This window comes from Euprymna scolopes, chromosome 38 (genome assembly GCF_053919585.1).
Source record: "Euprymna scolopes isolate OS-2025 chromosome 38, ASM5391958v1, whole genome shotgun sequence".
NCBI classification, from domain to species: Eukaryota; Metazoa; Mollusca; class Cephalopoda; order Sepiida; family Sepiolidae; genus Euprymna; species Euprymna scolopes.
In genome coordinates this window covers 90329903-90401991 of record NC_136519.1, presented here as the reverse complement: position 1 = coordinate 90401991, position 72089 = coordinate 90329903, and the positions used below count along the sequence as shown (strand labels likewise).

At 37.3% G+C, this 72089-nt stretch overlaps 1 long non-coding RNA gene across 1 annotated transcript; it reads right to left on the bottom strand.

Moving 5' to 3' along the window:
* Window positions 1–29586: 29586 nt before the first annotated feature.
* On the bottom strand, window positions 29587–69237 carry LOC145263238 (uncharacterized). The gene is made up of 3 exons (XR_013864503.1): window positions 69120–69237; window positions 60659–60696; window positions 29587–33522 (listed from the first exon to the last, which is right to left on the bottom strand). It is a non-coding gene; the product is annotated as an uncharacterized LOC145263238 (long non-coding RNA).
* Window positions 69238–72089: the final 2852 nt, after the last annotated feature.

Here is a 72089-nt window from a genome sequence, read left to right as displayed (position 1 = left end):
TTTAAACGGCTCCCCAAATCAAACATCAGTGCAATCTTGTTACAAAGTGCTCACTTTCTAACGTCAAGAAGAGATTAAAGGAATTTAATTTGCGAGGATATGTTGCAAGACGATCGCCAATGATTTCTGTAAAGAACAGAATGCGCCGTCTGGACTTTGACAGATGCAATGAAGATCATAACTCTTCATATTGGTCAAAAGTGCTTTTTAGCAACGAAAGCAAGTTCAATAGGCTAGGCAGTTATGGTAGGCAGCACGTCCGTCGGAGGAAAGACAAAGAATTTAATCCTAGGTGCTCAGTTTTAATGTTGCAAGGGGTGTAGGTTCTGTTTTGGTGTAGGACATTATGAGTACCAATGGTCCAGAGCCTATAGTTCGCTTGCAAGGTCGAATTAATTCGATCAAGTACATTAATATGTTGACAACATTTTCTACGCTACTTTGGTCGGAATTTGTATGATAATCCCGTCTTCATGCAGGATAATGTTCCCATTCACACAGCTGGCAATGTCAAGAGGTTCCTGGAAGAGCATGATATTCCGTGTTTGGATTAGTCTGCACAGTCTCCAGACCTCAATCCTATCGAGAACGTATGACATTATATCAAGCAACAACTATGCAATGATAAAATTTCAAATTTGGAAACATTTTGGACAAAAAGTAAAGAAAAGTCAGATGCCCTTTTCCTGGAGTATTGCTGCAGTCTAATTCAAGAATTCTCAAAAGATTGTAGGCCGTCAAATTGCAGAAGGGCTATGCTACTGAATATTAACTAGTTCATTGTGTTCCTGTTGTATTTGTGTTACATTAATGTCCTGAAGTTACATTTAAATAGCAATTTTCCATTGTGCAGACTTTCTTTTTGCCTCCTCAATTTGAAGTTATTTTTTTAAATTGATGTGAACGCTAGAATATTTCAATTAAAAGTTAAATATGAACAGGTAAAATTATAGAAGAATAAAAGGCCAATCAAATGAGGTATAGTTTGTTTAAACAGTTACATTAAATTTAGCTTAACTTTGTAATTTTTGAACGGCAATAGCCACATACAAGAACTGTAGTTTAATCTTTTACGAGGGAGGGGGGTCATGCTTCTCTCGGCGAACGCCAGTTAACGGCTCTTGCTAGCATATATATATATATATGTATGTATGTATGTGTGTGTGTATAGGCGGCAAAAAGAGGGTCCGCACTTGTAATTTTTTAAGAGTAAATGCCCATTGGTTTTGTTATGTTCACATATTCTGCACCACAGACGTAATAACAAAAAAGAAAAAAAACATAGCAGAGACTTGCTAGCACATGCTCCCCTAATTTAAGCCAGTTTAATACAAGGGGCAGAATCCTGACACCGAGTTGGGCACATCTCATGCGTTAGACCCTCATTTCAAATGGTGACGACCAATCAAATTACAAGAAACCTGCTGCTAGGAAGAAGGGTCATTGTGAGGGGAAAAATTAAAAAAAAATTAAGTGCAATAGTTTTTTGGGGGACCAGGAAGACAAGTGGACACTAATGGAAATTCCTGCTGGCATAGCAGAGAATTTTGCTTCTCGCTAAGAAGTGGGTATCCCACTCCTTCCAGAAAAATATAATAATAATAATAATAATAATAATAATAATAATAATAATAATAATAATAATAATAATAAATTTGCGAGAAGGGCAATATAAATTACAAGTGAAAAAAGAATTGTAGAAACCGAAGCCCAAATTGGGGAGGTTATTATTTACTTTATAAATTCAAACCAACTATCCTTAACGGAAACTTACAAAAGGTACGCTCCAGTTATAACATCTACAATTAGAAGGAAAACGCTCCTCTCATTAAAATTTAATTCTTCCTGTTTTCATAAGAATATATGTAAACAAATCATCATCAGTAATGGATTATTCCAAACTTACAGGACAGTTATTGAATATTGTTAACGACCAAAAGGCCACAATGTTCAGGTTCAAACAAGAGCCGACACAGATGTCAGAAGCAATAATGTAAGAACTGACAGAGGATCTATACAATATGCTATTAGCCCTTAAATAAACAACTCAGCAGACTATGGCTTGCTCCTAAACAACAATTTTATGCGACGTGCTGAGCTAAATAAATTCATAGCAGATTTGAACAAGGCATATACCATTCATGCGCGACCAGAGCGAGAGTCTTATACCAAATTGGGGGAAGAATTCCTGAAATTGGCAAAATAGCAGTTGAATGAAGGAATTTTTCAACAAATAGATTCTTCACATAACACATCCTCATTCCAGAAACTGAAGGCTTAAAGCTGCACTCGCCCGTTGGAATGACAATACAGATGCTTAAATGAATTTTTAATTTTTAGTTTTACATCATTATTACACCGTGAAAACTGTATAACGAAAAAAACAGACACAAACGAATTTCAAGTAAAATACATGAAAACCACGAGTGAATTTGATTTAAATTCTTATTAATAATAATCGTGAAAATATGTATTTGCAATAATTCACCTCCGGTCATGCACAATTAAAAATTCGGGGCTTCTTCTTTACAGCCTTCTCATCTTAATTAATGCTGATCCCTCAGAAAAAGATCGGTCACAGGACCATTCAATTCAAACACACGATTCGTTCAAACTCATCTATAACTCCAGTTCCAACGAAGGAGCAGAAATAAAATAAAATGTGAACAATAATCTGAGGAAATAAAAGGAGGGTTTTCCCGTTCGTTTTGAAACGCGACATTCACTTTGCAGTCATGGCAACACATTCACCTCTTAAAACGATGGATGCCGGAAGTTACGATCTGTTATCTGCGCATGGTACCCATATATCAATTTTTCAACATTTGAGCTTTGAATGGGACCTGCAGTGTAATGAACGTGATAGGCAAACTGATTTTGCAGTCTTTTTCTTAATGGACGCCATGCTGATGAGTGAAAAGGTGAAAACGTAGGCACCAAACATTTTCTCACACATAGTACAAACTATGGATAGACACTATACAGCCGGACGCATTGCAAATGATGCACAAAAGTACCTAGAAGAAGCATTCAATTGAACTCGTTTCCAGTATTAAAACCAGTAGCATAATCTTATCAAGGCTACATTGTCCAAAAGTCCCAATTATGACCATGTAAGGCCTAACTCAAGCTCAAACATGATACTGAGCCCTAAAATGATGGATTCATTATATTTCATGGTAATTATTTGATAAATACTGTAGATTTCATGGTAATTATTTGATAAATACTGTAGATTTTACTAAAATTGGTTAATTTCCTGATTTTTGGTAAATTTTTAAGTAAAGGTTAAAATGTTTATACATTTTGAGCATTGGCTATTCATTTTGCACATACCTAAAATACCATCATTTTATCTCCAACACCAAGCTTTTATTTAACAAACAAGCTTTTATTTAACATTACTGAAATTAACCAAACAAGAACCGTCATTAAAAAAAGCTACAATCTTCTTGGTCCACTGGATATCAACTCAATACTTATTCACATAAAAAAAAAACACATATAATGTGGCACAAGGCCAAAAGGGGGTGGGGTGAGTCTGGACTGAATTCACGTACATTTAAACTAGATACAATCATATGTATACAAATACGTTTGACAAAAGATGATTTGCTAGTAGTATAAAATTTTTATAATTCATATAATTAAGTTTTATATATGGGTTCGCATATGCTGTAACAATTTTTTTTTCAACATAAAAGAACCCATATTCCACGAGAATGTGATTATTCTTCCTTATGTATACGCATAAGCTGCGATAATGTTTCATTCTGTGTAAAAAAACACAGTTAACAAGAATGTGATTTTTCTCTTTCTTAATTAAAAGCTGAGTATGGGGCAGCCATAGAAACCGCCAATAATCACCCACTTTTATTGACTGCAGCTGATAGCTCTTTCAGGATCCTCGTAGTCCTCTTAGGTGCAATTGTTTGGATTCCTCTTGCATTTCGTTTACTAGGAATACATAAAAATACATATTTTAAAAACAATTGCTACTATTTTTATGGCTCCTAACCGTACTTTGCTCCAGCTTGGATTTTCAGTGATTGTATTTAAGCATTGGGATGATTTTCTCATGCAAATTACCCCTATAACAATCAAGATAGCGTATGTCTTGCAGAAAAATTTATACAAATATATTGGACAAAATGGATTTGCGACTAATAGAATATTTTTTAATAATTCATATACTTTTGTTTTCTATATGGGTTCACATGTAAAAGAGGAACCAAAAACTTCACAAGAGTATGGTTTTCCCCCCATATGTGTTCACATATGCAACAGCAATGTCTTCTTCTGTGTAAGAGAAGAACCACATATATCACAAGATTATGGTTTTTCTCGTGTGCATTGTTGCAAGATTTTGTGCAAATGCTTTATCACAAACTTCACAAGAAAAAGGGTTCTCTCCATGTGTTCGCATATGTACCATTGCATAAGTCTGATGTGCAAATGCTTTACAATACGTCACAAGGTTTCTCTCTTTTATTTATTTTTTTATTTTTCTTCCTTTGAAGTTTGTAATGTTGGGTATGGGGCAGCCAAACCAGCTGCCAACATTGCCCCGCTTTTTATTGAAACCAACCGAGAGCTCGTTTTAGTATCCTCGCTGTTACCTTAAGTGCAACTGTCTGGATCTCTTTTGCACTTGGTTCACCAGGAATATTAGTTAGGTAGGACTTCAGGTTTTTCTTCATAAGCCCTGTGGCACCTATGATAACTGGTATGATTGATATCTCCCTAAGATTCCAGTTTCTTTTCATATCATACATGAGACCTTGGTATTTTGTCTGTTTCTCTCTTTCAGCTCTGTTCAGACCGCCATCATTAGGAACACTCACTTTAATTAAGGTTGCAACTCTTTCTGACTTATTCCATATAACTATGTCAGGTTTCACAGCAGCATTTTCAAGGTAAGTGGCTGTAGAGATTACATCGTCGTAATGTATGGTATATAAGTACTTTCCAACTGTTCTTTCAGGTTGATGTTCCCAGGACTTGCTGCTATACTGGATGTTAATATTTTTTACAGAGAGTCCAGTGGAGGTACTTGCATACTCCATCGTGTCTCACTGTATAGTAGCCGTCACCTAGAAGAACTTTGCAACTTGCTATCAGATGACCAACACTTTCCAATTCTTTATGGCAGAACCTGCATTTATTGTCATTACTGATCCCTGCCATCTTCTTGAATGCATTGGTCATCAATCCCTTGTCTAGACCCTTTTCTGATCATGGTGGAGGGCTCTCATTTTGAGCCAGTCCAAGGAACTTTCTTTATCTATGTATTCCTGAGAGAGTTCCCCCCCCCAAAAAAAAAATACTTTGCATGCTGATGTTGGTCCCATTCTTTGAGGTTCATCTGTTGAAAGCTCTCGGTATATTTCTGCCCGCTCTTTCTTGCTATTTCTGTGGCACACTTGTTTGGTGTTTCGTCCTCATCTGAAAGATAGCCCTGACCAAAATACTTGGCCAGCTGGGTGACTGATGTTGTTCTGCTGGCTCTTGTCTCTTGATGGTCATATACTATTGAGAGGGTGTCATTCTGGGAGCTTCTCAGATACTGACCAGTGCTCACAATAATTGCCCTATGTTAATAATTGATCTCCGAGAGTCCCAGACCTCCTTCTCCCCTGGGCAAATACAGCCTTGGTAGACACTGATTTCTATATATTATTTTATGAAGCATTAGTAGCATCCGTGTCTTTATGTTTAGTCGGTTGATGTATTTTTGTGGTCAGTCAATGATACCAAAGCTGTATGTTATTACTGGCATAGCAAACTGGTTGATGGCAGTAATTTTATTTTTATTGGTGAGCTGGGTTTTGCATATTTTCCTCACCCGGCGTACATATTTTTTACTAATCTTCTCCCTCATCTTGGCATCCTGTATGTTCTCGTTTTCCTCAATGCCAAGGTACTTATAGAGCCCATGCTCTTCTAGATCCCTGATGTGGATATTTTTATTACGCTGCATATTTTCTATGTGGGTCTTCTTCCCAGCTCTGAGTGTAGACTTGGCACATTTATCCAGCCCAAACTTCTTAAGCACCTATTAATGAACTGATCGATAGGTACAGAAAATTGTAGTGTGCATGATTAGTGCAGAAGTCATTCACTTAAGAAAAGAAAGAGAAAAGGTCTTAAACTTTAAACCTGACCGACAACAGAGAAAAACGTGTCTTATGCAAATTGAGACATGGTCAGGTTTGAAAACATAAAAAGTCAGAATTTCTTCACTTTGGGAACTATTTGTTTTTGTTGGCTCGATGTCGGTACATTTACTTTGCAATCTTGTGTCAGTTGAAGACAGCTTGTTTGTGATAATGTCGAAAAGGGAACAGGACACGTTTTTGTTATGTGTTCCTCGACACAGTGAACTTAGCGATCTGAAAATCATTCTTATTTTTCTGTAACTCAAACATTCAACAATTGGAAGCTATTTCGGATTTATATTGCCTTTCAGCAATGGAGGCGAAGATTTTTGATGTTCGGTTCATTATGGAATTTAGCAGCTGATATGCCCATCATTGAGTGGATCCAGAACGTGGAACTTGTGTGTGAGCTTTGCTCTATGAAAAATGTCATGTGGGCCATGCAAGATATTTGGCATTTGGTTTGGTCAAGATCTTCAGCTGGAGAATAATTGGTTGGAAGTATTGAAAGCAGTCAAGACAATAGTCCTTCTGAGGTCTTTTAGAAATCTTACTTTGAATGGAAGGGTGGAGGTGTGTAATTCACACATTTATTAGCTCATTGTTTACCAGCTTTCAGTGTTCCCACTCTCGGAGGCCATGTTGCTTGAGTTAGTGCAGGTACTTTTTGAATTTCTGTGGCAGGGAAACCACCTATAGTTACTCAAGAGGTCTCTTACATACACTTGATTGAAAGCATCAACAGTCAACGACAGATGCTTTGTCTAACCTATCTGGACCCAATGTGTACACTTTGTGAGGTAAACCCGAGTGTTGTCCTGTAAGGCACTATATTGTGTTATGGTGAGTGGGATCTGCTCAAGTAAATAAGATTTGGGGTGGGGGCTCAGTCTTACAGAGGAATAGCTTCGTTTAATTTTACCTTGGCGCCTGGAATGAGTTGTTTCAATGATTTTGAGGCATCACTCACCTGGTTGATAATAAGAAATGCATTCTGGGTCGGCAAAAATCTTCATGCAGCAGACTTAACAGAGACACTGAGTTGTGTTCAATGCTGAGACTGAGAGGAATATATCAGTCATGCCTTCTTTTATTGCACTATTGTGCACCATTTGTGTAAGTTAGTTGAAGGCTATGCGGTTTGTATATTGAATGGACAGTTTTTTGTCCTGGGGTCTTTTTCAGTAATCTGCAATTGGGCACAAACCATGACAGAGGTAGAACACTAAGGTTTATCTTTGCATGCTAACGGTTATGAGATGTATAATAGGCTGGAGAAGGTGAAACTCTCCTTTGCAAATTTCAACAAAATCTGGGTGAAAGTTTTGAGGTATGTGGTTTGATTGGAACTAATTTTGAGGGGTACTTGGATGTAACTTGGATAAAGGATATTGGGTAGCCAAAACAAATTGCGACCAACCCATTATTTCAACTCAGTTAGGAGTAGTGTAGGTTATTTCCTGATTTTTTCCATTTGCATAGATGATATAAGGCTCCCTTTTAGGGCTCTATTTTTGTTGATAATCTCAGTCCTCGTCTTACTTAGATGGCAGATTTGCTGTTTGGAGGGCCACTAGGTGTTTTGAAATAAGGTTTCAGTGTTGTTTTTTTTGTGAGGCTTGCTTCTATTTTTTTTACTTACAAAACTACCTATCTGCCAAAGTCTCTAATAGGAGGTACTTATACTAACAGTTTTTTTTTTTCATTGTAAATATTTCATGTTATTTGCACATTAAATTTTTATTAATCAAGCTCCTTACATCATGTATATATTTTCATTTCAGATATTAAATAGGTTATAGAAAGATTTTATTTTGGTGATTCTATCAAGTTAAATTAAAAGATACATGAGTTAGGTCCAACACACACGACCCCGCTTTGACCTTGTTCCACGTTTCATGTGTTTGTTTTTTATGTGAACTGAGTTGATATCCAGTTGACAAAACAAAATTGTTCATAAGCTTTTTCAATGGCGATTTTTAGTTGGTTAATTTCAATAATTTTAAATAAAAGCTTGAGTGTGATTGGTGTCAGACATAGAAGTGCTGCAACCTTAAAAAAATATTCTATTTTATTACACCTCCCTTTACTTAAAAATTCGCTAAAATCAGCAAATTAACTAATTTAAATGACATTTTAAGTATTTATCAAGTAATGATCATACAATATATTAAACCCGTTATTTGTATTTGAATCTTAGAGGAAATGTATTATTTTGTTAAAAAAACACTTGTACTAATGTTATAGTTTTTATATATAAAATTTTTTTTTATATATAAAAATTTTTTTTATATATAAAATTTTCTTTTATATATATATATAAATAAAGTATCATCAATTGTAACAATAAATTTTTTTTTATATATATATATAAATAAAGTATCATCAATTGTAACAATAAATTTTTTTTTATATATATATATAAATAAAGTATCATCAATTGTAACAATAAATTTTTTTTTATATATATATATAAATAAAGTATCATCAATTGTAACAATAAATTTTTTTTTATATATATATATAAATAAAGTATCATCAATTGTAACAATACATTTTTTTTTATATATATATATAAATAAAGTATCATCAATTGTAACAATAATTTTTTTTTTATATATATATATAAATAAAGTATCATCAATTGTAACAATAAATTTTTTTTATATATATATATATAAATAAAGTATCATCAATTGTAACAATAAATTTTTTTTTATATATATATATATAAATAAAGTATCATCAATTGTAACAATAAATTTTTTTTTCCGGAACATTATGAAAAAAGCCGTTAAATTGATATAACTTGAAGAAAAATTAATTTCTCAAACTAACGATATTATCATTGAATTAAGCATTGTTTATTAAATATTTTCACACAAAAAATTATAACTGTGAAAAATATTTCCTCGTTTGTTTAGATTACGTTTTTAGTGTAATGTTTATATGTGAGATACTAATATTTTTCTAGCTTTAATGAACATGCAATCCTCATTGTGACATAATTTTTATATAATCTTGAAAAAAAATTTAAAAGCAGTAAAAAAAATAAGTAAATTAAAACTGGCAAAAAATTATATAAACTTTCATAATAGGATTGTACGGATACACAGCTAGAAAAAAAATCAATTGGTTTTGTCCCCACTCTCTTTCTTCAATTACCTGATATCATTTTCAGATAGCCTTTTAACTTTTCAACATTTAAGCTTCTGTAGAACACAAGCTAGAAGAATTTTTATAAAAATTAATGTAGTTTGTTTGCACAAACATTTTGTTTTTAATTTAACTCAGTATCTTAGGACTTTACTAATTATCTTTAAATAGTCCTAGAAACCTAAGATTTATCTTTCAAGTGATTTTTACAATGAATTTATTTAACCACAAGATTTACACATATTTTTTTTCTTTTTGGAAATTAACTTTACGCTTTAATCTTTAAAATACAATCAAAAAGTAATTGGACACCTACAAAAAATAAAAATAAACCAGCTTTTATGAGAATTTTTTTTTCCTTTTTAGAAATTAACTTGATGGTTTAATCATTAAAAAGACACCTTAATACTAATACTTCAAATCTTTAAGCATATAAGAAAATGTTACTTACCTTCACTGACCTCTAGTTTGTGGAGGCAGATGCAAAAACGCCTTCCCATTTGTGATCGTTTTTATATTAATGAGTAATCACATGACCCTTGGATCATGATATAAAAAGGATTGTTTTTGACAAGCTTTTCTACCCTTTCTCTTTTTACATTTGATTTCTACCGTCACAATAGTTATTCCTTTCTACTATTTAATTTGTGGTATTACTAATATTTATTACGGGATTTCAAGGACTAATATCTTAGGTTGCAACCAACAACAATCTGATGCAAGAGATATCTGTACAAAAGAAGGCAAGACGATTTTCTCTTTCTTTCTCTGCTAGTTGCCATTGATGTGTCAGGAATAATTTCTTAAATATATATCCAAGTCCTTTAATTATACTTTTTGTAACATCCTAGCAAAGATCCACTACACATGCAGCAGAACCATTTCTTATATTAAAATGAATTACTTGCACCAAGTTGAACCATCATCCCGGTCATCCTAATTAGAAGACCAGATGGTTACTTGCATGATGCTCGCCTTAATGCTGGAAAATCTTAGTGCATTTAAACCGCTTGAAAGAGATGTATTGGAGCTTCATAGATGAGATATTCTCCAGTGGCTCTAAGAGTTATTGCATCTTGATAAGGTAATAATGAAGGAGACACCATCTGTCAATAAGAGGAGCTACTTAATAGACAATTCCACTTACAAAACAAGGGTGAGTAAATCTTTGTACGAATTAGATGCCTCCCCACCAGGTTATGAGATTTGCTCCCCTTTACTATCTTCAACTCCCCCCACTCTACCTTCCCCAGCTCACTCTGGCGTTGAATTAGCAAAGCCAAAAATAACATTAGAGACATGGAATTCTCAGTTTAAAATAATGCTGCTTATACTGGCATCAATTTAACAGGGGAAATGCTTAATTTGACTCTGCACTTCAGAACAAATAGGTATGTATTTTGGCAGACATCAAGAAGGCATTCGTGAGGATTCATTTAGTGGATGAATTTGATGAGAATATTTTTTTTTTTTTGCATTCAAAAAATTAATAAAATAAGGTGTTACCATTATACAACCATCATATTTGGGTTTAGTGCAAGTCTATTCATTCTAAGTTGTATATTAAAATATCATGCAACGCGTTATTCCTTGGATGATTGCATTAGAATGCTACAACTTTTATGTAGATAACCTGATTAGAATAAGCAATTTCTTGGACGAGTTAACGGACTTCTATACACAAGCAGTAGAAAGATTATAAGAAGGAGGATTCCTACTCCAATCTTGCAACTCTAATATTACAGGGCTACATGAATTAAATGAGAGGGGATAGTACTCTTGTGAGTCACAGCTGTCCTTGGGAGAAGGTGTTAGGTTATCGTCATGACTCTCATACTAGTACCATCAATATCGCTTCCTATAATTGTAACCTTGAGGCAGCGACTAAAAGGGATATATTGTCTGAAGCATCAAGAATATTGGATCCTTTCTCATTATGTTTGCCAGTATCTATACAGGCATGCACCCTTGTTAGTGAGTTGTGGATATTGGGTTTTGAGTGGGATGAAATTGTGTCAAGCAAACTTTGATCCAAATGGGCGGTCATTGCCCATGAATTGTCAGAACTTAGTTCTGTTACCTTCCCAAGAAAAACCCTTGATGAAAGAAGATAGGCTAAATTATTTAAATTTTGTGATGGCTCCAAAAGTAGTACATATGGGTTTGCAGCATATGCAATCCAGGGGAAGGATTCGTCTGTTTTTTTTTTTTTGTTTTTTTTTCCAAGTGAAATGATAAAAGAAGAATGAATAAGAATGCCTTTCGTAAAGGTTTTATCAGCTTAAAATATATACACGTGTTTGGCAAAATCAATATGGCGGAATCCTTAGTTCCGGCCAAGGGGAATAACTATGATTCATTTCCTGAAGAGTTACAGTAATTTATTATAACATTTTCCCCTTCAACAATAATTAAGTATGGAATTACAGAAGTTAAATTTAGTCTGTTCAGTACTAGGTTAAAAAGTCCTTATATTTACTTGGAAATCGCCGCATTCTGGACGATCTCCGCACTGACTCACAGGGATTTTTGTTCTCAGCATCCACATCGTGGCTAGTATGGATATGTTCAGGATCAGGTAAGGGATTCTTCTCCTCCACGTCGATATTGTTTTCGTCAGGTGGCGGTTCTTTACGGGCTTCAGGGCTTGCAGTATTGTTTTCATCGTGTTCGTCTTCTTGGTTTGAGGAGTTAGGGGCCAGGTCTCGCACATTGACAGTAGTTTCCACACCAGAGGGTAGTCGTACATGAGCATAGTAGGGGTTGATGTCTAATAAGGTAGCAGGGGTTACTGGAGGGTCGAGCTTACTAGACTTAGTATGGTTTCTGACATATACTGGGCCTGGTTTCGCCCAAGTGGGAACAGAAGTTCCGGAGGAAGATCTACGACTATATTTGAACATTCTCTCATGAGGAGTCGTATTGGTGGCAGTGCATAGTAACGACCTGATTGAATGGAGAGCGTTTGGTAGTATATCTTCCCAATGAGGCAGTTTCATGTTGCTAGAGTGTAAGGTCGTTTGGATGGCCTTCCATAAAGTTCCATTGAGCTTCTCAACTTGCCCGTTACCCTCAGGGTGATACCTACTTGTTTTAGAGGTGGCGCTACCTTTGCCACGTAAGTAATCTTTGATTTCTCCCGCAAGGAAGTCGGCAGCCCGTCAGTGTGTATCATATCGGGCATGCCAAAAATAGCAAATAGTTGGTTTAGGCAATGGATCACGGTTTTACTAGTCATATCCTTACAGGGGAAGGCAAAGGGAAAGCGAGTATATTCATCAATTATGGTGAGTAAGTATTTGTTACCACGTACAGAAGTAGGTAAAGGACCTTTAAAGTCGATATTTAGTCGCTGGAAAGGTAATATAGCCTGTATGAGTGTTCCTTTGTTATAACTGGCAAATTTAGGTTTCAAATACTGACAGGAGGGGCACGAGTCTGTTATGTTTTTAGTTTGTTCTAAAGAGAAAGGAAGGTTTCTTGTCCGGATGAAGTGGCTGAGTCGCGTGACTCCAAGATGGCATAGTGTAGCATGCAAGTCGCAGAGGTCTTGCAAAGTGTGTGTTAATGCAGAGATGCAAGAAAACGTATCAGCAGCTGTATTTTCCGTTCCTGGGCGGTAAGTAATGCTGAATTTGAATTGTGATAGTTCGATCCGCCAACGACATATCTTATCACTTTTAATTTTTGATTTTCTCTTATTATCGAACATAAAACTGATGCTCTTTTGATCTGTAATAACTTTGAAATGTCTCCTGAATAAGAAGTGTCGCCACTTCTGAAGAGCTTCAACAATCGCAGCAGCTTCCTTTTCGACCGCGTGATGTCTAATCTCGTTCGGGCTTAGTGTCCAAGAAAAGAATGCAACGGGTCTACCCTGTTGGTTCAGCGTAGCAGCAATGCAGTATTTACTGGCATCAGTTTCCACTACAAATCTTTTGTCCGGGTCAACAGTTATTAGGGTGGCATTACTTAAGTCGGTCTTCAGCGTCTGAAAAGAATTTAGAATAGACGGGGGTAGTGGAAACTCCCTGTTATGGTTCAGCGGCAGTATCTTATCAGAAAAATTTCGAATGAATTTACTATAGTAAGAGAACATACCAATTATTCGTTTTTGCGACTGTAAATTTAGAGGTGGTGGCATTTCAAGGAGTGGTTTTAGCCCCAGGTAATCAGGAGTAATTTGGTTGTTCTGGATTGTGTACCCAAGAAGTGTGATAGAAGTAGTAGAAATGATGCTCTTACTTTGGTTGAGGTGTGATGTTGCATTTATTTGCTACATTATAAAACCTATGAAGGTTGTAATCATGTTCTTGTTGATCCTTTCCGCATATCGTGACATTGTCTACATACACAAAAGTATCTGTTAATTTTTCTCTTTCTACAATACCATCGATGCATCTTTGAAAGGCACTACTCCGTTAGTGAGTCCAAAAGGGATACGAGTAAATTGGTAAAGTTTTCCATTTACTTCGAATGCTGTGTATTTCCGATCGGCGTGACTAATTGGGATTTGATGGTAAGCAGACTTCACGTCAAGTGTTGTAAATAACGTTGTATCGAGCTATGTCATCAATCATTTTAGTAATGTTAGGCATGGGATAGGCATCTAGTTCTGTAAATCTATTTATGGTGTCGCTGTAGTCGACCACCATTCTTTTTTTTTTTTTGATTCTCGTTAGAGGTCACTAAAACTTGGGCTCGCCAAGGAGATATAGAGAGCACTATTATGCCTTCCCTCAGCATTCTGGTAGTTTCCTCTTTAATAAAAATGTTGTCAGTGAATGAGTGACGACGAGATTTGGTGGCAATAGGGGTCGTCCGAGTAGAAAGATGAGAGAAGAGGGGAGGAGGAAAAATTTTGATACATGGAAAACTGTTACTCTTACCCATCGCTCCAATAACAAGTTCTTCCCTGGAACCGTCGAATTTCAACGTCACAGTTTTATATTGCTTTAGAAGATCTTTTCCGACAATCATATCCGTGAACAGGTCCTTAATTACTTCCACTGTCATGGCGTGGTGGTTTTTACCGTTTAGAGAGATGTCAACAACAGTTTCGCCAATGATTTTAGCATGATGATTCGGGTCTGCCAATGCTACGGTTTTCAGTTTGGGGATAACAAAAAGTTTCAGCTTTCTTGCTGTATTTTTGCTAATGAACGTCCCCACGCTGCCGGAGTCTACCATAGCATTCACTACTTGCCCATTTATTTCGCATTTGGTGTAGGTGATGTCTTTGGCACCCGTTCCTAGTCAGGAGAGATTGGGTGGGGGGGGTCCCGGTCGTACAACACAGCAGCAGGAGAGGAGGATGATCTACATACCTTAGCCCAATGGCCATTTTTTTTACATTTTCTACACTCGGCATTACGCGCAGGACACATCACCCGTGCATGCCGTGTGTTCCCACAGAAGAAACAAATTCCTTTTTGTAATGTATTTCCTTTTACAGCGGCTAAGGGAGTTTCTTCTGGTTGAACTACGGTAGCTGTTACGCTCGGGTGGAATCGAAGCTGGCCGTATGCTTCTCCGCTTGTTCTAGGGACCTAGCCACTGTAAATGTCTCTTGTAGCGTCGAGAAATGTTTTTCAAGTAGGCGCTGATGGATAGACGAAGACGAGATGCTGCTAATGAACGCGTCCCGTATATATTGTTTTTTGTTTTCCTCGGCACTTACCGCTTGAAATTCGCAAGATTTAGCGAATACTTCCAATTGTTGCATGAACTCGTCGATGGTTTGTGTCGGTTTCTGTTTACTTGTCAGGAGTTGATGTCTGTTAAATACAATGTTTGTTGGTTTCATATAAATAGCGTCTAGCGTTTCTATGGCGCCGTTGTAATCCGTGGCGTCGCTTATAATTTCGAAAATTGTCACCGAGACAGAATTGATCAAAGCGAAAAGATTTTGCGCATTGTTTTCGATTTGGCCGTTATTTAACGTGCGTAGATAGTATTCGAATGTTAACTTCCAATGTTTGTATATGTTTTCCGAATTCGGAGCAGTTGGTTCTGTGTTAAATCTGTCTGGCCGCAGTAATTTGTCCATTTTTTTTTATTTTATTTTTTTTTATTTTAAGCTGATAAAATTGAAATGATAAAAGAAGAATGAATAAGAATGCCTTTCGTAAAGGTTTTACCAGCTTAAAATATATACACGTGTTTGGCAAAATCAATATGGCGGAATCCTTAGTTCCGGCCAAGGGGAATAACTATGATCCATTTCCTGAAGAGTTACAGTAATTTATTATAACACCAAGGCAAAAATGGCACCACTTAAATCAAAATGTTTACCCACTCTAGAGATTTTATCAGCCCTCTTAGCGATCAAATGCCTTCCAACATTGTTCAAAACCTAATGGAATGTTTGTTTAAAGAAAATATTTATTGCAGTTGATTCACAAAGTGTTATCATTGTTAGTAAGAAAACAGACTAATAGCAAGAATGTTTTTGCTACAAATAGACTGAAGGACATTGGTCAATGGGAGGCTGAACTAATGTCTGAATTTAATATAGCCACTCAATTTAAATATGTATGGACTGCACAGAATCCTACTTTTTGTAGCGTCCTAGCAAAACCCTATTACACTTTCAAAACCATTTCCTCCTATCAGTTTTTCACCATTAATGCACACACCTAGTATTTTTTCTCTTGCCAAAGCTTAAGATCAAAAAAGAAAATACCCTAAAAATATAGCAAAAAAAAGCACAACTAACTCTTAATGACGATCGAATTTACTTCAAATGAGCAGAAAAATAACTCTAACTCTACCAAGTAAAACAGGGATACAAACATCTTTTAAAGAATTGAAATTATAACAAACACATGTAATAAAAAAAGGACTAAAAACAAAAAGCAAGTGTGCATTAATATTTAAAAATGCAATGGAGTAAAGTACATTTATTAAGCAAATACTTCAAATAATAAAGAAAATTTGGGACGCTAAAAACGTACACAGATTATTAGATTCTTCGGGTTTGTATTACTGTACACATAGATTCGAAAAAGTTGTCAAAAACAAATATATAACAAATAAATGTTATCAAAGGCAAGATAAGTTATTTTTCTACCAAACTGGATATATTTTTCGTGTTTTTATTCAATATAACATGTTTATTCAGCTCGAAAACCATACAGCGTTTACCAATGTATTCGAACATTCAAGATGGCGTCTTATTCTCTCTTTAACACCGTAAGTGTGGGAAAAGATGTTATAAATAAAAAACCGGATAAAATACTGTTAAAAACTCGCTCAATATATGTTACCGTGACATAGGTTGACATATATTCGGCGGGTTTTTAATAGTATTTTGTATATATTTTTTTTTATTTATAACACCTTTTTCCATACTTACGGTGTTAAAGAGGGTGTGAGACGCCATCTTGAATTTTCGAATACACGGGTAAACACTGTATGTTTTTCGAGCTGAATAAATATGTTACATTGAATAAAAACACAAAAAATATATCCAGTTTGGCAGAAAAGTAACTTATCTTGCCTTTGATAACATTTATTTGTAATATATTTGTTTTTTGATAACTTTTTCGAATCTATGCGTACAGTAATACAAACCCGATTCTTCTTCCAAATCTAGTTAGTTAAAATGTTATTTTATATTGAATCTTTTTTTTTTCTAACTGAAACCACTATCAGTAATTTCCCCCACTCTTTATCTTTGCCTAAACTTAAATGTGGATTCCATAAACAAAGCTGCTTTCTTAGAACTGCACGTCTGTGGAACTCTCTTCTGTTTGCCTGCTTTTTAGCTAACTACAATATGGCCGTCTTCAAGTCCAACGTAAACAAGTTCTTAATGAATCTTCCCTTTAAGTAAACCAATTGACTCAATTTCCACTACTAACAATTACTACGATATTGTCCAATTGACTACTGTACATGCATTAACCCTTATCTTTGAGTGGACTCCGAGCCTTGATAAGTGGTGACTCCTTTGTAAAAAAAAAAGTATACTGATAATAATGAAGAGAATTTGAGGCACTGAAAACTTATTAGATTTATTTAAATTTATTTAGTTAAAGAGATTTCTTTTATTTCGTGTTCCTTAAAGCTTTTTGCTTCCATTGTGATGATAGTTAAAGAGTGTAAGTTTTTCGGTACTTATACAGTTTAGTGACGACATTAAAAAATGGAAATATTGAAAAAAATTTTTATTGTACGTAACTGTTATAGACTGAAGTTCTTCGAAAAAAAAATTCACTTCATTTGATCAAGTAGTTTTTTGTTTTTTTGTTTTTTTTTACAGCGAAAAACAATTATTTATTACGACGACGTCAAGGTGGCTATTTTGGAAATGTACCTAGCAGAATAATACCTCCATTTTAGGCCAAATTTCGCAATCTAGCCTTTTTTCCTCGCCATATTGAGATGCGCACAACAACACATCTGCAATTTTTTTACGTTTTTTTTTCTTTTGTTTTTTTTTTAAATCTGCAATTTTTTGCGTTTTTTTTTTTTTTTAATAAGAATACTATTGAATATGCAAAGAAATTGAAGAATGCAAAGAATTGGAGAATTTTTATACGAGATTATTGTCGAAACATGCGCAGTTGGAGTCTGGACACGCATGGATAACTTCGAAACTTCGTTTATTTACTTCTCTTACAAATTAAAAAAAAAAAAAAAAAAACACCCCAAAAATGGCATCTGTCTTCGCAAAAAAAAAAAAAAAATCTCATTCTGGTGGGGAAAAAAAGGGCTAGATTGGCCTAAAATGGAGGTATTCTGCTATGTACGGCAGTTACCTGCCCTTGGGGAATTCCTGGGCCTGCAATAACATTTCCAAAATGGCCACGTTGACGTAGCCGTGATAAATAATTGTTTTTCGCTGTAAAAAAAAAAACTACTTGATCAAATGAAGTGAAATTTTTTTCCGTAGAACTTCAGTCTATAACAGTTACGTACAATAACAATTTTTTTTCATTATTTCCATTTTTTAATGTCGTCACTAAACTGTATAAGTACCAGTTTTTCCTTTAAAAAAATGGAAATTATGAAAATGCCGATTTATTTTATTTAATTTTCTTTTTTTTTTTTTTTTTTTTTTTTAGATTTTGCGGGTTTTTTGGGATATTTTTTAAAACTATTTTTAAAAATGATTATTTTAAATCCCAAACACTGAGGAATCTGTTTAGCTAATTTAAAATTTCGACAACATAAACATTTTTTAATTAAACGATAAAATAGTTGTTGTTCCCTAATTTTCGAGTTAAAAACAAAACAAAATTAAAACATAAAATACAATCGACCATTAAAAATCTAAAAATAAAAAAAAAACATTTGCGTAAGTTTTCAACTTTTCAGTATTTTCATTATGATTATTCATTTAGTAAATGTAATTATCTCCCTTACATGTTTAACCTATTCTGCAAATGCACACACAAGAAATAGATGCTAAATTCATATAGTAATACTTACTTTTTGTTTTATAATCTGCTTTTGACTGAGTTTAACTGCTTGTAAAAAGGAAACAATTTTTCAAATGTGAATAACTTCGCAAGCTGAAATTAAAATTCAAGATGGCGAAGAGAAAAACAAGTTCGCAGAAATAAATTGAAGTTAAAAAGGAAATTATTTTGAAGTAGAACAGATATTTTTGGTGAATATCACTGATAAAATTAGTATTGTTTTATTTATCTTGATATTTTAATATTTACATGAAGGGAAAAGTCCTCATCTTCATTAAATTGCTAACTTAAAGCAGACAACCAACCATGCATTATTTTGTTTTTGTTTTTGTTTTTATCATACAATTACCAAGACTGCAGGACTTTGCCAAAAAGGACTTTACTCATTGTCGTTATAGACAGAAAAAGAAAAGGTTGATTCGATCAACGAAGGAACAAGTTACAAAATTTATTAGCAAAACAAACTAGATCAGAACGCTAGGGTTTGGCAAACGGTTGTGGAAAATGGACTGCATGATTCCGTGACGTCAGACTTGTGTTCACTATACGAACTATGGAAATGCAGAAGCGACTTAATGATTTTTTTTAAACCTTTGTGTATCTTCTTCAAACTGCAATTAATAATTAATCTTTGTTATAATTTTGTTAGGTTTTAAGATTTACACAGTTTAACGATTAATAATATTATAAACATTTGTATATTAAATATGAAATACGGTTTTACTGAATGTTCATTTGGTTACCTACAGGGTTCCATATTTTGTTCGGTAAAAAGAGACATACAAAATATGAGGGGGGCTACAAAATGCTTAATATTTGTGCAATAGTATTTTCAAATTGGTTTTAATCTGGCGATAAAATAGCTGAAAAGAGTCATGTTTATATTACAACTTAATATTTAAAAATAATTTAAACGCAATTACTTAAAAAAATTAATGTTTTAACGGCATATTTTGAAATAATGGAATTTTAATCGTTTTAATCTTTTAAAAGTCAATTAATTTTTAGGAAGTTTCTTTTTCTTGACAATTCAACTGATTATAGTATATATTAATTCGAAAAAAGGCTATTTAAAAAAAACATAATAATATTAAATATATATCATTTTTTAATTGCAGCTTCAATGTAATTTTTTTATCAATATGTGTATTTAAATTTTTTAAAAATAAATATGTTTTACTTATTTGAACTCTTATGTTTCATAATAAATAGAAATGTCGATAGATTTAAGTATATTTTGTTCAAATTTCGAAAAAATAAATATTTTGGGGGAGGGGACACGCACTCAAAAAAATATTTTCCCTTGTACATTTTACGGAAACTGCATTTTATATGTAATTTCATTCTAAAATGGATAAGTATCGAATATTTCACGAAAATCTGACCATTATTTGATTTTTGCTATATTTATTAAACATGGGTATGTTTTCACGTTCAAAATTGCTTACTACATGGCGGGAACATTATTTCAAAGTGCCAATTATGTAAACACGATTTTCGTCTCACAATTTCATTATTTTCGTACAATGGAATTTTTTTTTTTTTAATTATTACTAGTTTATTTTGCCCTTCTTTTAAATGGTACAAAAGTTATACTGATAATATTAATTTATAATAAAGTTACATCGTTTTACATATAGGGGGGGGGTAATTCTATGGTGACTTTTGGTAGTGCCTACAGAACGCTTAACCAAATGCAAAGGTTATAATACCTGAAACTGATTATTTAAAACACAAGAAGATTGTAAGGAATTCTAGAAAATATAATTACTAAAGTCTTTGTATTAATGAAATACATAAGACACCAATAAATGGTGGTTTCTGTTTTTAAAGTATCAGGATTGATACCTGGTGAATATATAGCCGAATTCTTTTAAAATTGTCTAAAATTTAATTTCAACCATAGTTGAGCTGGACTGTCTGATATGGGGCCGGTGTAAAGGTTGCGAAATGATCATTATTTCGCGACCCTAACTCAGGAGTCAGTTAACCACTAGTTGAAATAATAAGATACATTAACTCTCTGGTGAGATGTTGGACTAGCTCCGAATGGAACCAACAACCCCCGCATTCCACAGAGGCCCCCATCCGCAGCATACCTCACCCCATGGCCAGACTTGGAAGGTACATATACTTCGGCAAGCAACGGGTAACAGAAACAGTGCTCACCAAGGTACTGCTAGCAACCTACCTCGTCACGTAACACTTTAGATGCAGTATAAGAAAATTAGTGGCAGACAGGGAACACCGCAGAACACAGACGATGTCGGCACCCCTCAGAACTCTCTCTAGGAAAGTTGCGTGTACCAAATGACGAACGACCAAATGACCACCACGTGGCCCAAGGCATGTTCAATATATAACCAAGGGACAACCACCCACCACTTCCCCCTCCATAACAACGTAAAATGGCAGAGTCAAAAACGCCTCAGGATAGAACCAACCTTCTCTGACCTCCACCCCCTTCTTGGTATTGTAGGCTCCCTTTTTTTTACCACAAAATATAAGGAAATAATGGCTATTGCCATTGACAACTACTGTTGCGTGTTGAAATGTACACATGCAGTGAAAGCAATATTTTAGGGTGACCAGAGCAGTGGATGAGGAGAAATGCCAGATAGCTCTCCTTAACCATGATGGGGCCCGTTCGGACAATTCATAAAGACTCATGTTAAACAAAGAAAGTTTAACATGGGCAGAATTGAAGAGGTCCCTAGAAACTACTATGGAATTATTGCAAACCCTTATACATAGTCGCCCTAGATGTAAAAGATCTTTCTACTCCAGTAGTTTCTTCCCCAGAACCGCTAGACTCTGGAATTCCATTCCAAGTTCCTGCTTCCCCAACTGTACTGACATGCAGAAGTTCAAGTGCAACGTGAACTGACATCTTGCTGCCCAAATCCCAACATAGTGCCCCAGTAGTTGCTGCCCCTGATAGTAGCCCCCTACACCAAAGTGGCAATGCGCCTTGTTTGGGGTGAAAATGTAATTAAAAAAAAAAATATGCAAAGGATAGTTAGATTAAAAGACGGCACTTATAATGGGATAGACCAGGGAAGCTGGAAAACAAGTACTGGGATTCTTTATAAAGAGTCTTGGGAATAGGGGGGTGAAGATGGCTGTGATGAGACACGAGCCACAGAATCTTCAAGTATGACACTCTCGTTTCCCAGGGAGAGTTACTTAGTTGATGAACGTCCTGAGAACACAGCCAGCTCCCCGAGGGAATAAACAATATCAAACAATAGGTACATGGAAACCCCAATGCAACGGGTCGATATATCATCGGCTATAACCAGCTGGCGTGGGTCGCTTCTTGAGTCTTCAATGCATCGTTACAGGCAACATTTCCATCGTCGGAATGACTGGCTGGATGCTGAAATTGAATGTGTGTACACAAATAGCGAACAAATGCATTTTTATAAAAATATATAATTTATTTTAATGTTTAACACTGGCGGAGCATATTTTTATAAAGACCAGTTGAAAACAGACGCATGCAGCTTAACTGCTATATCGCATCCATCGACCCCAGAATCCAAGCTTCAACTGTTTAAAACGATAGTCATATTTAATTTTCTCTTTTAATGAAGAAAAAGAGAGGAAAAGAATAAAAGAGAGAAATATAGAAAGAGAGAGAAAGAGAGAGAAGGAGATATGTTTCATCGCCCATATTTTTTTTTTTCAAATTATAATGTCAACATAGCTTAACTTTCATTGTGCACTGGATTCATAAACACCTGTCAATCTTCGTGTGCCAACTCTTCAACCTTTAAAATATGTGTGTTCACTGAAATGTGTGTTTGCTTCCACACAAGTGCAGACAAACTTAGGCACAAGGTTTATTAATCTAGAAGCCCCCAGCTCCCCCAAAAGGGGCGCTCTTCATTGTGCCACACAAGTGGCTTATCAGAAAGTCTTATCAGCAGTTAAATGTAAGATCTAGCTCAACGCAAGCCAGGAGTATGAAAACAAACTCATGGTAGTTTCTCAGGCAAGACGGCGAATTCCAGTTGAGTATGGGTCCAGCCAGCTCGTCTCACAAGATATGGAGATAGACGTGAAAGGGGAAATCAAATAGAGAGTAGGGGACATTTGAAAACTACAAAGATATGTTTCATCGCCCATATTTTTTTTTTTTTTTTTGAAAACTACAAAGGCAAACAGATCAGTGTTACTGCTGTGCTAAGGTGAGCCACATACAGAAATTCTGCAAGGAACATATCCAGAGAAACGGGGGTGCTCCATTCGTGCAATGCTCAAGAGAATACCGATGTACATAGTCGGTAACATAGGCGCATAAAATCTCCTTTTTATTATAATTGAAGGAAATAATTATAGCGGTTTGGTGGATACTCAAACAGTGTTTTAAAGGCACTTAGACAGGGGCCTGAACCACATGATAAAGAAATTAGTCTAATAACAGTTAAAAGACCTCATTAATTGTAGAAGGGTTTGCTCGATTAAGAATACCTACCAAGATTTCTTTGTTGTAAATAATCTCAACAGAAGTGTCATACTAGGCTGCGAATTGCTTAAGAAAAATGGGGTGAGGATATACTTCGATTTAGGAATGATATGAATCGATTACGAATATATAGCTTTGGAAGATGATGTATATATTTTATCAATAGTTAGGTCCGCACAGAAAATTACGTTAAAACCCCAGCATCTGCAAACATGCACCGCTCGTGTGAGTTTTAGAAATGGTCATAGATTAGAATATGAGATAGAGCAAATAAGCAATAAATTAATTAGCAATTTTAGCGGAATATCGATAGCTAATCCAGTGGTAAAGGTTGAAGGGTCGTACATTTCTGCTGCTTATAATGAACAATACCAACCAAACAGTCGCTTTGAGAAGGGACTGCCAAACAGCTAATTGGGGTGCGGTTGGTAATATTACCGAGATTATCATTCCGGATGAACAAAAGAATGAGATCGCCGATAATAATTTAAAGGGAATAAACGCACCTTAAGGATTCAAGTTGGAAGTTGATAGGTTGCTGATGCGGAATAGGAATTTGTTCATTACAGAGGATAAGGATTGGGCAGAACCGATACAGTGGAGATACATATCGATACTGGAACGCATAACCACACACAGAGATGTCTGCATCGATTATCACTAAAGCAAAGAAAATTAGTAAACTAGGCAATAGAGGAAATGATGCAGACAGGTATAATTGAGAGATCAAAATAGTCCATGGAGTTTTCCGATAATGTTAGTAGAAAAGAAGGACAGTAGTAAAAGATTTTGTGTAGATTTTAAGTCTTTATTTAAAGTCACAGAGAAGTATGCCAGAGTGTTACTGGTCATTCATGATATATTAGCCTTAATCGCGTCAGCAAAATACTTCTCAAAATTAGATCTAAATTCAGGGTATTGGTAGGTAAAATCAAATAAGGATGATAAAGAGAAAACTGCATTCCCCTGTCACCAGGGTTTATTTTACTTTGATGTAATGCTGTTCTGACCCACAAACGCTCCCAGTCTTCCAGGAATTAATGTCCATAGTTTTACAGGGACAGGAAGATGTTGTATTACCATATTTTGATGATATTTTAATAATCTCAGTTACGATGGAAATTAACTTAGATCACATAGATAGGGTACTAGCCAGTTTATGTAAGCACAACTTCAGGTTAAAAGCCACGAAATATAAGTTTTTTTAGGAGAGAAGTACAGAATCTGGGGTTCAAAGTAAGTGAATGGGGTATACAGCCATACCTAGACAAAGTCAAATCGATAAAATCAATTTCGACTCCAATTACTTTGAGACAATTGAGAGCTTTCATCAGTATGAAATCATATTATCAGCGATTTATAAAAAAGTTTTCTGAGATTGCCGAGCTATTAGTTCACCTTACAAGGAAATATGCGGGTTGCCAATACGATGACACATGTCAGTCTGCCTTTGATAACCCAAAACGAAGCTTGAAAATATGGTTATATTGGCTTATCCCAATCACGAGAAGAACTTCTGATTGTACACGGATATTTCTACTCATGCTAATAGAGCATGTCTGTCCCAAATGGTCTATGATCAGAGGGAGGGTAAATAGTTTAAAAAATAAATTTTATTCTTATCGCATAAACTCAGTGATACACAGATGAGATAGTCGACTATAGAAAAAGAAGCATACGCGATACACAATGCTCTAAAAAAATTTACTTACTATTTGAATAAAGTTCACCATTTATACTAATCACAGAGGTTCGATCCACGGCTAGTGAAATGTGCTTGTCTAGCCAAACTGATGAGTTATGAGAGAACAAAACAGTACTGTATGTGAATGACTATTTAACTCGCCTATACAGAGTAGGAAAATACAGACGTGGGCTTTGAGTATTGCCAGCTGATGGGGGAAATAATCGGGCATATGTGGTGGAATTTACTTAAGAAAATGGTTATGTCCTTCGTAGCTGATTATAGTTGATGCCCCAATCTTTATTTTAGGGTAACGAACATGACAGTAGAAGATTAGAGCAGACAGTGAAGGAGGGAGATAGCAATAACTTCACTATAGTAAAGGCTGAACTGGAAACTTTGTAGAACAGGGAGGACCAGAATTTGTATTTAGCGCTAGGTCAAAAAGAGTGCCAAACGAGTTAAGAAACATGGTTGCTTCATTGTGTGCAGTAGAACGTTGAGGGTCTACTTATCCACACAGGCAGATGCACCGTGACGACAGATGACATGATTTTGTAAGGTTTCCACTTTCTTTAATTGACCTTTCTTGTCTTGAGGCGACAAAAACGGCTAAGTGTGACTGGTGAATAAAAGAGGAAGAAGTTCTGGAGACTCTGAAACGGGTTTCGCTGGATAGATCTCCCAGGAATGATGGTCTTTCCATTTTTGTTCCCCTACTGACCGCCTGGTAAAATTCTTTGTTTAGCCAAAGGTTAATTTCCCAGTAGTCTATCGGAAGTATCATTAAATTGCTCCGTAAGAACAAAAATGGTGGGAATAGGATGGATAATTTATGGCCCTTCAATACAGAGTTAAAGAATTTGATCAAGATCTTTGCTAACCATCTGCAACTTTTTTTGCATTGCCTAATGCACGTCTCGAACAAACTTGTGCTGTTAAGGGCCTAATGATCTAAGATAATTTGCACATGTACGCCTGATCAGAGATAAAGTCGACACTGGAACCACACTGATAAATGTAGATCCGTAGAAAGTGTTCAGCAGGGTCGATCATCAATACCTGGATGTTGTCTTTTTGTCGGTAGGATATGATCCTTAGTTTCACTCTTGGATCTGCCTCTTGTATGCAAACTCTGGTGCAATAGTAAAGTTAAATGGTTTGAGATCGAAACCTTATAATTTGTCCTGATCCATTCATCAAGATTGTCTGCTCTCACTGATTCTTTATGTTAGTACCGTTTCTTCACAGGCTTAGGCCCCTTCATGGTATCATATTACCCAGCGCTTGAACCACTTGGAAGTATTCCACCTATCCTGATTACAGGAATGTGTTTATAATGAGCAGTGTTCAGATTAGGGTCGTCGACATAGAAACAAGACGGTATGAACAAGTCAGGGGGGCCATAATACAACTACAACAAGTTTGGTTGGTTTACACATTGATGCCTGAAGAGGAGTGTTGCTTTTTGTGGGACACACATCTATTTTTTTAACTGACAAAACAACTTATCTGCCACAGGGAGGTACTTATACTAACAATTTTTTCCTCATTGTAAACATTTAATATTATTTCTAGATTACATTTTTATTTACTCATTTTTTATGGTCATTAAAATATATTCGAATTATACAAAGTATTCATTTACTAAAATAAACCAATGCAACAAATGGTGACCCTCTCGACATTCGACATTGCAACCAAAATAACAAATGATGATCTCCGACGTTCAGCATTGCACCCAATCCATAACCACAATTGGTAATCTCCGATGTCCGGCATACCCAACCACAAATGATGACCACTAACATTTGAAACCACTACAAGTATTAAAACTCGGATGCAGTAAACACAAATTGCATGCAAACTCGGATGCAATAAACACAAATTGCAAAACCATTAAAGACTACTAAGATGCGAACGAAGACATCATTTTGAAAAGTGGCAAGTAATACAATTAAAAATATAAACTTTGCCCAAACAAAACAAAACAAAAAAAAATTACCGTCTTAAATCCAAGTCGCCAAATTAACCAATCGTCTGGGTAACTGATTGCTTTTCCTTCCTCTTTTCTCACATTACTTGCCTCATTCCTCTTGTTACTGCTACTATAGCTTAAAGGATGGACGCATAGCAGGTTAGTGTGAAACCGCCACAGATTATGGAAACTAGTATCAGCACATAACGACGGAAGCACATCAGTATTTCAGATGGTTGATAATTTTGTAATGTTCCTGAACAAATTTAATTTTTTGTATTGGGGGGGGGTCACCTCAAATACACAAACGGAATGTTCAAGAAAGATTATCGCTACAGCCCTCTGTCTCTACTCTCGTTGCCTTCTCTCCTGGCTGATCGGGAATAATCACCCAGCACTGAGAAATGAACATCGTTTTATAGTTTCCATCTTCACGCACACACGAGATTATGCGTCCAAGGCATCAGTATTCCCTCCTCAATCCATCGGTCGACTTCCTGCTCAAACTCCTTTCTCGCCCCTCCTCTAAGCGAATTTGTGTAGCACGCCACCCTGTTTGTCAGCGATGGCGCTTGATGTTTCCATGCCCACTCCACCGTCCACCGCTCTCCGTCGAATTCGGCTCGGAAGTTCTGATCTTTGATCGACAATTTTCTTTCCTCCCCGGCCTTGTTGATCCCTCTGGGGGCGTTCTCTGTCACCGCGCACTCAGCTCGTCCGAACCTCACGTTGTCACATGTGATGGTAACACCTCCAAGGCCACATATAAAATCCATTCCAATGATGGCTTGGACGCCAGGCACCAGGCGATCAGTGACAATTGCATGAACCCTCATCCGACGTTCAGCAATATCAATAGTGACGGTTTTCCTCCCTCGACACTTCACTCGCGACCCATCGAATGCCACTACTTCACCCTTCCCTTTCCATCTTCCAGCCAGGGTAGTGTGCACCATGGTAGTGGTGCAGCCAGTGTCAATCATGGCCATAACTTCCCATCCTTCCACCGCAATCTTCTGTTTGGGCATCTGCTGCGGGTGCGCCTCTATTCTCGAATCGGGGCGGCCGCTGGCGCGTCGGCCTCCCCTCGCCAGTTTCCCGAACTTGTGCATTTTACCACTAAATGGCCTCTCCGATTGCATTTGTAACACACTGTCCGTTGCAAGAACTTCCTGCAGTCTCTTCTCATGTGTGGTCCCCCGCATTCGAAGCATGCGATCCCCGGGTTTGGCAGATTCCTGCCCACATCCTGCTGTACCGTTGCTGTCATTCCTCCAGGTTCCGTGGGCTGGGTGCTCACCAAGATTTTTGCAGTTTTAAGCAGCTCACTCACATCCAGCGTCTCCACTCCCGGGACCTGCTGCAACCTTTTCGATATCTCTTCCGGGAATCCGGTAACAAAAGTCATCTTGACTATGTGACTCGTGGCATGTCCCCTGATGCCCGACAACTCATCCAATCTCCTTATCTCATTCGCATAGGCATCAACGGATTCACCAGTCCACCTCTTCTGTTTCAACTTATTAAAGGCCTTGAAAGGCTCCTCTGCAAAAGCTTCGATCAGTCGACCCTTGATGGCGTCTGCTTCACCCTGTTCCCGCTCGATGAGCTCCAAATAGAGGGCCAGTGTGTCCCCTTCTAGAAACAGTGGTATTACTGTGGCCACATCATCCAGCTTCTGAATCCTTGCTACAAGGTCCACTTTTTTTAAGCCACGCCACCACATCACCGTCGCCATTAAAAGGCTTAATCATGTTGCTTAAGCCTGCGTTGGCCATCGCCGAAATAGCTTGAAGTATAATGGGGAGGGGGGTCACCTCAAATACACAAACGGAATGTTCAAGAAAGATTATCGCTACAGCCCTCTGTCTCTACTCTCGTTGCCTTCTCTCCTGGCTGATCGGGAATAATCACCCAGCACCGAGAAATGAACATCGTTTTATAGTTTCCATCTTCACGCACACACAAGATTATGTGAGAACAGACAAAATAAAAATGCTGGCCGCCATGTTTGTTCTTCCTTTTCTTCGCCTGAACTCACTCGCTGAGCACCCACGGTAAGACTTCTCTTTCTTGCTTCTAACCACACTTACAACTAACACTGTTTTTTTTACATAAAAAAGCTCAAATGAATTAATGCATTTCTTTTTAATATTTTAAACTATAATTTTAGAAAGGGTGTTTCGGTTTACACAAAATGATAGGTTTCCAATAAGATTTAAAAATAATAACGCTTTCTTATATTTCGTGATTATTAATATTGAAAATTTTATTAAAATTGGTTAATTTCCTGAATTTTGCTGAAGTTTTACGTGAAAGGATGGGTAAAAACGTTGATACATTTATGGTATCGGCCATTCATTTTACAAATAGAGTTAATACACAACAAATAAGTAGGATGTGGCTTTTAAATAAAGTGAAATTTGTAATCATGGAAAGTTTTCGGATGTACCCTTTGTAAATAAATAAAAAGACGCAAATATCTCAAACATAAATATCTCTCCAAATTTAAGACAAATTATAAATCAGTGCAGTATATGTCGTTCAATGGTAATGTGACGACATTGTGATAAACAAGGTTTATCTCTTGATGAATAATGTGGAATGAAATAAATAGTCTTATCGTTGGAAGATGAGATTACTTGTTCTTGAGAGAAAGAAGAGATCATGATGTCTTTACAACTGGTAAGAGGAAGAAGATAGACATCAGAGAGTGTTTACATAAGTTTTATTCCAAGAACGCAATTACCAAAAGACTCAACCACAGACAAGCCAGAAGTCCCAAAAAAGAAAGTCTGCAGTAACTGTTCTTCATATATATAATAACCAGGAACCTAAAGTGTTCAACTGAGCTTCAATCTATGGTCCCCCCTCGCCAAACTTTCACAAGAAACACTCGTCTAGCTGTAAACACTATCAATAATTTCCCCCACTCTTTATCTGTGCCTAAACCTAAACGTAGATTCCATGAACAAATCTTCTTTCTTAGAACTGCACGCCTGTGGAATTGTCTTCCGTTTTCCTGCTTTCCAGCTGACTACAATATGGTTTTGTTCAAGTCTAAAGTAAATAAGTTCTTGATGAGCCGTTTCATATAAGTTATTAAATTTACCAAATTTTCATTACTAATGATTACTATATTGACCAACTTCTACTGTACACTCTTTAACCCTTATCCTTGAGTGGCCTCTGGGCCTTGATAATGTGGTGATGCCTTTGTAAAAAAAAAAAAACAACTGATATCTTTTTTTACAAAATGTTACAACATATAATTTTCAATTTTAAACTTGTAAGAAAAAGTACTTATTTTGATCAGATTTAAATACCATGCAAATTATTTTCCCATCAATTTTCTTATTTGGATGACTGAATGTATATTTTATAACAGTAATACATACTAGCGTGGCCTATATAAATTCCCCTTGGGGACTCATTCATATGTAATATATTCATGTTAACATTCTGTAAATGTTCAGCATAAATGGAGACGCTCTGATATAATTGTAGCTCTTTTGTTAAAACTGCAAAAGTATTTATCTAAGCTAGCAGAGACGCCTGGTGTAGCCCGGTCATAAAGTATGCTTAAATATGATATTTTAATTCTTGCAGATTTCGTACATATTATTATGAGTTAATGTTCTACCGAATTTAATATATTATAAAGTTGTGATTTTAAAAATAAAAAAATATATCCATATGGCTTGGATGCATCAGCTTAAATCGAAACCAAAATTTATAAAAAATTATAACTTTAATTCCTTCAACTATAATCGAAATTGAAATCAAAACTTCTGAAGAATTCTTGATAAAATCATTTATATAAAAAGAAGATAACTGGAGTGCTATCAGCTATAATCGAAGCCAAAATTTATGAAGTATATTCCTGTGTTGGTGTTTGTGGGGTTTCCAGCAGAGCGTTTGTGAAGGCAGGTGATAGGTCAGCCAGAGACTCCAGTGGCACAGAAGGCCCAGGAGAGCTGGACATGTCCTGGGACAGTTGGATGGGTTCTGATGGTAAAGTTGGTGATTGTTGTTGGAATAGGTCTATTGTGGGAATTTTTATTGAGTTTTCCAGGGGTTATCTGTTGTTCACCAAAAGAGCTTGTTATTTTTGAAGACATGTAGTCTAGTTCTCTATTGGTGAACAATTTCAGGCTGTTGTATCACTGTGTTGTAATTTTTCCTGGAGGGATGTTTGCTTTTCCATGATAAAAATGAAAAGAAACCCCCCCAGGTTGCTGTTCTTTCTTTTTGCCTTTTATTCTTTTGTTTTGCATAGCCTGTTGCCCATATTAGTGTTCACCTCTCTTCCCTTTCCCATACAACCTCCTGCCTACGTTGTCTCCTCATAGTTTACTTTAGAGTAGTCTTCCTCTGCTGTCTTCAGAGCCTCATGTTTAATCATATTTACTTCTGCTTATGGGATATATCGCAGGTTGTTTAACAATGTGTCCTTTTTTCTTCGCTGGTAGATTCGAGGCTTTTACTCTCTCAGTAATATCTCTCCTGTGCTGCGTCCCCATTTCTCAAACCTTGAGTAGTGGTAGCAGTGCAGAAGGACCTTCTTCTGTTAGACAATGACTGGGTTTTAATGCCCCTTCTGTTTCTTTTGGGATCTGTCGAGTGAGATGGAGGAAGGACGCTTGGTCCATCTTGGTCATGGACTGGTTGCTGTCCTTGTGTGACCTCTGAGGTGATTTGGGTATCACCTTTAGAGGTAAGAAGGTTCACACCATTTCTTTCTTCTTCCTGCTTGGTGCGTAAACAGGTTGAGGGGCCCTTTTTATCCTGGGCGACGGCCGTCCAGTTTGAATTCCTTTTATTTGTCAGTTTTCATGGTTGTTCCTCATAGTCCACAGCTTCTTATTGGTTATTCGAAGCTTCCCTCTACCTATTTTACATAAGCAGAGGGGATGCCCCCATCCGAAACCCAGGGGACGCACTGGATGGCTGGAGGAAGACAGCACACCAATGTCAGTATGTTTTCAAATGTGTTAAACTAAACTTGACTTCTCTAAAAAAAACAAAACAAATATAGATTTCACAAGTGTATGCGTTTTCTCCCGTATGCGATTGCATGGGGGATAACACAGTTTTTTTTTTATTTACTTCAGTTAGTTTGAAGAGATTATGGAGCTACAACCTTTCAGAGACCACTATACGCATAAGTTCAACTAAAGTTAATTAAAGAGTACTAGAATATTCTCATACTTCATATACTTTTGTCTCTTATATGCCTTTTTATATGACGTAACAAAGCTGATTTCCGTGAAAAAGAAGAAGCACATACTTCACATGAATGTGGTTTTTCTCCTGTATGTGTCCGCATATGACGCACCAATGTTAACTTCAGTGCAAAACAAGAACCACATACTTCACAAGAATGTGGTTTGTCCCCCGTATGTGTTAGCATATGATCCACCATATTTGTCTTCCGTGTAAAAGATATACCACATACTTCACAATAATGTAGTTTGTCTCCTGTATGGGTGTGCATATGACGCAACAGAGTTGACTTCTCTGCAAAAGAAGAACCACACACTTCACAAAAATGAGGTTTCTCTCCAGTATGTGTTCGCAAATGACGCAACAAATATGGTTTCAGTGCAAAACAAGAACCACATACTTCACAAGCATGTGGTTTCTCTCCCGTATGTGTTTGCATATGATTCAACATGCGTGACTTCCGTGCAAAAGAGAAACCACAGACTTTACAAGAATGCGGTCTCTCTCCTGTATGTGTTTGCATATGACGTGACAAATGTGACTTTTGTGTAAAAGAAGAACCACATATTTTACAGGAATACGGTTTCTCTCCAGTATGTGTTCGCATATGCTGTGACAAATATGATTTTAGTGCAAAACAAAAACCACATATTTCGCAAGAATATGGTTTCTCTCCTGAATGTGTTTGCATATGACGTGAAAAAGTTGACTGCATTGTAAAAGACATACCACATATTTTACACGAGTATGGTTTCTCTCCAGTATGTGTTCGCATATGCTGTGACAAAGTTGATTTTACTGTAAAAGAAGAACCACATACTTCACAAGAATGCGCTTTGTTTTCCATACTGATTGAATATAATGGCACAAACTTTACTTTTTTCCACGAAGGTATCTGTCACGTAGGTGTTAGAATGTCAGTAAAAGATTACCCACATTTTTCATAAAAAAAATTTTTTTTTTGTTTGTTTCCTCACAGGAATATGGCTTTTTCTTAGCATCAGATTTCAAGTTCTCATTTTAATATTAAATGTAAGCAATTTGCAGTAAAAGCAGTTTTAAAAAAAAATGTTATCAAATGTTAACAGTCATAATTTTGTGAATCCAGTTTTACTAATTAGCAATTTTCAAATAAAATTTTATTTTTTCACATTCAAGATGTCTAAATGTTATCATTATTAAAGGTTATATGCATTTTCAACATTCCTGCTAATGTTATATTAAAAGAATGAAAAGGGAAAACAAACAAGTGACAAGAACCATTTTAGATATATTTTTACTAAATTTGATTTGATCAAAAAAAGTATGAGCTTCATAAGACTTCACAAGATTTTCTAAATATTTTTAGACGTTGTTAAATTACCAATGAAATGAAGGTTCATTTAAATTTAAATGTGGATTTCTTTTTGTTAATGCAGATTCTGAAAATATAAAATAAATTAAAAAAAGATTAAGTTCATGTAAAAATTTTAAAATCTACATTAATGATACATTCATGAGTGATGAGTACATTTTCATGCAATTCAAAATCGATTTATTTTCTTTTTTCAAATATTTCAAAATCCTTAATGACACAAAAATGTGATAATTCTTTTTATTTAATCTAAAAAAATAGCGTTTAAATATATATTAAAAATACACATATTTTATTTTCTTTAAATAGATTTATAATTAGGACATATTGTTTGCTAGTTATTAAAACTCCTATCTTTCATTCTCTCCTCAGCCGTCTGCTTTTTATTTCTCTATTTCTCTCTCCTCAGTTTTTCTGTAGTCCATAAACATTTGCTCATATTCTGCCCAACCTATTCCTATATTTTTAATGAGATGAACACAAATTATAATTCATACACTGGATTTCTTTTAAATTATATTAATGTAATCTACTATGTATTGATTTTGGACAACGCTAAGTTGAACAAAACACAATATCATTCTTGATTTCAGATATTACCAAGTAGAACAAAATATTTTGTTATATCCTATCACTTACCAAATATAATACAGTACAATTAATAAAGACATTTTTTGGATGAACAGTTTCTTTTTATGCTCTGCCTTGTTGATAAAATATAAGGTAAGATTTGTAAGAAGGGGTGACAACATTGACAAAATATGGTTTAATTTATGAAGAGAAATTATGTTGATAATGAGAATGTATTTGCTACTAGACAACACCAAGTAGAGTAACTGTTTCTGCTACTTCTCCTTATAATGTAATATTATTCATGAGGCTTTAACAACAATATCAAAATATTGGTTAAAATCAGCATATGAAGATAAATGGCGTTAGTAATAAGAATTCTAGGGTTGGTATTACTGCACACATAGATTCGAAAAAGTTGTCAAAAAACAAATATATAACAAATAAATATTATCAAAGGAAAGTTACTTTTCTACCTAACTGGATACATTTTTTTTTGTTTTTATTCAATGTAACATGTTTATTCAGATCGAAAAACATGCAGTGTTTACCGCTGTATTGGAAAATTCAAAATGGCGCCCGACTCTCTCTTTATCATGATAAGTTTGGGAAAAGGTGTTATAAATAATAAACTAGACAAAATACGATTAAAAAAATACCGAATATATGTCAACTTATGTCACGGTAACATATAATGATCGAATTTCTTACAGTATTTTCTAGTTTATTATTTATAACATCTTTTCCTGAACTTACCGTGTTAAAGAGAGTGTCGGGCGCCATTTTGAATTTTCGAATGCATCGGTAAACACTGTATGCTTTTCGAGATGAATAAACATGTTACATTGAATAAAAACACAAAAAAATATATTCAGTTAGGTAGAAAAGTAGCTTATCTTGCCTTTGATAACATTTATTTGTTATATATTTGTTTTTTGACAACTTTTTTGAATCTATGTGTACAGTAATACAAACCCGAATTCTATTATTTGAGAACATTGAGTAATACAAACGTGTTTATTAAGTATCCTTTACAACAATTCATAATAAATTAATGCTCATAAGGCGACCTTAGCAGAACTGCTAAACATACCGTTGAAATAAAGTATAAAGAGGCATGTTAATAATGACAGTTATATTGCTATGAGACAATGCTGATTTATGAAAAGTTAATGTAACTTTTACCCCTAATTATCAAATATCTATTGTAATTTTACTAAGAAGTCCTTCACAATACTGACAAGAGTATGGTTAATATAAAACTATCAATTATGATGATGATTATTAATCCCTGACAACACCAAATAGAACCGATATTCCTGTATTTTTCTAATATATCGCCCCCCTCTTTTACAAAATATAAAGAAGATATATAGCGTTGTAAAAGACAATATTCTGAAGAGAATTAATATATCCACATACGCATATATATCAGTTAACAAAAGTAATACTATAATCTTACAACATGCGATCCTGGGCAACGCCGAATAGAACAAATGATCTCTATGCATTTATAATTACCACAGTTCTTTTTATGTCAATATATTAAGAAGTAACGCTGTATTATTATTATGGCTCCCAGCCAAGGCCAATTACTTTTTTCTTATTAAAAACGACTATAATGTAGTTTTAGCCTGGTCATCGCAGTTTGGAAACATTTGCTTTATCTATCTATTGGGAACTTTACAGTGTTCATATTATATTATTTTCATGACTCCCAGACAGTACCAATATTTTTTTTCATATAACGTCAAAGAATAACTGTAAAGTCCATTATCCCACAGAATGCAAAGTTTAAATTTACCTTCTCTATCTATTGAATAGAATATTTTTCCCTAACTTAACTGTAGAAATACTCTATTACGTTTTTATGACTCTAGGATTATTCTGATACTTTTTCTTGTATATTACATAATAAAAAATAACTATAACGTTCTTTATAACGGGCAAGTAAAACTAAATGAAAAAGTGAACAAAAAAGAAAGTTTTGAAGGTAAAAATAAAATGTAAAAGTCAATTAAAAAATTTAAAAAGGGTCACTGTGTATTAGTGAAAATATTGCCTCAGTCTAGAAAAAGTTCTTTAATAATCGAGGCCAGATCAGATAAAGTATAGCATCAGAGATGATACTAAACAAAGTATAATCCTATTTTGAAAATTAAAAGAGAACAAAAAAGTGAAAATAACAATTATTAGTGGACGTGTACGAAATATACTTCCCTCATATATATTTTTTCTTTTCATCTTTTTTTTTTCAAATTTTCAGCAGATTATTTGAAGCGTTATAATTTTATTTTCTTCAACTGTGATACATTTTAATGCTCAGGACCAACACATGGCTGACAAAGTCGCAAAGAAACAAACAAAAAAATGAAATTTCATTGAACTTTTTCCGTTAAAATGAAATGCATTTATGTTTTTTTTTCCAAAATAATGCAATGGGATGAATGGCGGTCATCAGTTTTTAGGAATGTGTTTCACGCCAGTTGGGAGGGGTAGTTTGGGGGGTTATAATGGGAGAAGTATTTTGGGGATTAGCTGTATTCATATACATATTTTTAATGAAAAAGGTGTGCAGCTTTTATAATCAAATGTGAGAACAAGAGACATGTTATAAGGAAAACAAAACAAAATAATGAGTTCAGAAACCATATATTCATAAAAGAGTTATTTTATGTTTAAAATGGACGTCTCCAGTAAAACGAAAAAACTAACAGAATTAACCAAACATGATAAATAATAAATATAATATATAATGAAAATATTTATTAATATAATTAAATATAATAAAATTGTGGAGAAAGAAGTGGCTTACCGTTAAAGCGGCTGCGTGTTTGTGCCTGCAGAGCACAAATTGAGAATCAAGATGGCGCCTGCAGACTTTTATGTGGAAAAAAGTCTTGGGGAATCTCGGAGAATCTCGTACCCTGGTTCCATAAATAACAAGGAAAGGAAAGCGGGAGGACAGACGATTTTTAGTCACTAAAGCAAACGGACATGTGTAAAAGAAGAGGAAGAAGAAGAGAGTGTGGTGAACGAAACAAACAACGACTCAGTTGAAAGTAGAGTTGTAACGACCACAAGCTATTTCGGCATGACGTCAGGATTTGACCCCAAGCTAATTACCCTGTTTGATGGCAGTAGCACTGATCACTCAGTGCAGGAATGGGTGGAAAAAGCAGAATTAATATGTCACCTCAGTGGGGTGAAGCGTATGGAATGCGTGGTCCCAATGCGCTTCACTGGGGAGCATATGCAGTATACCAGCAGTTGGCTGATGAGAAGAAAACAGATTTCGCCTGCATCAAGCGCGCCCTTTTTACAGCATTTGCGTTAGATCCAGTTACTGCATGGAAGGAATTCATGGCCCGAAAATTACATCCCGGGGAAACGGTGGATGTGTATCTGGCTGAACTAAAATAGCTATCGGTCCATTTTGGAAGGATGTCAGGCAAAGGCTTGTTGCAGGATTACCTAAGAGGGTGGAAGATCTGCTCCGTGCCTCATCCCAAGTGGACGAGATGGATACATCGGAAGTATTGGCGCGGGCACGAGCAATACTAAAGAAAAGTCCTAACACTATGGACCAAGCGGCAGCTATACAACCATCACAGGTTGGATTGCTGGACCTGGGCGCAGCTACAACCTGCTATAAGTGTGGAGGACCCAACCATTTGGCCCGTGATTGTCTTTCGTCACGTCAACCAACTCGGAAACTTGACGGGCCGCAGTGCTACAAGTGCAAAAAACGCGGACACCTGGCTCGCACCTGTCCGGGAAACAGGCAAGGGAAAGAAGCTACAGCGCCAGTCTTCTCCCCAGATCATCATTGAGCAGGGTGCTACCCACTGTAAGCATACACATTAATGGAAGCGAGCGTCTCGCACTTGTGGACACTGGGTGCACCCAGACTCTCCTGAGCAAGATATGCTGTGCCACTTGGAAAGCAGAGAGAATTCCGGTACTAACTGTAGGCGGAGGTTCACTAGCCTCTTGTGGGATGAGCATTATCTGCGCAAGCATCGATGACGGGCCTGCAGTAGCCGTGCGAGCCCTGGTTACGGAGGGAGAGTTTCTCGGGTACAACCTACTCCTGGGTATGGACTTGATTACACAACTGGGTGGAATTACTGTGGACAGAACCAGCAAGGTACAGTTCTCCCGATGTGAGGAACACGTTTGTGCTGCCATAACTCTCAACAAGCCTGACTTTCGTGCAGAGTATGATAGAAAAACCAATGCATGGACGGCATCTTGGAAGTGGTCAAACGATCAGCCACCAATATCCTTGCAGAACCGGTTATCAGAATATCCCCCACCCATGTGGCTAAGGGAACAGTATGAAGAAGAACTGCAGACGTGGATCGACAATGGCTGGCTTCTTCCATACCTAGAGGATGAGCTTTCCCCCCCCCCGTGAGGGCTGATTCTCTTGATGGCCGTCGTACAAGAGACCAAACAAAAGGTCCACCCCGTCATAGACTACCGTGAGCTCAATGAGCATGTCGACCCATATACGGCAAGGGCTGATGTGTGTGCACTCAAATTAAGGGAGTGGCGACAGCAGGGATCGAACGTGGAAACTCTGGACCTATGCAGGGCCTATCTGCAAATACGCATTGAGAGGAAATTGTGGCCATTTCAGACTGTGGAAATTGGAGGAACCCGATATTGTCTAACCAGGCTAGGGTTCAGTCTAAATGTGGCACCAGGCATTATGACAGCAATCATGCATGCTATCCGGCAGCAAGATGAGGCAGTGCAACAGGCAACATCTTCATACATCGATGATATATTCGTCAATGAGAGCCTCATGTCAGCGCAATCTGTTAGAATGCACTTTGAGAGCTTTGGACTGACATGTAAGGAACCAGAGCGTCTGTGCGATGGAGCAAAAGTTCTCGGCCTGCACGTGCGCAATAGCAAGGAGGGACTTTGCTGGAAAAGAGGAAGTCACGTCCCCAAGGTCCCATCAAACATCACTCGATGAACAGTGTTTTCGCTTTGTGGAAAGATGGTAGGCCATTTCCCTGTGTGCAGTTGGCTCAGGGTGGCCATAAAAAGACATGCAACAGCCGTGTCGTCGGGATAGGACGATGCAGTACACGATGTCACCCTAAGGAGCATGCTGACAGAAACTGTGTCCAGGGTGACCAGTAATGAGCCCGGTCAGGGAAAGTGGTGCATCAGCAGGAATGAGTTCACGGTCTGGGTGGATGCTAGTTCACTGGCCCTTGGAGTTGCCCTTTCAGTTAATGATTCCATTATTGAAGATGCCTGTTGGCTTCGGCCAGAGAATGATTCGAGGCACATAAACCTGGCCGCACTTGATGCCACATTGAAGGGCATTAACTTGGCGCTTCAATGACAAGCCAAGGTTCTACATATCATGACTGACTCAGCATGCACTCATCGGTGGATAACCGATGCATTAAGTGGAAGAGCACGGCTGACAACACAAGCATCGAGTGAGATATTAATTCGAAGACGGCTTGCCACCTTGGTCATCACCATCACAGAGTACGACCTGACCGTGGACGTAATGTTGATCAGGTCTGCGCTCAACAGAGCAGACGCTCTGACAAGAGTCCCTCAGGAATGGCTTCTGGCTGGTGCTCGGAGAGATTCTGATAATCTGTGAAACACATGTGCAGCAGTTGTGTGTAATGTGGATGCAGCGCGCATCATGGACATTCATCGACAGTGTGGACATCCTGGCATCAAGCGGACACTGTACTTTGTCAAGATTATTGATCCAGGAGTAGAAAAAAAAGATATCCGGAGAGTGGTGGAAAGTTGCGAAGCCTACCAATCCATCGACCCAGCTCCAGCATGATGGAAGAAAGGGGAGTTGGGAGTAAGTGGTAAGTGGCAGAGGGTTGGCATGGACATCACACACTATGATGGCAACTACTTCCTTACCCTCATCAATTGTGGGCCTACACGTTTCGCGGTCTGGAGACTCCTCGGGCACCAGGACTCTTGCAACATTATTCGCCAGCTGTCATCCGTGTTCTGTGAAAGAGGTGCACCCGATGAAGTGCTGACGGACAACGACCCAGCCTTTTGCAGCCATCAGATGAGGCAGTTCTTACAAGAATGGGGTGTGCGGCTGTGACTTAGATGCGCTTTTGTGCCTTCTGGCAATGGTATAGCTGAGAGAAGCCATCGCAGCATCAAAACAATTGCAGCCAGGAAGCAGTGCACCATCGCAGAAGCTGTGTACTGGTATAATCTCATGCCAAAGGATGGCGTCTCACCAGGAACGGCGCCTGCAAATGCAATCTATCAGTACCATGTCCGAGAAAAAGGAATCCACCCCGATACAACTGTGGCCATTGAGATAGAACGGAATCAGTATGCCAAAGGGGATGCTGTCTGGGTGAAGCCGCCAGGAAACCGATGTACTGACAAGTATAAACGGGGCACAGTCACCGATGTGGTGAGTCAGCAGTGTGTCCAGGTTGATGGCGTACCCCATCATGTTAGGGACCTACGGCCGGCGACATATGTACCACCTCCAGTGGACAATGAGAGTGACTCTGACTCTGAGAGTGGGCCATCGCTTTGGTTTGCACCATCCCTATCAAGCAGTGACTCTGATATCTGTAGCCTCCACGGAGATGAAGCCTTCCCCGACCATCAGGCGGTGGATGAGAGCGCACGCAAAGATGAAAGCAGCATTGTCCCCCTACACAGAAGCACCCGACGACGGCGATCGCCACCCCCTACCGTCTCTATGATCATGAGATCATGGGGGAGTGTGGAGAAAGAAGTGGCTTACCATTAAAGCGGCTGCGCATTTGTGCCTGCAGAGCACAAATTGAGAATCAAGATGGCGCCCGCAGGCTTTTATGTGGAAAAAAATCTCGGGGAATTTCGTACCCTTGTTCCATAAATAATGAGGAAAGGAAAGCGGGAGGACAGACGATTTTTAGTCACTAAAGCAAACGGACGTGTGTAAAAGAAGAGGTAGAAGAAAAGAGTGTGGTGAACGAAACAAACAACGACTCGGTTGAAAGTAGAGTTGTAACGAACACAAAAATAATAATACTTGAAATATATAACAAAATGAAATATAAAATATAATACAAAAATAAATATTAATAATGTATAAATTAAAATAATATAAAAGATAGCATAAATGATATTACTTTAATATTAGAAAGAGAAAATCTTTTAAGCATTTCTGGAGACTTTTAAAATATAACTAAAGAAACTAAAATGTTGGTGAATATTTTTAAAGCCCTTGTAAAACCAAGGATGATCCATTAGCTGAGATAGAAATCTGAATGTATTAATAAAGAACCGAGAATTTCAGGGGTCAGGAAAATCGCTCTCAAAATTTCTCTGCTCATTTTTATGAATCATAATTCATTGAAAGTTATTTATATGAGTCAATGTTAATTTGATTTCATATTAGTAAGATAGTTTGTGAGAAAGATCGGAAATACTTCAATGAATAAAGTTTATACAGATTGACAGATGATAATCTCAATGAATTGTGTGGGTCTGTGTGTTTGTGAATATTTGTGTTTGTGAATGGAGAGATTTTATCCGAGGGAAGCACCCAAAATATGCCTCCAGTGACAAAGATCAATAGACTCAGGTCAACTAAGTTCCACTGGTGTATTGAAGATAATTTTTTTTTTTTAAGTGATTGCAGTGGCTGCCAACAAGACCATTTCAATTACATTCTGATCTGTCTAATATATAACTGTTTTTATTCAGAAGTGTATGCATAGATGACATGTGCACAAACGCTTTTATGCATTTTGATTTTGTATGGTGATGTGTAAACATTTACTAATACATTGCTTCTCATTTTAAGAGTCTTTTTTGCAATATTTTTTATTCATAAATAGGGGTAGAGCAATGTGTGACACAAAGTAAAGAAAGTGGGAGATAGGCAAGCTCCCCTAAAGGAGAGGCACTCTTGCCTCAACAAAAATTGTCTGGGCCTCGACATTGGCATTTCCTGGTTGGGGCGCATCAGGCGACAAGCAATAAACTCGCCCATCCCAAAAGCCAGGTGGCAAGGCTGAGGGGGGCCTCCTGGGTGATACCCAAGTGGTGTACATCAGTCCAACAGGTACACGCCTGGTTCCCAGCTCCGCACCTGTCAGGCTGAGTGTCAAGAAGCGATCATTAATGAGTACTCTACTCAGTCTCCTTGCAGCTTTGGCTGCAAGGAGACACATCCCCACCATTCATAATGGGAGTAAGTTCCCTCACAGTTGGAAGATTCTATTTATAAACGATGCTGCTAGGAAGTGACGAATCAAATTAATTCACATTCTGCTACCAACCAATCATAAACAAGAATTGCTCCATAAAATTTAACCTTTTATTTAGCAAGCTTTCATATATTTTCTTCATGTCAACATGGGAAGAATCTTTTGCTCTGTGGCTACAAAATTAAAAAGTCAGGAACATGTACAAAACAACTGTCTACAGAGAACCAGTCACCTCCAGGACTTGTATAAAACTAACCATCAGAAACTCAAGAGTTTATGTCATTTGCTATGTAATTAAAAGTCTTTCCCCACCAGAGGTCAAATGTTCATGTTCTCCAACATGCAATTTCTTATCCTGTCCTTACCATGCGGTGCATTATTTCTTTTTCTTTCCCTTCCTTCCTCCACTGTGATATCACATTGTGCACTGATTCAGTCATTTGCATATATATTATGCGGATGCTGCTGATGCTACCAGCATAAGCAGCTCTGTAACATATTATCAATTGGATAGTAATCTACCAGATTATGGAAAAAAATGAAAAAAAAAATATTTAATGATATATAAGAAGTGCTTCTAATATAATATTCAGTTCCTAATACAACGTTCCAGTAAATCGATCACCCATGACGGAACTACAGGGTGGTCAAAAAGTCAGGTAACATGTTAAAGGTAGAAAAAACAATATGATCCATTATAATCTCTATTCATTTAATATTATTTGTTTAAATATTTGAGTGTAATATATAAACTTACCCCTCCTGATTTCTGGCTTTGGAGCTATGTAAAGGATAGCGTTTATGGCAAGAAGCCTGATACAATAGCGTCTTTAAAGTTATTTATTGAAGAGGAGATTGCGCGGATATCAGCTGACATGATTACACGTGTTACACAATCAGTGGTTAATCGCTTCCAGCGATTGATAGAGAGAAATGGACGACAATTAACAAAATAAACATATTTCATGTTTGTGTCATTTTATATTTCAATGTATGGTACTTAAATATACGTGTCGTTTTTCTTTAAAATGTTACCTGACTTTTTGACCACCCTGTATATTAAATTTTAAGGCTAACTTTGACTAATTTGGCCTTTATTTAAAAGTTTGTTTTTTTTTTTATTTTGTCTTTTTTATTATTTTTCAGTGGATTATCATCGATTGGATGCATGTCGTTTGCATGCACATCGTCTGCGCATATATTATCTTGAATAAAAACAAATTATTATATTCTGAACTTGTCAAAGAACTTTCTGAATTCATTCGAAATTGTCTGTCCAATGCTTCAAATACAATATTCAGTTCCTAATACAACGTTCTAGTAAATTGATCACCCATATTGGAACTATATAAAATTCTAAGGCTAAATTTAATGAATTTGGCCTTTTTTTTAGCACTTTGGCTTTTTTTTTCATTTTGCCATTTTTATTTTTTTCAGTTGATTATCATCGATTAGATACTAAAAAAATGCTCAGTATGCACTAGAGTACCAACTAAAGTCTTACCTTTAAAAAATTGCTTTTTAGGTGTACTCAGGTCTGTTTTGAAGAAATATCGCATTTAAAATTGCCGCCAACAAGTAGTTTTCATGATATCAAGACTTATTGTCCAATGTATTCTGTAGTGTTTTCACTGGTCGCCATGTTTGTTTTAGCACATGTATTCAGTTTATGTGCACACACAAAAACAAACATAGTGGCCAGTGAAAACAATATAAAATACATTGGATAATAAAGGCCTTACTATTATAAAAAAAAACTACTTGTTAGCGACAATTTTAAAGGTTTATTTTTTTCAAAAAGACTCGAATATCCCTAAAATTCAATTTTTAAAGGCACATAAGTCTTTAGTTGGTATTATTATTGCACTTAGATTGATAAATGAAATACTTTATGTAAAAGGTGTGTGTGTGTTCTCATCAAGTGGTTTTAATATGGGGGATTAATTTGCTAAAAGGTTGTATTAGAAACTGAGTACCTTTTACAAATCTTTAAATATTGATTTTTGGGTTTGTATTACTGTACACATAGATTCGAAAAAGTTGTCAAAAAACAAATATATAACAAATAAATGTTATCAAAGGCAAGATAAGTTACTTTTCTACCAAACTGGATATATTTTTCGTGTTTTTATTCAATGTAACATGTTTATTCAGATCGAAAACCATACAGTGTTTACCGATGTACTGGAACATTCAAGATGGCTTCTTATTCTCTCTTTAACACGGTAAGTGTGGGAAAAGATGTTATAAATAAAAAAACGGATAAAATACTGTTAAAACCTCGCTCAATATATGTTACCGTGACATAGGTTGACATACTCGGCCAGTTTTTAGTAGTATTTTTTATGTTTTTTTATTTATAACACCTTTTTCCAAACTTTAAAGAGGGTGTGAGACGCCATCTTGAATTTTCCAATACATCGGTAAACTCTGTATGTTTTTCGAGCTGAATAAACATGTTACATTGAATAAAAACACGAAAAATATATCCAGTTTGGTAGAAAAGTAACTTATCTTGCCTTTGATAACATTTATTTGTTATATATTTGTTGTTTTGACAACTTTTTCGAATCTATGTGTACAGTAATACAAACCCCATTAAATAAATAACAGTTCTACAACATATGGTGCTTATTAAGAGAGAATCGACAGCTTGATTTTTTGATATGTCGTTTTTAGAAAAAACGATATTATGTACTTAATTGTTATATTGATAAATCCCCAAATTACAAAAATTCAGTGAATAGTTATTTATATTGAATAGTAATTTTTACAGAAAATTGGGCAAAATTGTATTTTTCTTAGATATTATAAAGTAGAAGGTGGAGAATTCATATGCAGGGGACATAACTGGAAAAGCATATTTTAGATTACATTGTAATAACGACCACCATTTTAGCCTTATAGAGAAAGACTTTTTTTTATTAAAAACACAAGTGTTGTTCTACTTGATGAATTTTTGTAATTTGAGGATATATTACTATTTTCGACATAACAATTTACTCCGTAAAATTGTTTTAACTTAAAACCGTCTATTAAAATAACGATTTGTCAACGCTACCTGAACAAGCACCCAACGTACAAAAAATATTAAATATTTTCTCGCCAAAGCTACAGATCCAAAATATAATTCCCTAAAAAATACAGCGAAAATTTAAAAAAAAAACAATATAAATAAAATAAAACAATAAAAAAAACTCTTGATGATGATCGAAAGTATTGAAATAGGTGAGAAAAAAACTCAGTAACAAAAAAACTATTGAATTTTAAGTAAAATAAATAGTACCTATGTAATCGCCATGTCACAAATAGTAACATATCTAAAAGTTACCGAAAATCCTCGCCGTAATTTTTAAATATGTTACTATTTGCGATATGACAATTACGTAGGTACTGTTTGTTTTACTTGAAATTCAATAATTTTTCGTTATTTAGATATTGAAGCAGTAATAACTTTTAGGTCCAGACTTCATGAACTGAAACTAAGGAATAGCTAGCTTGCAGACTTAAGAAAAAAAATGAAAACATAAACAAAAAGAAAGACATTCTTTTATATAACAGTATTGACCCTGAATAAGTCAAGGCTCAAATAACATAGAACATTCGGTATCTAATTGAGAAGACTAGAAGCGACCAGTGTTAACATAGGTCGTGGGTGTCTATTTTCATTCCCGGTTTTCTTTTTGTGATCGACTGCAATGTGCTGAGCTGCTGAGTGCTGGGCCTATGGGGCCAGGTGTAAGTGCTTTTTTGTTCTGTGTAGAGACGCATTCCCTTTCTCAGTCCTCTTGTTTAACCTATTTTGGAATTTTTTTAATCCATCTTGAAAGCCTTGCTTTATATCATGTCTCGGGCACTAACTGTTTTTTTTTTCTGTTTCGATTTGTTTCAGGTGTCCAACCTCAAGGTTTGACTAAAGCAGTTGGCAGGTTTCAGGGGGACTCACGTATCAGTTATTATGTTGACAGGTTTCAGGCCTATGAAAAATAAGAGGGTTTCTTTCATGACTCCAAAAAAGGAAGTTGGTATTGCTAGTTCTGGAGTACCATCATTATCTTTGGCATATTGGCCAGCATTAAGACCAGAATTCATGAAGTTTGGCAATCTGGGTGAATCCATCCCGGCAGTATAGAAATCAATGCCAATAACTTTTGACTCTGTTCCAGCTTTGCCTAGGCTCCAGTGAGGAAAGCAGAAGCATGGGAACCTCAATCCAGGTTATCACCAAAGGCATACCGAGGGAAATATATGTTAACGAATCGCAGCATGATGAAAACTACCCAGGCTGAGCAACTGACTTCTCTCCTTTTTGATACTTCCCTAGTTGTTCCTTGCTCACTTTCTGGTAAGGGCAGAACTTGAATGGAAATAAAAACTTTGCAGTCAATCTGCATCACCTTTTTTCCATATTCGAGGCTGGAAAGAACAAAGAAATTGACTTTCCTACCTGGACACTGAATCTGTGAGGTGGATGCAGAAGCCAATCTAACACGTATGCAACTTAAGTTACTTCATCTACTGCAACTTCTTTAGAGCACTGACATTTATATTCCTTCTAGATGTCTGTGGTATTGCCAGGAGAAGCAATTAATGTCCAAACTGCTTACTGGCATTATCGGTATATCCTGCATCATCCTGACCTCTCAAGACTTGAAACCAGTTGTTTACACTGATTAGTAGTATTTGTCATGTCTTTGAATATAGGCATAAGGTGCTGAAGCAAAGCTGCTTGTATACTGAAGGACCTTATGTGTTGAATATTGGTATCCTGGAAAACGCTGGATGACCTACTTGAAGTGAAAGTAAGCGATTATCACTAATCCATACAAAAAGGCAGATGCTGTTTAGGTGAAGAATCCATGGGGAAGATATGACATAGTTCAGCTTGGGTACGGTGATGAAAATCAATAACAAACACTCAGTCATTGCACATAAAGGATGTGTGTCCAGTGTCCTAACATGATTGTTTAATCTGTGATAAAATTACCACATTAGATGACAAAACCCCAGTGCTGTATAAACACCCAGATGAAGAAAGCTCCTCAGAAGATGATGCACCCAAGAATCCAGAGCAGGAAGAGTTCAATATTGTAACAGAAAAAGACACCACTGAGGAGGACTATGAGCCTGTACCATTAAGGCAAAGCATCAGGAAGAAGGGTCTGCTCAACATTGTCATTTGTGTGATCATGAAATCAGAGAGAAGTGTGATGTGCATGTGCAGAACTGCCCAAGAATTGTACGCCAATGTCTTAGTTGGGCCTACCTATGGTGAAAATGAGTTCTGTCCAAAGGCTATAAAAAGCCGATAACAGTCATTCAACAAGTAACTCCAAAAGTTGTTCTGGTAACATGTGTTTAGTCGTTGTATAAGGGACTGTGTTGAATTGTCAGAGGTGTTCGGATTCGAATCAATGGAGTTATTCAGTATCATGTGTAAAACTGTCACAGGTGTTCAGGTTTGAATCAAGGGAGTTTTTTTGGAATTGTATCATGTCAGATCGACAAAATTGTTCAGGATTAAGTCGTGTTGAATATTTGGAGGTGTTTAAGTTTGAATCAACATTGTTGTTTGGGATTATGTGTCAAATCAACGGAGGTGTTCAGGTTCGAATTGACAGCGTTTGGGATTGTGTCATGTAAAATCAGCAGAGACGTCTGTGTTGGAATTGACAGATTTGTTCAGAATCGTGTCAGGTTGTGGGTGTGATATTTTTTTGGTCTCTGTTCTCTTGTGAAGCAACATTTTGGACATATGTCAGTGAGGTGACAAATGATGTTCCTAGCAATCTTCGGAGTAGCTAAACTAATTCTGTGGTCTTGACGCATAGAAATAAAATGTCTGTGATGTGAGGTGCCGCCTTCTCATTATTATCTGATTTTTTATTTTAAATATAAACTTAAAATTTAAATCAGATGCAATAGGAGGTTGCCTTTTAAACTATTTAAATGAAAGTCAATACACACAGCTAGCTTATGTGCATTTACAATTCTAGGTAGGGCACACACTGTCTTTAGGACGATTAAATCAAATGACCATCCTACAGATGGTTCAGGCCCTTATCTAGTAGTAATAATGTGTCCTGTCCCCCTTGTCTTTATTTTGGGTGTTGGTATACAACCAGAATACCTTTTTCTAAAATATTATTTTATCCACATCCCCACAAAGACCCCATTCCAATATCTTTTGACCATAAGGCATTTTCCACTTCCAATGAGGAAATTACTTTATTATTTTCAGTGATAGATGGAAAACAGCGAGCATTTCATATATTACACAGATTTGAAGGGTTGCCACTAACACAAAAGTAATTAGCATTTTATTCGGTTTATTTACTTCTTATTAGTTATTCTTCTTTATTTTGATGTAGTTTTAATGCTTAGTTTTTTTCTTCCCACTCCCTATTATCATGGATTGTAAATCTTTTGTAAATAAAAATCATTCAAACCATCCAGGAAAATTTTAAGTAGGTTAGCCCATACACTAAATGTGGTATTTTGGTGCCTGGAATTTGTTTAAAGGATAGAGCAAGTGTATGATACTCGATCCCCTTCCCATCTTTTTGGTGGAAGGTTCTGGTAAAGTTTTCAGGGGGATGTTTATTTAGTAATTGTGACCTGGTAGACCAACACAAAATCTTCCTTTAAAAAAATCTTGTTTTCTAGGAATTTTCGGGTGTGCTGAAAACGAATATCGCATATAAATTTTTCATAAATAAATAGTTTTCTGGATATTAAGCAATGTAATTCTTTGTTATAAGGAGTGGTTATTGTTGTACATGCAAGCGAACGCATATTGTTTGACACATATTTGGTAAAAATTCAATATTTTTGGGGTACTACAATTGTGTACAGTTTTCTTTCCTCTTTTTTAGGAGTAGGCGAGGAGAGAGGGCAGTGTCGGTCGCAGAAAGTCTTTATATCTTAAACTACTTGTCTCTGCAAAATTTAAATGAGATTTTCTTATTCAGCATAGTGTAGTATTGGGAATCCCAGCTTAATTCCTATATAGGTAGTTTTAGAAATAGAAAGTTATGTAAGTATATTTTCGATTCCCGAGTTGGCAGGGTCACAAAAGTTTAGATTTGACAGGTATCAACCTAGAGAGAATGTACCGGAAATTAGGGGTGACATGCACCGGAAATTAGGGGTGACATGCACCGGAAATTAGGGGTGACACGGGAATTGTGGTTGTAGGCTTCCGGTTGACGACCACATGGGTGGAGAGTTGGTTTTGGGCAGCAGAGAATGTAGGTTGGAGATTCGGCTCTCTGACAACCAAGGTCCGAGATATAGGCTTGCCTTTAATAAAAGATTGAAGCTTTAGTCCATCTTGTTGTCATTAATGAATCTGTCTGAAGTGACCACTCCCATATGAGATGGCAGACCAGCGTCCAAGAAGATATCATCCGCTGGCCAAGGCAATGAGGTATGTACGCATTATACATTTGCACGTACACGTCTTCATGACTTTCAAGGCAAGAAACAGTGTAAGGATAAGAACACACACACATATAACAGTGAACTGCACGTAACATATGTAAGAGCATACACACCCATGCCCATATATGTAAGAACAGTGATAAACACGCAGACTTGTAGTTGTAAAAGTACCCGTAAAAGTAAAAAGAAAATGAAGTATGTGAGAAATATCTCGCATAGCCTGAAGGGGGCCCGATGTCAGAAATAAGGCAATGAACAGAAACTTACCGATAGCCATTGTTGACTTTAGTAGATCTGTTGCAAAATTAGTCGAGTCGTCTTATTTTACTGGCACGGGCCGAGTAGTCCTTAATCCCTTGTTGAGATTAATTTGTTATAGTTCATATTTAGACCCTGGGAGACTTAGATTTTTCTGTCAATCCTGTCATGAATTACGACAACCAGAGCCATTCGTGCAGTGTCTTCCTTTCTTTTTCTTCTCAACAGTTACCGGGAAATCGATCCTGGTTTTTTATTTTCCCGCTAAAAAAAAAGGGGGTCAGACGGGGAAGCCCTTAGTGGCCAATCACCGACCTTGTCTCATTATGGTCAAGACCAATCAGTGGTCCTGTATCATCGTGTTATTTCTGACACACCCTCCAGGGGGCAACAAAAAAGTAATTGGTAATCGATTACTTTTTTTTTTTAAATTATCAAAATGAAAATAGGTTGATTTATATTTAAATTCTAGTGAAGAATTTCCTCTAAGTTTCAAGAACAAATGAGACTAATCCCTAAGGATAAGTATTATGTGTTTCTCCCACAAAATGAGTAAAGTTTCAACTAACAGTTTTAACTAAATTAATAATATTAATAATTAACAACTAGAAAAAAAAAACTATAATAACATAAGTCAGTAGACAATTCAACTTTAATTGCTACAATGGATGAACTTGACCTAACCTAACATGTTTTCCGAACAATTCGGACAAAACCAATTTCCGGTTGTATCTTGTTCATTAACTCCGACGCATTAAAAATGATTTAAAGTTGTTGCACTTATCACAACATACCATACAGGAACAAGTTGGGCAGAAGAAGGGACCTCCCTCCTCCACAAACTCCGCAGAAGTGGATGTAGGATCATCCCTCATTTCCAGAGGGAACAGATGTTTTAGGGGGTGGACTTGTTCACACCCATCCCTTAATATGCGAGCTGAACGAGCCCTGCCATCGTTTCCGTAGATGAGGTTGAGCACCCTACCAAGACTCCAGAATGGTCTAGGTTTGTTGGGTGTTTTAATTAAAACAACGTCACCTACAGAAATCTTTTCAGTAACCTGACTGACCATCTCTCTATCTCCTTTCCTTAGGGAGAGAAGATATTCGTCCTACCAAATTTTGCGGGATTTTTCAACAAATTCATCATCTCAGCTGCAGAGAATTTAACAATTGCACCCTACCTGGGGTGTCAGGGCAGAGATCACCAACCTCCATGTATCCCAATATCAAGCGTGGACTATAGCCCGTTTGCAGAAAATGATTAGGGGTCAAGGTTTCCAATCCCCTTTCTGCAGAGTAGGTGAGAGGTCTGTCATTAATAGCATTCTCTACGTCAGAAACAATAGTTAGGAAGTTGAAATACTCGATCTTCCTTCTACCAATTACTTTGTGGAAACATCGTTTCACAGTTTGTATCATCAGCTCCCATGTGCCCCCATGCCATGCAGAATAAAGAGGGATGGTGACATGTCTAATTGAAGTCGATCTGAATTGTTCCTTGACCTCATCAGAAACGAATACTTCAGACAACGAAATACCAGCAGCCAAGAAGGTTTTGGCATTATCTGAATAAACATAGGAAGGGACACCAAATCGGTTAGTAAATCTGACAAATGCCAGGAGAAATGATCGTGTGCTCAAGTCAGGCAACAATTCAAGATGTACAGCCCTGAGACTCATACAGGTGAGCAACAAGATATACATTTTGGTATCCTCATTGTTCCCCTTTATCCAAAAATGGCCCGAAAAGTCGACACTAACTTGGTTGAATGCGCAAACAAATTTTGTCCGGTGACCTGGTAGTTGAGAACCTGAAGGGGTCTGACAAAGCAGAGAATTAATTTTTCTGCAGGTTATGCAATTGCGGAGAACACCTCTCACTGATTGTCTCCCTTGAGGGATCCAAAACCCCATTAGTCTTAACTTGGCTAGGGTTGAACAAACTCCGATATGACTGCAATTCCAGTGTGCCTCCTGAACCACTAGACGAGTCAAATCATGATATTTACCTAAGAGAATAGGGTGTTTGACTTGATATGGGTGAATATCGGAACTTTGTATACGACCCGTAGTACGTATCAATCCCTCATTATCTAAGAATAATCTGAGGGCATTTACTCTTGGGGGTATGTTCTTACCAGCAGGTTCACTCAAGTAATTTGATTCGCAGGGGAATTCTTTCCTCTGAATACTAGAAAAAAGCATAAACTTTGCCCTCTTAACCGTATCGGTTTGTCGATGTTTCAATTTATCGACAAACTGCAAAACCTTTTCCAGCACACCAATTGTCTTCGTCAAGGAAGAGAAGTTTGAAATCTTAAACAAAAAGATATTCTCTTCCGATGTAGCCTCACTGGAAAGAAAACAAGAGACAATCCTTTTATTAGTGTCATTCAGACATGGTAACGGAGTTGTCGGCCAATCAATAGCACTTCAATTTGCCCAATCAGGGCCATGAACCCACAAATCGAGATACTGGCGGAACTTTGCAGAGGAAAGACCTCTGGTTAATAAATCTGCCGGGTTTTCAGCAGAAGGGACATATTTAAATTGAGGTAATATACCGAAGTAACCTTTGATATCTTCCAACATCCTCTTAATGTCCTGAATTCTGTTCTTAACATAGAGATTTTTCTTCGTACCCCTACCATTCAACACCCAAGATAATGCCACATTGGCATCGGAGACTACAAATAAATTACGGACGTCGACAGGCTGCAAGGCCCTTAAACCATTAGGGACGACCTTTAAAGCAAGATAAATTGCCATGAGTTCCAGAATGGGTAGGGGTTTTTTCTTAAGAGGGGCCACCTTTCCTTTTGCAAAAACAAGGTGACATTGCGACCCTTGCTTGGCATACAGCGAAAATCCGTACGCAAGTCTGGAAGAATCGCAAAAACATAAGAATTCAGTAGGAACGTCCTTCACCAAAGCATTCCTTGGGAACTCAATGCCACTCCACTCGTTCAACTCACCAGCGAGATTCTGCCAAGCATCGATGAAATTTTCTGGGATTTCTTGGTCCCAGGATAAGTTGCTCCTCCACAGTTGACTGGTTAGGATCCTGCCCTGGACTGTGACAGGAAGGAACAATGATAATGGGTCAAAGATTCTAGAAGTCTGAGACAAGATTCCTCGCTTGGTATTGACCTTAGAGTCTATCTCTATGGGTGCTAGGCACACAGAATCTCTCTGTGGAGAATAATGGTATCCTAACACCTTTTCAATGGGGGGAGGAGGAGAAACCAGGGTCCCATCCTCGATCATTTTATTTTGTAAGTCAGTATTGTTGGAATTGCAAGACTGAAGTTCAAACCCGGCATCCATTAATCTATTACGTACTATTTTCTTTTAATTATTGATAGCAGAAAATATAAAGTATAGCATCAGAACAGATACTACACTTTTACTATAATCCTATTTGGAAAAAGTGTTTAAACATGTACAAATAAACTGAAAATAAAAAAAATCATTTAAAAAAAAATGAAATTGTATAAAAATCTTTTACATAAAGATAAACATATTATAAACACTCCAACCTCCCTATGTTAAGAACGGCTTTCGGAATAACACCCCAACCTCAAAAGCTGTTCTTAACATGGGGAGGTTGGGAGGTGTTTATTCCAAAAGCCGTTCTTAACATAGGGTGGTTGGGGGTGTTTATACAACGCTGGGTCAGGTCGTAAAATAATACCAAATAAATAAATAAACCGACGTTTTAACTGAGAATATCGGATGGTGTCAATTAAAAAAATACACAATTTAAAAAAAAAAATTAAATGAAATTATTATAACCAAACTTTTTAATAGCAAAAACAAATATAAAATAACTGACTTGTTCGGATTTTTATGACCAAGATTGATTTTTATGTACAGAGAGAGAGAGAGAGAGAGAGAGAGAGAGAGAGAGAGAGAGAGAGTGTGTGTATGTGTGTGTGTGTGTGTGTGTGTGTGTGTGTTTATCATTCTTTGTGCGTTTTTAATAGAATTCAATATTTATTTAAAGTGCGGTAGGTGGCCAGTGAAAGGAGAAATCCTTCTAGACCGAGGCAATTTTTATGCATAATAAAATCACAAGTATACCCAATCGAGATTTAAAAAAATATATTTTATTCACATATCTTTTATAACTTTTATTTTTATAAAGATGAAGTGTAGTAAGTATCACAAGATACAAATCTTTTCATAATTTTCATTTTTATTTAAAAAAAAAAAAAAACCAAAAAAACTTGCTATTTGTTTACTTCTCCATAAAGACAAATTAAGTACAAGTAGTTTAGCGTCCGAAATTTTCAGTTTCTAATGTTTTGTAATAAATATAGTTAATTCTTTTTATTTATTTTTATTTTTTTGTGTGTAAGTAACAATACGAACGTAAATTTAACAAAATATATTAAACTAAATGGGTGTCTTTCTGAGTACGTTTTTTAATATATTTAGAGAACTTTAATAAAACTAATAATAATTATAATAAAATAAAAAAATAAAAATAATTAACTATATTAATTACAAAACATTAGAAACTGAAAATTTCGGACGCTAAACTTACTTGTACACACACTGTACATAACAATTAATCTTGGTCGCAAAAATCCGAACAAGTCAGTTATTTTATATTTGTTTCTGCTATTAAAAAGTTTGGTTATAATAATTTCATTTAAATTTTTTTTTTAATTGTGTATTTTTTTATTGACATCATCCGAAATTCTCAGTTGTAACGTCGGTTTATTTATTTATTTGGTATTATTTTACGACCTGCCCCAGCGTAGTATAAACACCCCCAACCACCCCATGTTAAGAACGGCTTTCGGAATAAACACCTCTCAACCTCCCCATGTTAAGAACAGCTTTTGAGGTTGGGGGTGTTATTCCGAAAGCCGTTAACATAGGGAGGTTGGAGTGTTTATAATATGCTGGGGCTTGGCACGTCGTAAAAATTTACCATTTATTTATTTATTATTATTATTAGTAGTAGTAGTAGTAGTAGTAGTAGTAGTTTTATTGAAAAGGTCTGTAAATATATAAAAAAGGGTAATCTCCAAAAATACCGTTAGGGCTTACAACATGGCCGCCAGAAGAGTCACGTGATGATCACGTGACTCTTCTGGCGGCCATGTTGTAAGCCCTAACGGTATTTTTGGAGATTACCTAAAAAAGAACGCACCCAGAAAGACACCCATTTATTTAAATATATTTTGTTTAAATACGTTCGTTTTATTACTTACATTTAGAAGTTTTGCGTAAATAGAAAAGTTTTTTTTTTTTTAATCCTTGAAAGTTTTGTAAATATTTAAAGAAAATGTTTTGTAAATATATATTTTGAGTTTGTATTACTGTACACATAGATTCGAAAAAGTTGTCAAAAAGTAAATATATAACAAATAAATGTTACCAAAGGCAAGATAAGTTACTTTTCTACCAAACTGGATATATTTTTCGTGTTTTTAATCAATGTAACATGTTTATTCAGCTCGAAAACCATACAGTGTTTACCGATGTATTGGAAAATTCAAGATGGCGCCTGACTCTCTTTACCACGGTAAGTTGTGGAAAAGGTGTTATAAATAAAAAAAAAACATACAAAATACTATTAAAAACCCGCCGAATATATGTTGTTGACCTATGTCACAGTAACATATATTGAGCCGGATTTTAATAGTATTTTGTCTAGTATTTTATTTATAATACCTTTTCCACAACTTACCGTGTTAAAGAGAAAGTCAGACGCCATCTTGAATTTTCCAATAAGTCGGTAAACACTGTATGGTTTTCGAGCTGAATAAACATGTTACATTGATTAAAAACACGAAAAATATATCCAGTTTGGTAGAAAAGTAACTTATCTTGCCTTTGATAACATTTATTTGTTATATATTTGTTTTTTGACAACTTTTTCGAATCTATGTGTACAGTAATACAAACCCTACATTTTTTCTTTTAAATCTTAAAAAGTTTTGTAAGTATATTTTTAAAAAATCTTGCTCGCGAACATTCGGACATGTCTGCTTTTTGACGTGTTTACAACCAACCAACGGCAATGTCAAGGTCGAACAACCGGTGTCACTTGGGATGTTCGCCTATCTTTGTTGTCTGCTACCGGGATATCTAATCTTTACTTGATGCTTATGCATTAAATAAAAAAACACTAAAAACGTATCCAGCTAGGTAAAAGAGCTACTTATCTTACCTTTGTAAGCATTTATTTGTTATATATTTGTTTTTTGTTTTTGTTTTTTTTTGTTTTAGCACTTTTTTGAATCTTTGTAGGCTGTAATACAAACCCAAAAATCAAAACTTTCATTAATATAATGACTTGGTGACCTCGAATGTGTCAAAGGGTCAAATAACATAAAACTTTCGCTATCTACAGTAGTTGAGGAGTGAAACAAAAATGTAGTAGGCAAAAAAAAAATAAATGTTTTGTCAGCAACAGTACAACTTCAAAATAGTCAATATCGCCCACCTCCAGAAGAGAGGGAATTCCTGTCCGTGATAACCGTGGTAAAAGAAGACACACTCCAATCACCAGAAACACCCACACACACAATTTGCAGGACACTGCAGACTCGTCTCTAGCCTCCTGCTTTTATAGTGGCCGGGAAATTATCCATTTGCATAATCACATGAGAAAGAAACGTGATTTTCCGAGAGTTGCATGGGGTAAACGCTAATAAAAACCCCCGGACGCCATCTTGGAATTCTCTTTTTCCCCCCAACCGGTGACACAACAGACGTACCCGAGGTAAGCTCTTTTTTCCCTCATTTTAGTTATTGCTACTTCTGCTACACTCCCCCCTGATGTCATGATCACAAATGGGGCAGGGGGGCAGTCGTCTCTGTCTGGTACTTCTCCAAAGAACCGGAGGCAGCACTTCCTCCCTGCCATCCTCCTCATCGCCATTATTGCCACCAGTCTGCTCCATAGGCGGTGTTTCACAATCAGGGCAGGGGGGCAGTATTCGTCTCTGTCGAGTACTCCTTCGTAAAGGCAAGACGGGTGGTCCTTCCTCCGCTTCTTCAGTATGTACATTATATGGCTCAAAATCCTCTCCGTCGTCCTGCATCATACTCTCTGTCTTTTCAGAAGACATCATACTGTCTGAGTCTCCCTCTTCCTCCGATGTAACAACATAATGGCGAGGGCGCAAATCCTTCACGTGACGAGGCACACCGTCCACCAAAATCGACTGAGGGCTGATCACCTTGGTCACCTCACCCTTGCCGAACCTCGTGGTACATCGATTTTGCGGTCTTTTGACCCATACGCGATCTCCAACCTGGTAAAAGCTGTTCTTGGGACCTGGGGACGCAGTTGCGAGATTGGTCTCCTTTACTCGAACTTCGTATTGATAAATCCTGTTGGCAGGCGCAGTGGAGGGAGATGTGTCGTCTCTTGGTGTGATGTTATACCAGTAGACAGCCTCCTGTATGGGACAACACATTCTAGCCGCTATTCGTTTCACTGTACGGTGACATCGCTCCGCTATGCCATTCCTGGCTGGGGCGTATGCACAATGGAATCGCAAGTGAACTCCCCATTTACATGCAAATGCTTGGAACATATTGCTGCAGAAAGCTGTGTCATTGTCTAAAAGGAGTTCATGCGGCGCGCCACGCTCGAGGAACACTGCCTCCAACTGATGAATCACGCTTGCAGAGTCCTGCTTTGCCAATTTCCTCCAAATGGAGAAATGCGATGGACCACAGTCTGTTAAAGTTAAAAAATGGAAGGTGCCATAATGCGTGATATCCATTCCAATTCTCTGCCAATTCTCATTAACTTCCAGCTTTCCCTTTTCCCACCTGACTGGCGCTGGGTCGCAGCCAGCATGCATCTTCCAACACAGTTTCACACATCTCCAAGGCTGCCCCAATTGCTAGGGAGCTAGCATCGACCCATACATTCAGCTCTTTGCCGTCCACACACCAATTTCCCTGTGCCGGATCATTCTGCTGCGCAGATTTTAAGGTTTCGAACATCATACGATGTAGTACGGCATCCCTTGCTTCATCATCCCAGCCCTTCGTTACTGAACTTACTCTCCTTCTGAGTATTCCGCAAGCCACACGAAGCCAACCGCATACCGGAAAGTGCCCGACAAGTCGACCACACAGGGAAAAGATTGTTCGTCGCGTAACAATACTGGGAGCCTCCGGAATTGCATTTCCTCGCTTCCACCGTAGTTCATTGCGTTCCATCCTGACTGCCAATCCCAGCACCCGTGCACCGTCCTTCAACTGCTCCGGGTTCTTGCACTCCAACCCGAACTGCGCGCACCACGTCTTCATTGACAAAAATGTCATCAATGTAAGCAGATGCTGCGCGGCTTATAACTTCTTCCTGAGATAGTACTTCGCTGACAATTGCTCTCATTATCAAGGGAGCCACATTCAAACCAAACCCCAGACGGGTCAGACAGTATTTTTTCCCATCGATTTCCACAGTCTGGTATGGCCACAGTGTCTCATGGACCCGGACTTGTAGGTATGCTCTTCTGAGGTCCAGTAGAGACACGTTAGCACCTTTTTGTCTCCACTCACGCAGCTTAGCCGCACAAACATCTGCGTTGGCCGTAAATGCGTCTACGTAATGATTTAGCTCCCGGTAGTCCATCACCGGGCGCACTTTGGCTTAGTTCTGCTGTATCACAGCCATCAGGGGGGGGTCCCAATTTATCCTCTGGGTATGGCACGAGCCAACCATTATCTATCCAGGTGTGGAGCTCCTGCATGTATTCTTCACGAATTTCTGCTGGCACTGGGTACTCTGACACTCGATTATGCAGCCTTTCAGGGGGGTGGTCCACAGACCATTTCCACGATGCGGTCCACGTTCGGTTTTGATGGTCAAAGGTAGCAGTGAAATCTGGTTCATCGATAGAAATGGCTGCGCATTTAATACTTTTCCTGGCGCCCAGCCGCACTGATCCTGTAGACTTGACAACGACACCTCCTAGAGCTTTTATGGCATCGATCCCTAGAAGTAAGTCAAATCCCAGTGGCTTGCCATGCACCACCAACACATCGACTCTGGCAGACACAACTTCATCAGTGGATACAGAGACCGTTCCAACACTGCAGCACGCATGGGACATTCCACCAATTGTGTTGACATTTACGTTTGTTTTCCTCCAAGACCGGCACCGGTCTGCATGTAAAATTGTTCTGGAGCATCCTGTATCAATAAGCGCCAAACATCGTGTCCCGTCAACATGGATGCTTATCACCGGGAGCGTCGTGTTCATATCTTGGTTGGGAAGGAGACTGGCGCTTATGCGTCCTCCCCTTGCTCGTTTCCCGAGCAGTTCCGAGCCCAGTGTCCACTCTCACCGCAACGGTAACACCGTGTTCCACGTTTTCGACAGTCCCTTGCAAGGTGGCCTTTAACATTGCATTTGAAACAGGTCACGTTAACAGGATTATTCTGGGCCCTGGTGTTGGGTGAGCGTGTGGCCACAACCACATCCTGATTTTGTTCGCCAGTCGCCGTCAAAATTCTCGCTCTCGACATTAGCTCCCCCATGGTCAGGGTTTTGATGTTCGGCACCTGTTGAAGAGCAATTGAGATGGTGTCAGGGAATCCAGTGACAAAAATTAATTTTGTGAGTCTCTCTAAGCCATCTCCTGTGAATCCGGCCAATCCAACCAACTGCCTGATTTTGTTGGCGTACACATCCACACGTTCACCAGCCCATCTAACCATAGATATTTTTCTATATGCTGCAAACGCGTCATCAGTAAATGCCTCCTTTAATCGAGCCTCAATCTGGTCTATTTTCTTTTGATTGTCCTCCTCCATTTCCATGTAGAGGGCCAGCGCATCGCCTTCCAGGTATAAAGGTAGCAGACTCGCTACGTCATCCACCTGCTGAAGTTGTGCGACAAGTCTCACTTTTTTCAGCCACGCTACAACGTCTCCCTTGCCAGAGAACGGCTTGATAATATCACTGCTTATCCGCACCTTCGCCATATTCGGGCCGAAATAGCTTGAAACAAAAATGTAGTAGGCAAAAAAAAAATAAATGTTTTGTCAGCAACAGTACAACTTCAAAATAGTCAATATCGCCCACCTCCAGAAGAGAGGGAATTCCTGTCCGTGATAACCGTGGTAAAAGAAGACACACTCCAATCACCAGAAACACCCACACACACAATTTGCAGGACACTGCAGACTCGTCTCTAGCCTCCTGCTTTTATAGTGGCCGGGAAATTATCCATTTGCATAATCACATGAGAAAGAAACGTGATTTTCCGAGAGTTGCATGGGGTAAACGCTAATAAAAACCCCCGGACGCCATCTTGGAATTCTCTTTTTTCCTCCCAACCGGTGACACAACAGACGTACCCGAGGTAAGCTCTTTTTCCCCTCATTTTAGTTATTGCTACTTCTGCTACAAGGAGACTAGAAGCCGCCATTGCTGCAGAAGTAGGTCCTGCACTGCAGATGAGCCTCGTTCTGACATTCGGAAAATTTAGGTTAACAACCGGGGAAGATACCGAAAATAACGCGTTTGAATGAAGATGGATATAAATAATACTGTTAAAATTAATTTCTTAATTTTACTTAAAAACAAAATGTAAACATATATAAACAAAATATTTTAGAAAATAATTTATTTTTAAATAAAAATTGATTGTAAAGAAAATTTTTTGTAAATAATTATTGAAAAATATTGCAAAGTGTTTACATACCTGGTTCTTTGGGATAATAAGGGCGCCTCAAACCCCACCTTCCAAAAAAAAAAAAAAAAAGAAAAAAGACAACAAACGAAAAAAGCTTTAGTGTTTTTTACTATTTTAAAGCGTTTTTTTTTATGGCGGAAATTCTTCAAGGTTTAAATGTATTGTAATGCTTTTATTGGTGTCGAAAAACGTTTTTCAGCGACCACATTACTTCCTGTTTACTTTCCTCCCCACGAGGGCAGAGTTAGTCACAAGGTCGGTTTTTAATGTAGAGGAGCATTTGTTACTAAAAATCGAAATGGTGAAATATAAAAGCAAGTTAAGCTAAAAGTAAAAAGACATTAAAAAAATAATTCAAAGAATTAAAGAAAGACAAAATTCAAAGAAATTTAGAACATTTATTACTATAAACATAACGCAGAAGTGAAAATAAATAAATAATTGCAACAAAAGGCAAAATAAGTCAACGTTAAAAGGAAACTCTGTTCCGTCTGCCTGCTTCCCACCTGACTACAACTTGGATTTCTTCAAGTCCAACGTTAACAAATTCCTAATGAACCGCCCCCTTAAGTAAACACTTCATCAAATCTCCACACTAACGTACTGTACTTGCAATAACCCTTATCCCTGAGTGGCTTCCGGGCCTTGATAAGTGGTGACCACCGTGTAAAAAAAAAAAAAAAAAAAGAAAACATTTTTTTTTTAAACAGCAAAGTTCAAATATTTGTTCGCATAAAGCAGTTCAACGAATTTTTTTTTTTTTTTAAATAAAGAAATATTTTTGTAAATAAAGCAGTTCAGGGAGATTAATTTACAACTTTTCCAAAAATGGTTCATGCTTTTTATATCCATCATTTAAAGGGTCAATAATGGTAGAAGCACTGGTGCCACATGTCACATGATCTGACTGTTCAGGCTCGTCTGCAGGACCTACTTATCTAAGCTGAACCCAACTATTGTTAACAGGTTGTGGGTGTCTATTTCCTTCTATAGCAATTGTAAAGAACGTTTGTATAATAAAAAACAATAATTAAAAACAAAAGCCGCGGTTGCATAAATATTTGAAAATGCAATAAAGATAAATACATTTACTAAACAATAGGGGCTGCCAAAACAATGTGAAAAAAAAGAAAGCATGATTCCGTGACGTCAGACTTGTGTTAACTTAAGAACCATGGAAAAGCAGAAGCGACTTAATGATTTTTTAAAACCTCTGTTTATCTTCTTCAAACTGAAATTAATAATTAATCTTTGTGATAATTTTGTTAGGTTTTAAGATTTACATAGTTTAATGATTAATAATATTATAAACATTTGTATATTAAATATTAAATACGGTTTTACGAGTGTTTATTTGGGTAACCATCGGCTTCCATACTTTTGTTCAGTAAAAAGAGACAAAGAAAATATGTGGGGGGTATATTAAATGTCTAATATTTGTGCAATAATATTTTCAAATCGGTTTTAATTTGGCAGTAAAATAGCTGGCAAGAGTCATGTTTATATTAAAACTTAATATTTAAAAAGAAATTGAAACAATTAAAAATTTATGTTATAACAGAACATTTTGAAATAATGGAATTTTAATCGTTTTAATCGTTTAAAAATTAATTAATTTTTAGAAAGTTTCTTTTTCTTGGCAATTCAACTGATTTTAGTATATATTAATTAGAAAAAAACGCTATTTAAATAACAACCATAATTATATTAAATTTATAGCATTTTTTAATTGCAACTTCAAGGTAAGTTTTTGATCAATACGTGTATTTAAATTTTTTAAAAATAAATATTTTTTACTTATTTGAACTCTTATGTTTCATAATAAATAGAAATTTGATAGATTTAAATATATTTTGTTCAAATTTCGAAAAAATAAATGGGAAGGGGGGATACGTACTAAATATTTTCCCTCCTATATTTTACAAAAACTGCATTTTATATGTAATTTCATTCTAAAATGTATAAGTATCGAAAATTTCACGAATATTTGATTTTTAGTTGATTTTTGCTAAATTTATTAAACACGACTATGTTTTCAGGTTCAAAATGCTACCAACATGGGAACGTTATTTTAAAGCGCCAATTATACAAACAGGATTTTTGTCTCACAATTTCATTATTCTCGTACGATGAAAAAATTTTTTAAAAATCATTACTAGTGTTACATTCACGGGTTAGTATCAGAGTGAAGACGACACCGAAGTTAAAATTTAATAGCAGCTTTATTGAGCGGCCATGTTATAAGACATAGTCCTCCTCCTTTTTTAGGAGAGTTCTATAGAAAGGGGAGAGGGCAAGTGAGGGCAGTGGTAAGGGTTTAGCTATACGCAACATCTCCCCCCCCCGTCAGGGAGGGTGTTTGTTCATTTTGTTTTCTTCAAAGGGGGAAGGGGTAGGGATATGGTTTTGAATGGCAACATGGGGGAAGGGTGAATTATTCATTTGCTATAGCGTGCAGGTTTTCGAATAATGCGCCCTGAGCGCGTGGTCCGCTGTTGGCTGTCATTCCTTTCACAAATGCTTTCTTCAGTCGGTTCATTTTCCTGTATAATCCTTTCTTTTTGTAATATGAGATTGTCAGGCTGTATTTGGGACTGAGGGTGATCATCAGCTGTGTGTGTTTCTTGATGGTGTGCTGGGAAGGAATGTTTTGAATCAGGCGTTTTGCACAGGAATCGCCTGTTTCGGTGGTATCATTGTCCGTCTCTTGCTTCCACTTCACAGGACCTACCCGTCATTCATTTTCGGACCGTTGCTTCCCTCCATTCTCTTGTGTAAGGACTGTGTGGCTGAACTCAAACATTCTCACCCACATTGAGGCCTTTTAGCTCTTTTCCCGTCTTATGGTGCCTAATCCTCCTGTTTCCTCCATGCTTCATCAGTTGAATGTGGGTAACAAAGCTTGAGCTTTAATTTGACAGCTGGTACTGTTGATCTTATCCTTCTACCAAAGAGTCTTTGTGCTGGGCTGGTGCTTTGTCCTTCAGTTGGTGCATTGCATAGGTTCAACAGTCCCAGGAATGGATCTTATCCTGACACTTTACATTTCCAGAAGAGGTGTTTGGCGATTTTTACTGCTGCTTCGGCAGCACCATTTGCTTGGCTGTTGCCTTGCAATATTGTCTCGTGTATGAATAGCAATTTCCTTGCAAATTTTCTTAATGCATAAGACGAAAATTGAGGACCATTGTCAGATGGCAGTACCTCTGGAATTCCATGGCTTCTGATGTGGGCGTATTCAGTTTGTCGATTTCACAGAAATTGCTATGTCTCTCTACTGTGATCAGATAGTTATTCTCTCCCCATGATTGGAGGTCTGCTGCTACTTGTTTCTAAGGTCTTTCCGGCACTGGTGTTATGATCTGTGCTTCTGCTGCCTGGCGGTCTGCATAGGTTGCACAGATGCCACAACCTTCGATGTATTGTCTAATCTCTTTAGACATTCCTGGCCAAAATATGAGGTCCCTCGCTTTTCACAGACATGTATTTATGCTGAGGTGACTGGCATGTCCTTTTTGTTTCATCTCACTCCACATATCATGCGGTATGACTATTCTCTGTCCTCGCAGTATTAGCCCATATTGTACCATGAGTTCATCTCTGTAATCAAAGAACAGTTTAATAGAGTTGGGTAAGCTTTCCTTATTATGAAGCCACCCCTTAGCGATTACTTCTGCCAGTGCTCTCATGTTAGAGTCCTCAACTGTTTTTGGCAAATCTCTGCGAGCTTGTGGTTTTGTATCGACTGCATTGTCAGATTATTCACTGACATTATTTCTTCCAACTCTGGCTTGCTTGTTGGTGCTCGTGACAGCGTATCTGCTAATGGGATATCTTTCCCTGGCTTAAATCGTAGTGTGTAGTTGTATTGCTGGACCCGTACCAGAAAGTTCTGTAGCCGTTTTGGTGCCTTTGATAGGGTTTTTGCTGATTGAGACGAGAAGCTTGTGGTCAGTCAAAACTACTACTTCTCTTCCATGTGTATAATGGTGAAATTTCTCTAGGCCGTATACAACTGGCAGCATCTCCTTCTCAACTTGTGCATATCTTTGTTTGGCATCTGATAGGGATCTACTTGCAAATGCAATTGGTTTGTCAACCTGTATTAGCGCTGCTCCTAACCCGTACTCACATGCATCATTCTCCAGAATCAGCTCCTTGTGGGGGTCGTAGTATGTAAGGACAGATGAGTTAATGATAGCTTCTTTGATAGTGTCGAATGCTGCTTGTTAGGAATCTGACCATGACGACGGGACTTTTTTAGTGAGGTTCTCGAGGGGGTTTGTCACTGTTGCAAGATTTGGAATAAATTTCCCTATGTAGTTTGCCATACCAAGAAATCTGCGGAGAGCCCCAATGTTTCTTGGTGCCTGAATGTCAGTGATAGCCCTTACTTTTTCTGGGTCGACTCCAATGCCGTCTGATGTGATGCCCCATAAAAGTGACTCCAGTTTTTCTGGGTTGAGTTTGTTATTGTTTGGCATTTCTGGAGTAGTTTGTGAAGCTGTCTGTCGTGTTCTTTTTGGTCTTTCCCATAGATTGCCAAGTCATCTACAATGATAACAACTCTAGGCATGTCTTTGGAATATCTCTGCTTAGTAGTTCAGGCCAAATGGTAACCGATGCCAGCAATATCAGCCGAAGCATGTCTGAAAGGTGGAGTCACTGGATTCATCATCGAGCTCAACGTGCCAATACCCTGATGAGAGGTCAACTTTTGTAAATACTTTTGCATTTCTCATGTCATGAAGGACATCCTCAAGAATTGGTAGGGTGTAGTGCTCTCACATGAGTGCTTTGTTGAGCTCATGAGGATCCAAGCATATTCTCATTGTCCCATTGTTTTTCTTATGACAAGTTAGCTAACCCACGGAGTGGGTTTATCTACTGGTTTGATCACTCCTAATGTGGTTAATCGACTTAACTCCTTCTTCAGTTCAGAGTGTATAGCTATAGGTACTCTACGATTGGGTATTATAGTTGGTATTGCTTCTGGCTTGAGTGGCTTGCCCAGTTGATCATCGAACATTTCCTTGTAGCTTTCCTCTATGTTAACTGCTGCAACACGGTGGAAGTTCTTCTGCTTTATCTCCACAAGGCCCATTTGTACGCTCGCCCACAGGCCAAGCAATGGCTGGCAATCATCTCCACCCCTAAACACTACAAATTCACTGAGTAGGTTTGCTGCATTTTGGGGTTTCTTATCTTTCTTCGGCATACACCAAGTGGCTTCATCAAAGACCCATTGCACATTGAGAAGACTCCTTTGTATGGCTGTATCCTCTTTGCAAACATTTCAGGGAGGGTATTAATAGATGCCCCTGTCTCAATCTGGAAAACAACTTCTTTTTGTTCAGAAGCATAAGGCCCTTGCCTTCTTTTGCCTGTTTTGTTTTTTGGGGTTTTATCGCATTCGCCCAGTGGGTGTATTGTTCATCCTCCTCTGTTGAGGAAGTATCAAGTTGGTGTACTCGTGGTGGGGGTGCAATACGTTTCTTGCTTTCATACATTTGTGTACTCTGTCTCTGTTTTCGCATTCTTCTGTCTTTGTTGGGACACTTGGATTTGAAATGCCCCTTCTCATTGCATGCATGGCACAATTTGCCATGGGCTGGGCATGTTGCACTTTGGTATGTGTGCGTAGCTGCAGAATAGGCATTCTCTTTTGGAGACAGGTTCCTTCATTTGACTGGTTTCACGTACCCTCATCACCTGGGCTATATCCAGTCCCATTCTTTGACTGTGGGTTGAGGCCATTTCAACCGCTCTGCATATGTCAACACTCTTCTGTAGGGTAAGTTGCTGTATCTTCAGTAGCTCCTGTTTGGTTAATTGGTCACGGACACCTTCTAATATCTAGTCCTGCAGAAGTGAGTTACTGCATCGGGTACAAAAATTACACGTCTTCAACAGTACTCTTAAATTGTTGTAAAACTTATCGAAAGCCTCTCCCTCACCCTGTTTCCTCTGATGGAACGCAAATTACTCATAGGTTTCGTTGAGAATTCCTATGGAATACTCCTCCAGTGCTTGTAGTATATTCTTTACAGTGCACTCCATCTCCAGGGTGTCAAACTGCATGCCCTGGTATATTTCCATGGCGCCATCGCCCAAGCAGTTCTCCAGAAGGGCAACCTGAATTTCTCGTGGTTTATGGTCCAGACCAGTCAATGAGTAGTTGGACCATCGTTTATGAAATATTTTCCAGGAGTCCGCCTTATTCCCACTAAATATGAGTAGTTCTGGTATTAGTTGCAGCAGTCATATTCTCTTTGGCGGACATCACCGTGAAGCAAAAGTGTTTTGTTTTAAAAGTTAATCAATGTAAAGAGGCAGAAAAAGAAAGAGTTTTGGCAAGAATCACTTGTGACAGCAACTCAATATCAATAATAACGATCATAATAATAACAGACTGCACAGATTAGCAGGGACCACAAGGCGAAGGGAAGTCATTAATTGGAGCGACCGACTGATAAAAAGAAAACATAGCAGAAGTTAAAACCAAAAGTAATACTGCTTACACGTTCTTTGATGATTTGTCGGTCTCCTTGGATGTTATTATTTCCATAAACACTGCTGCTACCATGTTACGTTCACGGGTTAGTATCAGAGTGAAGACGACACAGAAGTTAATATAATAGCAGCTTTATTGAGCAGCTATGTTACAAGACATAGCCCTCATCCTTTTTTAGGAGAGTTCTATAGAAAGGTGAGAGGGCAAGTGAGGGCAGTGGTGGGGGTTTAGCTATACGCAACAACTAGTTTATTTTGCCCTTCTTTTAAATGGTAAAAAAGTTATATTGATAATATTAATTTATAATAAAGTTACATCGTTTTACATATAGTGGGGGGTAATTCTGTGGTGAATTTTGGAGATGCCTACTAAACAAATACTCATAATAATCAAGAGAATTTCGGACACTGAAAACATACACAAATTATTAGATTCTTCGAGTTTATATTACTATACACATAGATTCAAAAAAGCTGTCAAAAAAACAAATATATAACAAATAAATGTTATCAAAGGCAAGAAAAGTTACTTTTCTACCTAATTGGATTTTTTTGTGTGTGTGTTTTTATTTAATGTGACAAGTTTATTCAGATCGAAAAAATAAAGTGTTTAATGATGTATTGGAAAATTTTAAATGGTGCCCGACTCTCTCTTTAACATGGTAAGTTTGGAAAAATTAGTTAAAAATTATATTTAAAAAAACAAACTATACAAAATACTGCTAGAAATTCGCTCAATATGTTACCCTGACATAGGCTGATATTTCTAATGGTATTTTGGAGAGTTTCTTATTTTTAACTCATTTTCCCAAATTTACCGTGTTCAAGAGCGAGGCGAGCGCCATTTAAAATTTTCCAATACATCGTTAAACAGTGTATGTTTTTCGAGCTGAATGAACATATTGCATTAAATAAACACTAAAAAAAGTATCTAGTTAGGTAGAAAAGTAACTTATCTTGCCTTTGATGACATTTATTTGTTATATTTTTTTGTTGTTTTTTGAAGGGTTTGTATTACTGAACACATAGATTCGAAAAAGTTGTCAAGAAACAAATATATAACAAATAAATGTTACCAAAGGCAAGATAAGTTACTTTTCTACCAAATTGGATATATTTTTCGTATTTTTATTCAATATAACATGTTTATTCAGCTCGAAAACCATACAGTGTTTACCGATGTAATGTATTGGAAAAATCAAGATGGCGTCTGACTCTCTCTTTAACACGGTAAGTTTAGGAAAAGGTGTTATAAATAAAAAAACTGGGTAAAATACTGTTAAAACTCGCTCAATATAAGTTACCGTGACATAGGTTGACATATATTCGGCGGGTTTTTAATAGTATGTTGTCTAGTTTTTTATTTATAACACCTTTTCCCAAACTTACCGTGTTAAAGAGGGAGTGAGGCGCCATCTTGAATTTTCTAATACATCGCCACATCGGTAAACACTGTATGTTTTTCGAGCTGAATAAACATGTTACATTGAATAAAAACACGAAAACTATATCCAGTTAGGTAGAAAAGTAACTTATCTTGTCTTTGATAACATTTATTTGTTATATATTTGTTTTTTGACAACTTTTTCGAATCTGTGTACAGTAATACAAACCCTTGGTTTCTTTTACTATTAAAAAAATTACTTTAAATCAAAAAAAAGTAAAAAAAAAAATCTCTACTCTATTTAAACACTTTAAATATTTTTATTTTTAACGGAAACGATAAAATAGTTGTTTTCCAGATTTTTAAATCATTATTAAAACCAAAATAAAAACATTAAGCACAATCGACAAAGAAAATTCTACAAGAAAAAAAAGTTGTGTAGTTTTCAGTATTTTTATGATGATTATTCGTTTAGTAAATGTAATTATCTCCCTTACATTTTTAACGTATTCTGCAAATGCAAAAATAAAAAAAAATAATAAATCGATACTAAATTCATGTAGTAATACTTACTTTTTGTTTTTTAAGTTGCTTTCGACTAACTTTAACTGCTTTTATAAAGGAAACAATTTCTCAGATGTGACTAACTTTGCAAACTGAAATTAAAATTCAAGATGGCGAACGGAAAAACAAGTTCGCAGAAATAAATTGAAGAGGAAAATTACAAAAGAAATTATCTTGAAATAAAGCCTATATCTTTGGTGAATATTACGGATAAAATTCGCATTATTTTACTTATCTCAATATTTTAATATTTACATGAGATAAAAAAGATTACAGGTTTCATCTTCATTAAATTGATATTAACTTACAGCAGAAGACAGTTCAAGAAGAGCTGGTATTTGTTCAGTGTGGAAAAGCTATGCTCTCAAGCATTAGCTCATATTTGAAAAGGGGTGACTTATAAGGAAAGTGGTTTCTCACTCTACACTGACCTTTAGGGAAAATCGTAACTTACTAAGATAGCGCGCGCGTGCATGTGTGTGTGTGTGTGTGTGTGTGTGTGCGAATTATATGGTTGGATCGCTTGACAAGAAAAAAAAAAGAAAGAAAAAAGGGCGATTCCCATTTGCTCTTATACTTAATGGTCACGCATGAATAACACAAACTATGAAAATGAGATCATATCAGACGCATAAAAGTAACCATGGATTGAACAGGACGTTGAGTTAGAATAATGTGCTTTGCAGACCAGATCATGCAATCCCTCATAATCTCATATGCTGCTTATGCATTTAATGCATATGACCAGTTCGTCACTCAACAGCTATGTCCAGAGGAAAAGCTAGACAAGTTTTTTGCTGGCTTAGTTGGTAGGGCGACCATTACCAACATGTGCATTTGTCTCGTGACTACCACAACACGTTAAACATCTACTACGTGCCTGATCCAGGATGGAAACAATGAGTGATAAACAACATTTGACACTTTGACGTGACCTGTAATGGCTGGCAATGAAGCCAGACAGACGCCTCCAGAACCAAAGGCACATAATGACGGTGAAAATTTGCATGCCCCAACCACATGACGAAGGACTGTTCCCAGAATCGTCAAAAGAGACCAAATGATCAAATGTGCAAGGTTCCTTGCGAGATACATTGTTTCAGTTGCAGTCGCCATGCTTGTGCTTGACTACTATGAATAGAATGATTTTGTGGATGCTTTCACTGCCAATGCAGAAGTGTGCACACAGAAACTGAGAAAGTGGCGGCGACAAGGAGTCAATGTGGCATTTTTGGATCTGCGAAATGCATATCTGTTGCGGGGGCCGGTCGTCCGGAGACAATCGACCCAACAACTAACAAAATAGACACAGGCAAAAGGTAAACAGCATAAAGGTAAAGAAGAATGACAGACACAGGTTGTTTGGTTTAAGACGAGGGTTCGCCTTTTATTTTGAATAGAAGAAGCAAAAATCCTTCAATCTGGGTGCTGGTCGCCTGGAAGGTCACATGTCACTGGAGGCAAGGTCTGGAGGTCCGGATTGGTATTCTGGACGTAGTGTGGTTCAAAGGGTGCTCGCTGGGTATGGAATGGTCAGCTGGGCGTCAGGGCGATCCGGAACGAAGGGTGAACACTGAGAGCTCGGGGGTCAGTGTTAAGGAACGGACGACACTGAGAACGGAGGGATCAGTGTTCAGAACGGACGACACTGAGAACGGAGGGATCAGTGTTTAGGAACGGACGACTGGTAGGGAGCCAGATTGCGAACCAGAGGAACAACGTGCGAGCGAGGTAGCGGACCAGAGGTGCAAGCGAGTTAGCGGACCAGAGGTGCAAGCGAGGTTGCGAGCCAGAGGTGCAAGCGAGGTAGCGGACCAGAGGCGCAAGACGCAAGCGAGGTAGCGGACCAGAGGTGCAAGGCGCAAACGAGGTAGCGGACCAGAGGTGCAAGCGCAAGTGAGGTAGCGGACCAGAGGTGCAAGGCGCAAGCGAGGTAGCCGACCAGAGGTGCAAGGCGCAAGCAAGGTAGCGGGCCAGAGGTGCAAGGCGCAAGCAAGGTAGCGACCAGAGGTGCAAGGCGCAAGCGAGGTAGCGGACTAGAGGTGCAAGGCGCAAGCGGGGTAGCAGGCGGGAGATGCAGGTGCAGTGCAGGAAGCTGAGGCTGCAGGCAGGAGGTGCTAACAGAGTAAACAAAGTGGTAGGTCTTTCGTAGGAACCTAGCCCTGAAAAGGGCACTTTGAATTACTGCTGTTGCTGCTTCGGCGCTGGTTCTGGTTCTGGGGTGTTTCCTGACCGCTGCTGCTACCGCATGAGATCCTTCGGCAAGTGAGTGGATCTCCAATTCAGGGGACTCGTAGCCCCCTAGCCGGCTTAACTTTTTTGGCTGAGAGGCGCTTTCTTTGTGGAGACAGGGTGTTACAAGTGACGTCGCTCTCAGAAAATGAATAAATGAAGGTCATTAATTCCAGACGAAATTTTTACAAATCAAACTTAGTTTAGAAGTTTGAGAGTTGTATTTAAATTCATTCCGTCTGAAACAAAAAGACAATCATTTAGCTATTAATCGTAAAAGATTAATTTTTATGTGTATTTCCTTTCACAGCGAGGGTGTGGGGGAAAGAAGACATAAGTAGGTCAGCAGCTGGCCTTGCCTTTTAGGTGAGGCTATTTGTCGACTCTCCTCTCTTTTCTTCTGTTACTCATGGTAGAAATGACGCGTGCTTATTTTATTGGATATAAAACGGTGGAGTGGGGGAAGGTAGTTTTTCTTGCCCCCACGACATATCTTTAAATCCATGTCAACAAGGCATATGGCCTTTTCAGACGGTGATTTTTAGGAGCTTGCATTGTACTGCTGGTGTACACAGTTTGTGTTTGGACTGAATGTGACACCACTAATTATGAAGTACATTATAAATGCTATCGTATCTCAAAATATGATCAAAAGTGCCACATCAGCATATGTTGATGACATTTTCGTTGATAAAAACATAGTTTTTGTATTGAGCGTTCAACAACATTTCTTGAACTATGGGTTAC